We start from the raw sequence: 72,089 nt of genomic DNA, 5'->3' as shown, positions 1-72,089 counted from the left end.
TTAGAAATAGGAGCAGTACCAGGTACAACATCAATGACAAACTCGACCTCTCTATCGAGTGGCAACCCCGGCACATCATCGGCAAAGACATCCGAATACTCTCGAACAATTTCAATACCATTCACATCCACATCATATTTCTCACTCACATCCATTACTTACGCCAGAAATCCCTGACACCCCTTAACCAACATCTTATTCACCTTCAAGCAAGAAATAAAAGAAGTGCCAAGCGAAGTACCTGAACCCTTGAAGACATTACTGTCACCTTCTTCTGTCGAAAATCGCACCGTCTTTTCAACACAATCTATCACTGCACGATACGATGATAGCCAATCCATACCCAAAATCACATCAAACTCAATCATAGGAATCACAATAAGATCAGCAAACAAAATTCTCTCATTCACTTGAATAGGACAAGCTCTAACCACACTCGTTGAGCAAATCACATCTCCCGACGGAAGCATAATAGTAAACTGGAGGGTTTCAAATATAGGTGCAATACCCAACGATCTCATGAAAATTTCGGACATAAAAGAATGCGTAGCTCCAGTATCAATTAAAGTGAGAGCTACATGGCCTGAAATCAAAATAGTACCTGATATAACCGACGTATCAGGATTAACACCCTCCTTAGTCAAAGAGAAGATGCGCCCTTGGACTCGTCCTCGGCCTGAAGATTGGGTGCAGTTGATGGCATGTGACCTGCACCTCCACATCTGTAACATTTGTTGCTCCCTACGAGACATTCACCCTTGTGGGGCTTGTTGCATTTGGAACATAAATGCCTATTCGTCTCAGACTGAACTGCAGGAGCTTTACCTCGATGTTCTTCTTTTCCTTTGCCTTCGTATCCCCCTTTAAAACTTTGATTCGAAGCTTGATTCTTTTGATTGAAGTTTTGCCTTCTCAATTGTCTTTCCTTCTCAATCTTTTCTCATCCTGTTCCGCTAAAAGAGCTTTCTCCACGATCTCCTTATACGTTGAGGCCTTAGACATTCTGACATCCCTCCTGATCTCGGCTCTCAAGCCTCTCATGAAGTGTTCCCCTCGATCTTTGTCATTCGAAGCAATGAAAGGAACAAACAAGCAACCTTCTTCAAACTTCAAAATATAATCATTCACATTCAAGTTGCCCTGGTTTAGTTCCAAGAACTCCTTCACTTTCCGAGTCTTGACATCCGTGGAGAAATATTTGTCATAAAATAGCTCCTTGAACTCATTCCATTTAAGGGTTTGAACATTGACAGTTACCTTCGTGGCCTCCCACCAAATGCGCGCAGTCTTGGTCAGAAGAAACACTGCACAACTAACTCGATCATTATCTTCAAAGTGTAGATAGTCAAAGATTGCTTCAATAGCTTTAACCCATTCCATAGCTGCAAGAGGGTCCGCACCTCCCACGAACTCAGGTGGATTCATTCTTTTAAATCTGTCATAAGCTCCCTCTGAACTGGGCTCCTGCCTCACAAGGCCTCTACCTCTCCCTTGAGCTGGGTTCTGCAATCTCAATAACTGTTGGATCTGTTCTCCATGAACTTTGGCTTGCTCCTTGAGCAACTTACTAAACTCACCAACAACTCGAGATGAGGAACTATCTTCTTCCTCTACAACTTTCCTCTCAGGTGGCATCTCCTACATTGCATCTCAGTTTAAAATCATTTGAAATTATATATATATATATATACCATAAAAGATACATATCATCATATCATTACATCAATGAGATGCAGAAGCATACATACCGAAGTGTCGCAAACAGAAGAAGTCATGTGCCAATCCATTGGTCCGAGAACCATGGCTCTGATACCACTAAATGTGACACCTTGACCCGTTTTAAAAGAAATAGACTCTATAATGCGGAAGCCTTAAAAATAAAGACTTGGAGGAAATATGAACTTTCAAAAATATTTAACAAAGTTTCCCATAACAAGAGTTACTAACCTACCCTGAGAAATAAAATCAATACTCCATAACTAAACATAACCATAAACAAATTCAAAAGTAGAACCTGTGATTACCAAAATATTTGAGACGAGTTAAACTCCCCAAAATATACCAAATGCTTTACAATCCAAACCATTTCAAAACAAAATACTTTCTTCATCCTTCCTCCAAGCTTGGCACATTTCCTTCTTCTGTCTTGACACCACGCCGTATCAATCCCGTTTACCTGTATCTGCATCTCATGAACATAATTAAAATGAGTTATAAAACTCAGCAAGTAGACCTTTAAATAACAAGTACATATATCTTAGTGCCATGAAAGAATCCAAATCATTTCTTTGCCGTGAAATGCCATCAATCAATGAAATTCATAAGTAACAATTATAAGATGACATCTATAGAACAATTCATTTCTCTTCATTTGTATGGCATTGATAGGTCATCAGTCAATGGTACACATGTACGTCTCAGTCAAAATCAGTCACAGTACATGTCATTATGTTGATCAACTTCAGTCAAGTGGGTTTAGAATTACCATAGGTAACACCACAATATCATATAACCATCAAGCCATAAAAACATTCATTGAAACATTTAATCAAACACGTGGTGTGCGTGCTAAAACCTTAGCTCCTTTACTTTGCCATTTGGCTTCAATTCCATTTCTTTTGAACATATAAATACATACCATATATATAATCAATGATTTAAAGGAGCCAACATCATTTAAAACACTATTTATCATGTACATAGTTCATAAGATGCATTCAAAGGAAAAGTCTACTTACAACCCAATACACAAGTGCTTGCTAAGTCTTGAGAGATTCCTACAACACAATATCAATAACAATACCATCAACAACTCAATAATCAACTAACCATACCAATAAACCCATAAAATCAACACAAGTATAAGTTCCATAATTTCCCCAACACTAAAATCCAACAATAATCAAATCCACAAGCTTACCTTATCTCCTTGAACCCAAAATAAACTTCTTCTCACTCAAATATCCAACTACAAGCTTGAATCAAAGGTATCCAAAGAAGAAAATGAGAAACCCTAGCTTTCTAGGAGAGAAACATCGAGAAGAGTGGGGAGAAAATGAGAGAAATAAAGCCAACACTCCTATTAAATCACTAAAATCGAGAAACACGCTTTCACTTCTCTCCTACCGCGGGTGCGCTGAGTTCCCTACCGCGGGTGCGCTGTGCCTTCGGCACCCCGTCCAACAATCCAAAACTGACGACCGCAGGTGCACTCCAAAACCAACCGCGGGTGCGCTGCTCAGACCGCGGGTGCGGTGCCAAAAATACCGCGGGTGCGGTGTAGCCACGATATTCCACCATAAATTCTGAACGTAATGACCGCGGGTGCGGTCCATTACTGGCGCAGGTGCGGTGCACCTTCGGCCCAAACACCAACTAACAAGTAAAATTGAACCTCAACACCACTTCTCATCATAATAAGGCAATACACTCAACATGAAAGTTACACCTCTAAGACTTATCTAACCATTCCCATTAGCCTCAAACCAATTGGCTCAACATACAACTTACCATGAATTATATCGCATCAACACTACAATAAAACTCACACAACAACTATAACAACAATACTAGAAACAATAAATTCCATTCTTGACATTCTTTACCAATCATATTGTAACATAAAGCCATAAACCAACACCATAAGCTACCATACTATATAATAAAAGAAATGAACGATCGGCTATTACAGAATACATAAAACTATGTTTTAAAGGTTATTCGAGACGCGATCGAGGAACGGAGACCGAAGACCATAAAAGAGAAAATATTTTTATTTAATGATTATTTTTAATTATTTAATATATGGTATATTTAATGTATATTTTTGAAAATGTGGTATTTTGAGATGTTTTTACACGACGACTCGTATTTTAAACCGGTATTAATTTTTGATGAAAATAGGGACGTTTTGAGAACTCGGATAATATTTATATAAAATTTACTTTAGAAAATATTTTTATTATTATTTAATGGACCTAATTAGCCTACTATACAAGGTCAATGAGCTTAAGCTTGCACCATGTGTTTTATATCAAACTCTAAGCTAATAAACCCTCACCTAAACACACTAAACTCATGCACACATCACACAATCACACACTAGGAATCTTCATCAGCCGAGACACACACATACATGAAATTTTGAGAAGAAAATCACTTGGAAAGTGAATAATTTCAGCAAGGTCTTCCCCTCGTCGACGTCCCTCGCATTACAAGCCTTTTTCGTGCGTAATAAATGCAAAGGCACGCCTTAATCTTAATTCAATCATCTTTCACATCATATTATGTGTTTGATACATGATTGCATGAAAAACTTGATTTATATATTATCATTTTTATGACATAAAAATGATAAAACTAGAGTTTTCATCTTTTAGAACTCTTTCTTATGTTGCATAAAGGGGTTGCCATGGTAGGGCAATGGGAAGAGACGTTTTTAGAACATGTTAAGGGTCAATAGGTGCATAGATAAGGTCTGCACGTGAAGGGCTGATGGCTTGAACGAAAAATTGAATTGAATGGAAACTAGGGTTTTGGCTAGGAGTCCTTGAGAAGCACGACACTTAGCTGCTGTTAGGGCATGACCATAAGACCTAAGGGAGTTGTTTGATGGTCCTAGGGTGGCTGCACGATGGCTGGTTCGAAGACAAGGGGGATTGGGAAGTAAGACTTGGGCGAATGGCTAGGGGTGATTGGCTTTGAGAGCTGCGGCATCTAGGCGTGTTTAGTTCCATATAGTATGTTCCCTAGGGTTTAGTCATGGTCTTAGGAAGGCTTGGGCGCATGGCTAGGGCCGAAGGGGTGCATGGCATGTAAACTAAGGTTTTCAAAAAAATAAGGGCTAAAATTCAGTAGGTCTCCTAGGCTTGATCAAAGGTCTTAAAGGGTTGTATTTGGGTTGTATATGGTATGATTATGTGTTAATAAGTTATGGTTCAAAGTTTGGTAAAGTTTTGTTAAGTTTCTAGTCCATTCGGATTAAAATTGGGATGTACGTCTAAGTTTTAAATATGAATCAAGAAATTAGTCGAGGAGCTTATTTTACGTCGAAGAAATATTTATGGGTGTACTTTAAGGTATTTTGTTAAGTTTGGATGGATTTGGGTGGTCGTTTTAAGGTCAAATGATAAATTGAGAAAGTCAGGGTTTTAGGGACAAAACAGTCATTTTACACCTGAAAAGTGTTAGACATTCTCGCAGTGCCTTGAATGCTGTAATAAATGTTAAAATGTTTATTTTAAATGTTTATGGAATTTTATGGTGAAACGTTAATGCTAAAAGACATGTTGTATGCTTGGTTTAAAAGAAAAATGATTTATATATGCATGAATTTTTATAAGTGATGGAAATATGAAATGTTGGAGGAGGTGAATTAATTGTGACTAATACGATGATATGTAAGGCCAATACTCAGTTGACGGGTCAGAGTGTCGCTGATGTCCCCGTTGTCTGGTACCGTGGTTATACATAGATGAATCCATCGACCTACAACTAATATGAAAGTCACAATTGATGATCTGAATTCGATATAGTAAATGAGTACTATGAGTAAATACCGTGGTAACTTATCTCTACACTACACGATATAGTAAATGAGTACCACAAGCTAGCTATCTCCTTTGAGGAAGCTAAAGCAAAGCAAGATACTTTAAAATCAGTTGAAAGCTTAAATGTCAAAGAGGATATTGCTACACTGATAGGAGAAAAGAGATAAAGCAATTCTTTGATTCAGAGTTGAAACTAGAAAAATCTAAACTGACGAAGTAATTCAGGCTGTAATAAGTCGTCAGTTACGCTGATTGAAATGCAAGGGTCACGAAAACCAGTTGGAGATAAAAACTAGTATGTGCTTCAATAGCCAAGATAAACCCTCAACCAATGGTACAATGCCAAAATTGAATACAAGCAAAGGGAAATATTGTGGGGACCTGGACGCTGATCTGTTTCTTAATCTTCTGTTGGGATTTAATTATCAATTCTAATAATCAGGGTCTAAAAATTTTTCTTTTAAAATATAAGTGCGGAAGGTAATGGCATCTAAATAATATACATATCTGTATAAAAGTACAATAATGTACAACAGTCTTTCAATTAATCTAAGGTTCAACTACTAAAGTTCTAGTAATAAAACCTATCTATATCCAAGTCCGGAATCACCACGCTAAACTCATCTTCTCTCATCATCTTCTGACCCCGATCTTGTCCCACCTGTTGTCATGCACACATACAAAACAAGACAACACCCGGATAACTCCGGTGAGAATAAATCCCAGTATAAAACATGGTAAACATGCATATACATAAAGTAAATCACGAAATATTCTATCATGAATAAACTTAAAAACAATAGATTTCATAATCTATTAAATCAACTCAAAATAAGCATGCAACACAAATCAGTTAAACATGCTACTCAAATCAAATCATATAAACATGCTATCATAATTGAAAGCAATAACAATGGGTTTCATAGTCTATGAAACCACATCCATAAACGCATGCAGTTCTAGTCAAATCATGTCTAGACTCGACTCAACTATAACTCTAGGGATCCCGGTGTGAATAAGATGTCAATGGCTGTCACCTACACTCCCAATCGGGGTGACTGTACGTCTTATTCCTAGACTTCGGTCTGAGCTGTATCGAATAATCTACAATAGGAGGGTGTCTGCTCCTATGTAACGATACACCGAACGTCTAGAAGTCTGACTATCTGTCAAACTTTCATATCTTAAATGCAATGTATAGCAATCTGTAAACAAAGCATGCTCATTTCAAAAGATTTGAATATAAAGTCTATAAACAAATCATAATCATATCAGAAGATAAACAATAATCAAGTATGTGATTTTATTGGGAAACTCAAATGAGATCTGATTTGAGTTATATCTTCCCAGATATCACATGAATTATACCTTTGTCGTCCCGGTCTGACGAAGACGAAGTCTCGAAGTCCAATCTGTCCATATCAAGTCTGAAATGACAATATCAAATACACTGTATCAATGTGTAACTCAATTCACAATCTGTTCTGATCAATACTCAACTCAGTATATAATCTGATCAATATCTGAATAATACACAATCTGAGTCATATCAAGGATATCACGATGAAATCTAGATCATTACTGAATCTGATCAATCTAAATCAACTGATGTTTCAACGGCATACTAACACAGTCTTGTAACTCCGTAAATCTCAACATCACAGATATCATATCTAATTCATACTCAGAAATACTGAAATCTAATACACAGACATTTGGTATAATTTCTTCGATCTGTTTCCACGAATATGCTGAATAATCTATTCAGAGCACATAAGAATAATCATATCTCTATCCCTAAATCAAGAACAATACCAATCTAGTGTTTAATCTTAATCAATAACTTCCGAAAATCATAACAATTACAGAAACAATCTGTTCTTTAATCTGACTTCAATTCTATAATATCTACGGTAGCAGAAACATCATATCTGAATCATATTCAATTCTAGCAACATCATATTTTCAAAACATCTCAAAACGTAACAAAACTTACGTCCTTGTATAGCTCTTGTCAAGAGAAACACAGAACTGAAGTCGGATTTGAATTCTGCTAGACGGATTTCTCACAATCGCAACTTTAAAAGGCGTAAGGAAATTCTCTCCAAAGCTTCGCCCTCCTGACTGAATTTCTGATGAATTTCACGTCTCAATCATCTATATATATACTGCATGCAAATTCTGAAACGTGGCTTCATTCTTTACGTTACACATTAGACCGCGGGTTCGCTCTGTTCTGTACCGCGGGTGCGGTATCAGCACCGCGGGTGCGCTCTGGCTAGCACTGCGGGTGCGGTCTTGCCATTTCCAAAAACCCCCAACTTTCTGCCACTCAACCGCGGGTGCGGTCTTGGTTGCACCGCGGGTGCGATGTGGCTTTGGCCTTTCTTGCAAAAATCCACAATTGCGTGACCGCCGGTGCACTACTGTTCTGGGCGCGGGTGCGGTCTTGCAAACTCTATTTTCTCATGTCTTTTCTTCCCTCATCGCATGTCATGCATTCTCATATCTTCCGAGTCTTACGTTAATGACGATTAATAATCTTGGTTGATCAATTCTATAATTCCTGGGCATTACATTTCTCCCCCTCTTAGATCTGAGTTCGTCCTCGAACTCATAACAATCAATTCAGAGGTATCAGAAGAAATGTATAACAAAGTTTAAACCACAACTCAAACATCTGATTCCGGTCTGGAATAAGAATTCACTAAGTATAATGTCATAATACTTCTTCCATTCTTTTAACAGAATCAATCTCGCATTACTGGCTATATAACATCCGTATAATCAGCTGTTATCAAATCTGTTTATCCCCATCCAGGACATATATAATCTTCAGCTTCAAATACCAATCGTCATCATCCGACGTTGGTCTCTTAAATCTGTTCATTCTGAACTATCTTTATCTTCCTTCGAATTTTCTTCAAAAGAAATCTGTAGTACTCATCGTATACTGTTTTGTTTATAACTATCTCATTACCCATCTGATAAGCTGATAGCTATTGTCACGCCGTAATAATAAGTCATATCAATTAGTGCTAACATCTAGCACCAAAGCTGTACTAAAGTCTTCCAATATCTGGATAACCCATTCTGACTGTCTGTCAATCTGTGAAACAATCTAAGAGAGAGTTCATGATATATTCGGTCACGAATAGAAACTCAAGCAAAATCGCAATCTGACATAATCTATTATAGCATTCTGATCTTTCTGACCACTTCTCTGACATCGATCTGTGTCATTTGGTCATGTTGGTACGTTATCTGGTACAAACTGATAGATATAGATTGAACAATCTGTCAATCATAATCATATCATATCATAATCTGGAAGGTATTATAGTAATCTCATTACGAAATTCATCGAATTATACTCCCTATTTTTCATCAGAAATATACAAATTCTGTAATAAATCTTCTGATTTCTATCTTTTCTGTTAGCGATTCAGACATATCAGTACAATTTCTGCCAACATTTCAATACAATTTCTGTCATAACTTATTTAATCTGTCTATATCAAAACTGTCTGTTCGAATATCATACATTCTCAGTCACAAACATGACAACTGAAGTCACTACAGCGCATTTCTGACACTATCTGTGATTTCAACTTTGAACTATTCGGCATAACAATCAGTTAATAATAAAAATTAAAGAAGAAATACCTAGCTGGTATTCGGCTCTGACTATTAATATCAATTCTGTTATACAATACTGAAACATTCTGATATTACAAGCTAGTCAATTTCATACAAAACACAAAATCATATATCTGTTACTCGGATCGATGCTCCATTCTGATTATCAATCAAACTCTGAACATTCTGATCGCATTTCTGAATAGCTGTACCTCTCGAAAACAACTCTGATACAATTGAACTGTATATATATTCAACGGTTCACAACAATCTGTATCATATACGGATTCAAAACAACAGTAATATCAAATCAGATACAAAATATCAGTAACATATACAGATCTAGTGAGTTCAGTGAACTCATAAAACGCCTAGTTCTAGTAAATATCTTCATGTCATTCTGATCAACTGCTATATCTTATCTGCAATTAAAAGGTGCTCCCAACCAATATAAGATATCACGAATACTGATTTAGAACAATAACAATACACAAGCAGATACATAACAACAGTTGAATAAGATAATCTGTCAAATCAGACACAATAATTTCTGACATTTCTGATATTTCTGAAATTTCTGATCTTCTGACATCGGTATCATTCTCAATCACTGATCCCAATATCATCTATGTCAAGGTCCATCTGTATACTAATTCCAGATATCCCCTACTCTGAATACAATCTGTTTCAAGCGGAATTCTGATCTGAATAGTTTCTGTATACAATAATCCTAATTCTCAGAATATTCACTACAATCTTCAAATATTCAATTCTTTCAATTCAGTATGTATTATTCTGTGTATTCAATATCATTCTGTACTGAATCTAACATACAAACCATACCTAATCTCCATTCAATTTCTGAAGTCTATCTTTTTGAGATCACATAAATACGAAATCTTATCTAGGCAAACATCAGCCAACTCATATATCACTGGCAAATCTGCCAATGCTAGGCTCGATTTCAGTAGATCTACTGAATACATAAGGATGCAATCTGCTCCTTTCTGTATTAATCGAGTCATATACAATACAAATATCAAAGGAATTCTAAATCTAGAATCCTTATCGTGGTATCTCCACTGATCAGTCATCTCTGATCTGACTCTTACCATTTCTGGAACAATTTCTACAATCTGTCTGTACTTGTTCAGCATATATATATCAACAATGCGTTCAAATTAAAATACAAGTACATCATAATCTATCTCTATTTCATTCTCATCTTACTATAGTATACAATATATACAGAAATCTCTGATATCAACATTTCCTCCACAAGCAAGGACATCAATACTACAGTACAAACAACCCAACAAATATAGCATATTTCCATGCAACTTAGTCAAGGATATTCTTAACAAATGCATTAGTATATATCAATACATATGCAGTAGAATCATAAAGAAAAATACCTGTTGTGAATTCTGGATCTGTGTTTCTCAATTAAGCTCTGTTTCCTACAATCTGCGGGAACGCTTCTGGGTACAAACTTTAGCAAAGTGTCCCGGCTGTCCACAAATATTACATCTACCAGTCACTCCCTAGCATTGCTCGGTGGAATGTCTCCCTCCGCAACTCCTGCAATACACTCCAGTATAGCTCGGACTAGAACTACTGGAACTCGAGGAACCACTCTCTAACTTCTTGAATGGCTTCTTTCGAGCTTTCAGCAAATCTTGCTTCCCACTCGTACTTCCGCGATCAATTCTGAGAGGGGATTGCTGTGTCTGGGGCTGCTTCACAAACAACCTCCCTAGCTGTCTAATCAGACTCGCTTCAGCTCTCTTCGCTCTACTCAGGATGTCAGCAAAATGGTAAGGTTGCTGCAGATTCATAAATGCAACTACCTCCGAATTCAACCCTCTGATGAACTGAATTACTATAGCTTCATCATTTCCAGCTATCTGATGAGCAAAATACAGTAGAGTAGAGAATTTGGCGGTATATTCATCAATATTCAACTGACCTTGGTTCAAATTCTCAAACTCTGCTTTCTTGTCCTCTCGGTACGAGGTTGAGAAAAATCGTCGATAAAATTCAGTTCTGAATATTTCCCACGAAATCACTATACCTCTCTGTTCCCACATTATTCTACTGGTAATCCACCAATTTCCTGGCGGCTTCTCGTAACTGATAAGGTACCATTTTAACTCTCTGTTCATCTGTACAATCAAGTAAGTCGAACAAGATTTCTATATCATCAAACCAGTTCTGACAATCTTCAGATGTCTCGGTACCACTCAGAATCGGCGGCTGTAATAACTGAAATTCCCTCATCTTGGCTTCTATCTGATTTTCTGATGCATCTATCTGTTCAGTTGAAGTACTACCCCTTTCTGGAATTCTCCGGGGCGGTATATCTGAATATCAAACAGGTTAGTACAAAGTCTATACAATCTGTCTCAGCCCTCTTCTGATCATATACCTCTGATCGAGACTCAGTTTCTGATTCAGGCTTAACAATTACATGCTGCAATCAACTCAGATACAAACAACATGTAATAGGGAAAGCAGTAAATCATGCTAGCACACATCATGCAAGTCAACATTGATAGAAATCACATGCTAGCAACCACATGCAAGGAAGACAATTCAATCTACCCCGCTCATTCTCTACTATCTCATTCTAAAGGATCTATCAGTTCTGACTATCTCAATCTAAAGGATCTATCGCTCTGATACCACCTGTTGTGGGGACCCGGACGCTGATCTGTTTCTTAATCTTCTGTTGGGATTTAATTATCAATTCTAATAATCAGGGTCTAAAAATTTTTCTTTTAAAATATAAGTGCGGAAGGTAATGGCATCTAAATATATACATATCTATATAAAAGTACAATAATGTACAACAGTCTTTCAATTAATCTAAGGTTCAACTACTAAAGTTCTAGTAATAAAACCTATCTATATCCAAGTCCGGAATCACCACGCTAAACTCATCTTCTCTCATCATCTTCTGACCCCGATCTTGTCCCACCTGTTGTCATGCACACATACAAAACAAGACAACAGCCGGATAACTCCGGTGAGAATAAATCCCAGTATAAAACATGGTAAACATGCATATACATAAAGTAAATAATGAAATATTCTATCATGAATAAACTTAAAAACAATAGATTTCATAATCTATTAAATCAACTCAAAATAAGCATGCAACACAAATCAGTTAAACATGCTACTCAAATCAAATCATAAAAACATGCTATCATAACTGAAAGCAATAACAATGGGTTTCATAGTCTATGAAACCACAACCATAAACGCATGCAGTTCTAGTCAAATCATGTCTAGACTCGACTCAACTATAACTCTAGGGATCCCGGTGTGAATAAAACGTCAATGGCTGTCACCTACACTCCCAATCGGGGTGACTGTACGTCTTATTCCTAGACTTCGGTCTTAGCTGTATCGAATAATCTACAATAGGAGGGTGTGTGCTCCTACGTAACGATACACCGAACGTCTAGAAGTTTTACTATCTGTCAAACTTTCCTATCTCAAATGCAATGTATAGCAATCTGTAAACAAAGCATACTAACACAGTCTTGTAACTCCGTAAATCTCAACATCACAGATATCATATCTAATTCATACTCAGAAATACTGAAATCTAATACACAGACATTTGGTATAATTTCTTCGATCTGTTTCCACGAATATGCTGAATAATCTATTCAGAGCACATAAGAATAATCATATCTCTATCCCTAAATCAAGAACAATACCAATCTAGTGTTTAATCTTAATCAATAACTTCCGAAAATCATAACAATTACAGAAACAATCTGTTCTTTAATCTGACTTCAATTCTATAATATCTACGGTAGCAGAAACATCATATCTGAATCATATTCAATTCTAGCAACATCTTATTTTCAATACATCTCAAAACGTAACAAAACTTACGTCCTTGTATAGCTCTTGTCAAGAGAAACACAGAACTGAAGTCGGATTTGAATTCTGATAGACGGATTTCTCACAATCGCAACTTTAAAAGGCGTAAGGAAATTCTCTCCAAAGCTTCGCCCTCCTGACTGAATTTCTGATGAATTTCACGTGTCAATCATCTATATATATACTGCATGCAAATTCTGAAACGTGGCTTCATTCTTTACGTTACACGTTAGACCGCGGGTGCGCTCTGTTCTGTACCGCGGGTGCGGTGTCAGCACCGCGGGTGCGCTCTGGCTAGCACTGCGGGTGCGGTCTTGCCATTTCCAAAAACCCCCAACTTTCTGCCACTCAACCGCGGGTGCGGTCTTGGTTGCACCGCGGGTGCGATGTGGCTTCGGCCTTTCTTGCAAAAATCCACAATTGCATGAGCGCGGTTGCACTCCTGTTCTGGGCGCGGGTGCGGTCTTGCAAACTCTATTTTCTCATGTCTTTTCTTCCCTCATCGCATGTCATACATTCTCTTATCTTCCGAGTCTTACATTAATGACGATTAATAATCTTGGTTGATCAATTCTATAATTCCTGGGCATTACAAATATATTCACTTTGTTAATCATTAATGATATACTAGTACAACGACGCACGCGTTGCGTGCTTGTACGATATGTTTTTATAATTTATTTGATTTATATTTAAATGAGGATCAAAATATATTTATAAGAAATAATGAGTGGCTACATTATAATTTTGATATATGAACTAAAAAATAAATTAAAAAAGAATAAAAAAGACCCAAGCAAAAATTGAACCTACAACCTCATGATTAAGAAACAGAGGCTTTATCCACTAAACTACATGTGACTTGCTTTTATTTTTTAACACTTTATTAATATATATAATTAGTAATGTAGAGAGTGGGGTGAAGGGTATTTTAGGTATTTTAAAAAACAGACCAAGGAAGTAACTCTAACCTACTCAACCTTAATAAATAGTAAGAGATAAGAATCCTGAGTTCAGTAAGCTAGTAGAAAAATCATTTGAAAACGTGAACAAGGCTAAGAGATATGGAATTGGGTACAGTCCCAAGAGTTCAGCTGTGTCGTGCAACTGGTCACCAAAGAAGTCCAGTTATGGCAAACGAAATTCAGCAAGAGACTATTACAACTATTATAATAGCAAGCGTGTTCAAAAGCGATACTAGATGAACAATAAAGATAAAAGAGCACAAACACATGTTGTATCATCCTCACCGCACTCACATGCCACACATAAATCAGGAAAGGTTATCTGGAACACAGTAACTGGTAGATTAGTACGACTGATCCAAATATTAGTTCCCAAATGACTAATCAGTTCTGGACCTAAATAGATTTGGGTACCAAATTTATTCATTATTTGTGATTGCAGGTTAAAGGTAACTTGAACAAAGATTCAGCTTGGTACTTGGACAGTGGATATTCAAGACATATGACTGAAAACAATGAACTGATATCTCAACTTATCAAATATTCTGGTCCCAAGATCAGTTTTGGGGATGCCTCACAAGGTAAAACTGTGGGTAAGAGTAAGATTATACATATTAATATTATCATCAATGATGTATTACTGATGAAAATTTGAAATATAACTTAATCAGTATCAGTCGACTATGCGATAATGATCATTTAGTTGAATTCAATAAGCATCACTGTTCAGTTAGAAATGCAGCTGGTGATATAATCATGACATGAAAAAGATGTGGAAACACATACAAAGTGAGTTAGATCAATCCACTCGATAAGCCAGTTTGCTTCATAGCTTCTAATATGAGAACTGGTTTTTGTACAAAAGATTGAGGCATATAAATTTCAAAGCCATTGCACAACTGAACAAACATGAGCTGACAATTGGTCTACCTAAATGTGATTCTTCTAAAGATAAAATTTGTTCAGCTTGTTAGTTCGGGAAGCAAGTTAAATACTCTTTTAATTCCAAAGGAAGTAAATCTTCAACCCGATGTTTAGAACTGACTCATATGGACTTATTTGGTCCAATATCATTCATGAGCTTAGGGAGAATGAAATACATTCTCGTGATTGATGATGATTTCTCAAGATTTACTTGGGTTATTTTTCTAAAATCAAAGGATCAAACTGCTTCACAACTAATAAAACTTTTTAAAAGACTTATAAATGAAAAATCACTCGGGATTGACAGAATAAGATCTGACCACGGAACTGAATTTATCATGCAAAATTTTTTTCAATTTCTTAAAAATTTCGGAATCAAGCAAGATTTCTCAGCTACAAGAATACCACAACAGAATGGTGTATCTGAACGGAAAAACCGAACTCTTAAGGAGACTGCGAGAACAACGCTAGCTAATTCTGGTATTTCTCAAAGATTTTTGGTAGAGACAGTTAACACCGCGTGTTATACTCAAAACTGATCGATGATTAATAAGAATCATTCAAAAACACCATATGAGATTTGGCATGACAGGAAAGGTTTGGTTTCATACTTTAAAATATTCAGGTACAAATGTTTAATTCATAACAATGGTAAGAATCACCTAACTGACGTTAAATCGGATGAAGGATTATTCTTAGGATATTCATCTGTTAGCAAATAATATAGTATTTTTAATTAACACACTCTCAATGTTGAAGAATCTATACATATTGTATTTGATGAGAATATGCTAATTGATATGCCAACTGAACCAGTTGAGCTGATTGATCGCTCAACAAATATAAGTTTGGATGATGACAATGAAAATGAAAATCATATTGTCAAAAATTTCCCTTAAACACCAGAGCCAGAATGGTAGAATCACTAGTTGGATAGGATACAGTTCCTGTTAATCAGTTTGATGAACACCTAGAAAATATCAAACCTCAAACTGATATTTTTCCAACTGAAGCAGAAGGAACTGGTCAGTTACAAACTGAACCAGATTTGGAAACGTGTCAAGCAGATCCTAACTTCAGATGGAGCATGAACCATCTTCAGAACTTGGTATTGTGTAATCCATGTGATCTGGTGAAAACCAGTCATCTAGATGTTGAATTTATTTATACATTATGCTTTTATCTAGCAACTTGAACCAAAGAAAACTGAAGAAGCTCTAGCTGATCCCAGTTGGATCATTGTAATGTAAGAAGAGCTTAATCAGTTTACACACAACAATGTGTGGACGTTAGTTCCAAGACCATCTTCAAAAACTATTATAGGCACCAAACGGGTATACATGATCAAACTGAACGAAGATGATTCAGTTGTGCCCAACAAAGCGAGACTGTTCGCACAAAGCTACAGACAGGAAAAATGAATAGATTATGATGAAACATATGCTCAAGTATATTCCTAGCTGACGCATCCTTTAAAAATTTCAAAGTATATTAGATGGATGTGAAGAGCGCATTTCTGAATGATCAGTTACAAGAAGAGGTGTATGTAGAACAACCTCCAAGTTTTGTTAATCACTTACTCCCTGATCATGTTTATCATCTTAATAAATCTTTATGTGGTCTGAAACAAACACCTCGAGCTTGGTATGAGATCATATCAAAATTCTTGATTGATCATGATTTTACAGTGGGAACAGTTGATAAAACTTTGTTCAAATGTACACAAAAATATCATTCATTAATTGTTCAAATTTATGTTTATGATATTATATTTAGGTCAACTAACTCCAAATTATGTGATTAAGTTTTCTAAGCTGATGTAGGATAAATTCGCGATGAGCATGATGTGTGAAATGACATTTTTCCTAGATTTGCAAGTGAAGCAACTGGAAACTGGTATTTATATCAGTCACACCAAATACACGAAGGAATTGCTGAAAATTTTTGGCATGGAAACATGTACAGCTGCATCCACTCATATGAGCTCATCAGTCAAACTACATAAAGCTGAAGGGGGAGTATCAGTTGAGATGTCAATCTAAAGAGGTTTAATAGGTTCTTTATTATACATAACTACTAGGCGTCCTGTTATTATGTTTTTTTTGTCTGTTTATGTGCTATATTTTAGGCTAATCCTAAACAATCGCATTTCCTAGCTGCTAAATGTATATTGAAATATGTAAAAGGCACACAGAATGTGGGCTTATGGTATGCTAATGATTCATCTTTCAATTTAGTTGACTATTCAGTTGAAGAATATGCAGGATGTAAGCTTGATCGCAAAAGTACAAGTGGAACATGTCGGTTTCTAGGAGACATGCTGATCTCATGGTTCAACTAGAAGCAAACATCCATAGCCACTTCCACAACTGAAGCTGAATATTTAGCTGCTGGAAGTTGTTGTGCTCAACTACTCTGGATTCAGCAACAACTGAAATATTATGAAGTAGTAGCTGAAGAGTCACTGATCTTCTATGATAACACCATCTCCATTGCGATTATACAATACAGTTCTTCGTTCCAGAACCAAGCACATTGATGACAGACATCACTTCATCAAAGATCATGCTCTCAAGAAGGATATCAGACTTGAGTAAATATAACTGATTAACAAGCAGTTGATATATTCACCATGCCATTACAAGAGACTAAGTTTTCTTAGCTTAGAAATATCTTAGGGCTTACTGATTTATCTTTAATGCTCAATTCAGGGGGAACGTTGAGTTTCAGTAAGTCAAGTCATAAGACATCAGTCAGTCATTCATAAACTGAACTAAATCAGTTTCGAACTGATCAGTTGGTATCTGAATACACTGATCTTTTCCCATAAGTTGATTAAATTTCATTCGTTTAAGTTCCTTAATTGAAATCGTGTATAAATTTCTTATTTAAATTTATTCAATTTTTTAAATCCAACATTTTAATCTTGTTTTTGCGTGACCAACGTTTTAAATAGAAACCGCTCTCTCATAAGTGTCTCATCATTTCCAAAGTTTTTAACTCTCGAATTTTCAAAGCAATTCACTTGCGTTCTTCTTTCCATACAACAAATTTCAATCAAATGGCATATCAAACATTTTATTATCTCTCAAATGTTGTTGCAATCGATTTTGAATCGATTTTCGCACACTCTGAAGAAACGGTTCGTAGCTTATTCGAGAATATCGAAGCATCTGGGCTTCATACCTTCCTAGGGTTGGCGACCAAGAAACATACTGTGTTGAGATTCTGTCTATATATTAGACCAACTCAGTCACTAATGACAAGAAGAATCAGATGAAGGTGAACGACCACGTTTTGATCGTGGATGAAGAATTTTTCAGGAGTCTGTTACACTCCCAACCGAAGTCCTCTCGAGTTTCTTGGAGGTTTTTGCCGGTGATATTGAAGAGATGTTAACCACTCTTTTAGAAATTGGGCAAAAGATCAAAGTGTTTGATCCAAAGAAGAAGTTGAAGCCAGAATACCAACAACTAGCTGATATTGTTGCTAAGGGCCTCCTAGCGAAAGCAGGTTCTTTTGTTGCCCACACACTTGATAAATTCCAAGTGATGACTGCTATTGTTAAGGGAATAAAAATGAACTAGTCATCTATCCTTTTCACAATCTTGAAGAACATGGTGCAGACTTCGAAGCAGTCAAATGGATTCGCACTTCAGTTGAGCAGGCTAGTTGAGGACTTAGGGATACTTCCAGTACATTACTTTCAGTTATCAAATACAAGATCTTTACACCTACAAAAAATCTAGCCGAAGAAGAAATACGTTGATAAGCCAGTTGCTAAGGCCAACAAAACTAACAAGGTCAAATTAGTAGCGGCTCCCAAATCCAAAAAGTAACTGGTCTTGTCTACCAGTGATTCATAGAAGACCCCTTTTCCTATATTGCTAAAGCAGCCAAGGTCTCAAAAGATCAAGCCGACTTCCAATCCTAAAGCTCTTCCTGAGCTCAGACTATTACCATCAGGAGCTAACAACCTCTTCTATCTGTTCCAATTCAGTCGGTCTAGCCAGCTGCCACACCAAAGCAAAAGACTACAACTGACTACCCCTCTACCATCATTACTGAATTTGGAGAGAAGCTGAAACTGACAATGATTCCAGCTCCTCTCACATTCAGCTTCTCTCACAACAGTTGTCCGTCCCATAGTCCTACCTCCAGCACACCCAAAAGGTGTAGTCATCAGAGGGGTGGTGGACACAACTGGTTCAGCTTTGGACTTGCCTCATGCCCTAACTGATCCAAAGGGAAAGGCAAAGATGATTGGAGAATCGCGACCCAGCAATGCCATTAAGAATCAAATCGACCTCATAATGGAAGCCATTAATGAGCATGCTGAAATGAAGATCGAGTACTATGATGAATGGGTGAAATTCAGAACAATCACTCTTGCAAAGAAACTAAGAAAGAGGACATTCCAACTGAATCCAAGTCCGTTGTGGTCCAACCAGTTGAACTAGTTTCAAAAGTACCTCTTCTGCTCTCCATCGATGAACAATCATCTTAATCTGCAACCTTGTTATCATACCAGTTTCTAAACCCAGCGAACAACTATCTACATACACCAAAGAAGATCTGACATTGACAAATGTAGATGACCTGGAACAATCAGTCGCTGAGGATATTCAAATGGAATATAAAGACGATTCAGGTGCTGATGACGTTGTTGAACCTACTGAAGATCAGGAAATGATATCAACAGAAGAGAAAGTTCAAATTTAAGCAATTCAGTTACCAACTGAACAAATTCTTACTCCTTCAGTCCAGGAACCATCACTCGTACCGGCATTACCATCAACAAACCTGATGATTCCTGAGACTTTCTTTATGTCTGAAGCCACTCTTCAGTTGTTTACTACTCAAAAGATTTCTAATGCCTCTATCTCTACATCTAATCAACAGGATTAGCCTCCTAGTCAGTCTGTAAGGTCCAAAAATAAGACGACATAATCGAACTGCTTGTGAATCTAGGGAAAATGGAAAATAGCTAATTAAGGGATTTTAATTTCTTAAATTACTTATGTTTGATATGTTTATATGGTTAGGATGTACTTTTTACGTGAATTCATAAAACTGTATTTTTAAAGGTTATTCGAGTTGCGATCGAGGAACAGAGACCGAAAGCTGAAAAATGGAAAATATTTTTATTAAATAATTGTTTTTAATTATTTAAAATAAGGTTGATATTTTTTAGAATAAGGAGTTTTGAGGTGATTTTATAAGCCGGTATGTAATTTTTAACGGTATTCGATTTTCAACCAAAATATGAATTTTTGGAGAACTTGGCTAATATTTTCACGAATTTTCCTAAACGAAATATTTTTAATATGCATCAATGTGCTTATTGGGCCTATTATACTAGACTAATGGGCCCTAGCTTGAACACATGTTTATTTATCAATAAAGAGCCTACAAAACCTACCCCAAACCATTCAAAACTCACGCCTCAGACACCTCACACGCACAAAATCTCCCCTCCCCTCAAAACACTATGCACACACATAATTTCAGCAAAGGGAAATCCATGGTTTTCGAAGGAATTCAGCAAGGGTCCTCCGTTCGTCGTCGTTCTTCGCATCTCAACGTATTTTCGTGCGTAATATAGGCGAAGGCACGCGTTAACTATCTTTTTCTCATCTATCACACCATATTATTGTTTTGAATTATGTTTGCATGAAAACCATGATTTCTTTATTAATATTTTTATTTTTAAGCATAGAAATGAGATTAATTCATGATTCTTGTTCCAAAACTTTATATATATTAGATTGAAGGGGCTGCCATGTTAAAATTTTACAGAGGGATGTTTTTACATGAGTTTAAGGACCATAAGATGCACGGTTAAGGGTTGCACATGCTAGGAACCAAGCTGGAATGAAAATTATTGCTTGATGGCACAAGGTTCGATTATAGAGGAAACCATTGCATGGCTCGTCCAGGGCTTGACCAGGGCTAGGCCTGGACGTGGTTGGGTGTGTGGGAGAGTCCTAGAGCACATCGGCTAGGGAAGAGACCAAGCGAGCTAGTACTCTTCCCAAGCAACCCTAGGACGACAGCCATGTGTATTAGGATCGCGTCTTGGCCAGGGTTTGGGATAGGTCTGACAGGGTCCAAAGAGTAAGGGCTTGGTGGTGGCTCGAGGGTGAGGGTCCTAGCCAATTTACGAAGATCTATAGGATTTGCTACAGGGTTCGCGTGGCTCCTGTGCAGCGCTCATGGGGCTGCAGCAGGTTAGTTTGAGTCCAAGGAGTTCAGGAGGGTTCCTAGATGGGCTGGGCAAGGGCTGGCCTCGGCTCGAAGAAAACACAAGTTGGTTCAATGGTGGCTAGGAATGGTTGAACCGTGTGTCCACGAGGGTGGCTCATGGCTTGCAAGGGTATTTTATGAAATAAAAAGTCTATGTTTAATATTTGAGAATTTAATGTTAAAGTTTGAATTAATTCTGGAATTAAACGCTCTACGAATTAATAATTAGGAAATGATAGTAAGCCTCGAAATTTATGCTAAATAAAAATATGAGAAATTTAATTTAAGCTTAAATAATTATTTGGGATGATCTAGAGTCAATGAAAGTAAGAAAAAGTAAAAATCGAGAAATTTTACTTCCAAGGGTAAAACGATCATTTTACACCTAAAAATTAGTAGACGTCATGGAAGTGCCCCGAATGCTATAATATACGTTAATATGTTTATTTTAAATGTTTATGGAATTTTATGATGAAACGTTAATGCTAAAAGATATGTTGCATGCTTGGTTTAAAAAAAATGATTTATGCATGCTTTAATTTTTATAAAGTGATGAAAATATGAAATATTGGAGAAAGTGAAGTAATTGTTAGAGTAGGTGCCCGTGGAGCCAAGTGTTGGCCGAGGGTTCATGTTGAAACTCTATGTATAAACAATATTTATTTTAATAATATTTGAAATTATTGTTTTGGCACATCTTTCTCTGTATACACATGCTAGTTGCATAGATGAAGTCCTTGAATATACAAATAGTAGAAAGAATATTAGATACTCATATGATGAGTATCATTAAACTCATATTTACGATACTGTATATTCTAAACAGTTCCTAGTCGATTTAGCCGTCGCTAAGAAGGATATAGGCCCTCGAGTTTGAGACTAGTATCTGCGATGTGAGTGCCATGTTTCATTGGTAGGGGACATTGTGATGTCCAAACATGCAGATATGTGCTCCTTGTAGAGTGCACTGAACAACCCTCCATAAAGGACTTTCCAATTGGTTCTCACTTATCGAATGGAAACGTCCTAGTTTATGGTTGTACACCATTAGTCCTTATGATCCGGGACAACATTGAGACTCTATTTGCTAGCATTGCACTTTGACTTGTTTACTGACTCTGATGGGGTCATCAGGTGTCAAGGTTGGGTGTTTTGTCGAAACATATAGGAGTCGATGCATTGTAGTCGGGGATTCACCGCTTACCTTCGGGTATGGATATCCTATGTGATCTCATGCATATGTAGTATGAAATCTCTAATCAGAGTATGGTGGTAATTATGAAAGAGGTTTCATAGATTACAACATCTATGCAACTACGACATGACACATAGTTTCGATTCTTTGACAGCTCTCGATATACCAATAGTTGTCGAATCGGTCGTGATATATGAGATGAAAGGATCGTACTGTACGCTAACCATAATAGAATGCTTCATGCAGACACTATCATTTGATACATAGGGAATCATGTAAGCGATGCTGCTAGGCATTTAACATGATTGGTTGGATACTATCAGACTTGAGTTCTGACGTTCTTATTATCAAGGAGTTGATAATTAAGAATGAAGTAATTGGGGTATGCTCATATAAGGACATGTTTAGTCCGGAATCACATTAAGATGTGAACCCACGGCTATTTGTATCAATGAACCATTGAGGGCCACACAAGTGCTAACTTTCTAGATCCCGTTGAGAAGGAAATTAGTTCAGTGTGTTTTACGACTTATAAAGGAGTTTATAAGCACAAGGAAAAATTATAAGTATGACTTCTATAATAGGAATGTAACTTTTAATTTGAGGAAGTTTTCCTAAATTAAAGTTGGCCAAACAAATAATGTATTTGAAAATTGTGATTTTCATAAACATTATTATGTACTAAATTAAATCAATTAAAGTGTTGAATTAATTAAACACTAGTGGACCTAGTAGAGTCTAAATAAATAAATTAATTCAAATGTTGAACTAATTAAACAAAATTGGCCTTTGTAGAGTCCAATTAGAAATAATTATTAAACTATTGGGCTTGAGTAAAATCAAGTAAGGTTTAAATGGTCTCAAATGTGTTTGAGACATTTAAATAAAAGTCCATGGACCATGTAATTGTTACAAGCCCAAGTAAAAATTATTCAAGGGAGGTGAAGGGTTGGAGGCAACTTTTTCATAAAACAATGCATGACATGCTCATGCACTTTATCACTTTTTCAAGCACCAAGAAAAAATTTCACCCCTTCCTACACCCTCTTGGCCGAAATTTTGAGCATAATTCCCTTCAATTTTGCTTCTTAACTTTGTTTAGGAAAGCTTAGTCTTCTCAAAGAAAATTGCCTTACATTTTCTAGTGCAAGTGTAAGGCTAATTTAACTTGTTGGTGGTGGGCTTGATTTTGAGCTAGGAGTGTTCAAAGGAGGCTTGAAGATTTGTCTTGCCATTCAAGAGCTAAGGTGTTTACATCTTAGTTGAATTCCTCATCAATCTCTTCAGATTGATAGGTAATTTCTCAAAACACCCTATGAATGTCATTTTATGTTTTAGTGTATTTGCTACAAATCTTACTGTTTAGGGTGCTCGGTTTTTGCTTGAAAAATAATTTTAAAACTTCCGTTGCGCATTTCGGGCACCTTAAACGATCCCCTTTCAGTTATTGTGACTAATACGATGATACGATGATATGTAAGTCCAAGACTCAGTTGACGGGTGAGAATGTCGCTGATACCCCCATAAGAATGGATAGCCCAAATCAGAGTCATACAGAGTGCTTTCTTCAACAGCCGGGCAGGGATATGCCCAAGATATTTTCTCCCCGGGCAATGGAGCCCGGGCTCTCATGCAAGCTCCCAGGAACTTTCTACCCAGGCTATCTCGAGTAACGCACCACACTCGAGTGTATCAATATGAGCTATGTAGAGCCCAAATTCATTACATGTAAAACCCATGCATTAATTTAAATTGTTTATTTAAATTTAAAATTTTTTTTAGTGACGTATGATTTATTTAATTGCATTATTTTAAGTTATTTATTTTTATGTGATGTACGTTAAAATGTTTCCTCGAGTTTCATGTTTCAGGCGATTATTTGATGTGGGATAGAGGAAAAGAGACCGACGAATATTTTGACAATTTTAAAATGTGATATTTTATTTCAAGTCAAGAAAATGTCATTTTAAATGATTTATTAAGTCATAGTATTTTTATACCCTAATTTAATTATTAAGTGATTTTAAGATTTTAAACTTTTAGCGTTCAGCAATTTTGGAATTTATTTTGGTAATTAGGAGATTTTGTAAATATAGTATGAATTTTTAAACCTTGTAAATTAGGTTATTTAAATCTTTTAATGTGGTTAAGTAATTAGATTAGTATTTTTTATTAAGACTTATTTACCTAAGTATGATTAGCCCATAATTACCCCTAATAATAACTCACACACACGTTAACACACAAAACGCATGCACACATCTACTTTTACACACACCACACACGGCACACACACACACTGTTGGAACATTTCATGTTCGAAACATTAATTTTGATGTTAACAAAACTTTTTATTATATTTCTAACATATTTACTTATTTGTGAAGTTGCAAACACAAGAAGGAAACTGAAACCGAATTCTGCACAAACTAAATTTCTAGCAAGCTTTGGTTTTTTGATGATATCTCACAACTGGATGATCCAAATGACAATCCGCTTACTTGATGATCAGAAAACGTAATTTGGAACAAGTCATATTTCACGTCAGTTGGGAAAAATCGGATGTTATCATGGTCTAAGTGATCCCTGAATTACCGAACTGATCACACAAAAACAACAATCAGTTGGGTTCAAGCAGTTGTGGTATTTTGGTCATATCTCTCAGCTCGGTTATCGAAATGAAGTAATTCAGTATGCGTTGGAAAGATAAAACGAAGATATACAAATCATTGTCAGAAGTCAAAGTCTGAATCGAAGTTTAAGATTCTGATAAAAGATGATGAAGCTACTAGTTCTGCACAAACTGAAATCAGCTAAGCTGATTTCAGCACACCAGCTGAAACTGAACTGAACTAAACCAGCTGCTGACCAGCTGAACTGAACTGAACTGAACCAACTGATGACCAACTGAACTGAATTGAACTAGCATTTGATCAACTTTACTGTACTGAACCATCTGCTGACCAGTTAAACTAAGCGACTAGTTGAGTTGACCAGTCGGAAAAATGTCCAGCAAGGCGAATTTGACCGTTGCAATTGTAGAAACAGTACAGAAACTTTCCAAACTGTTATATTCTTGTGTTTAACGTATCTATCATAGTTGGGGCCTATAAATACAACATCTAGAAGATTAAACAAGAGCCTTTGAATATGATTCAAAGCATGGGCAATTAGCATGAATAAATCAGCTAGTTGAGATTGTGTGAGGATACATTTGAGATGTACACTGTAAAGAAAAAATTCCTCACACACAATCACTCACACATATACAAGAGAGTTGAACTTCAAAATTTAGTTGAGTGAGACTTCACACAAAGACGTAAAACAATGTGTTTGTAGTCTTTGCATATGAGACATTAAATAATATGATGATTGTGAGGTGTTCCCTACAATCTTGAGTGCTAAAAATTCAGTTTAGGTAGTGGGTACGTCCTAGCTGAGTGGGTTTGTACAAAGAGTTGTATAAATCAAAGTCTTCTAGTGAATCCTACCCGAGGTGGTAGAATGGGTGACGTAGGACCATTTGAAGTCTCCGAACATCCATAAACAAATTCGTGTCTATTTGTTTATTGCATTTACTTATCATTTTCCATAGATTTACAGATGCATTGTTGAAGCATTTTATGTGTCCTTCAAATAAAATATTGCACACCAAATGTTTGATAAAATGCTTCAACCATTATTTTTTTACTCATTGAACATACATATATTTTAAATGCTTTACAAAATATTTAATCAATTTCTACGAAGGATGCTTGGTTTGAACACCAAACTCGATTTAATTCATCGGTGTTCAATATTTCAAGAACCGAGCTATTGTAGCTCAACGATTACCCCCCTAATTGATCCTGTCACGCACACTTCATTTCATCCATTCCATTTCAATTTTATTAGATTAAAACTTAGGGTTATAAAAGCAAGAACAACTGCCCCCTCCATATCCAATTTTCCAGCAATTCTCGTCCATTTTGTAGCAAAAAAATTGTGTCACGTTCGTCTCAGATCAACCCTCGCATCCTTCCCGCTTTGGTATCGTCGTTTCGGTAATTTTAAATATCAAAAGACATGTATATTCTTTTGTTTATGCATTGATCTCGTTATAGTACATGTTCTTATGTTTATTATGTGTAAAAATTCATGTATTTTGTGCAAAGTTTGAGCATAAATTGGTTGGATCGATTTTAAAATAATTTTAGATCTAAAACCCCGAATTCTACTGTCATTTAAATTTCTGCAAAATTTCGATCGATTTTTTGGAAAAACTTTCAACATATAAAACATAGTTCATTTTGATATCTTTGATTTTACAGTAAATTCAAATTTTTGGAGAAGAAACGAGTGAGATATGATTGTTTTTGTGGGACTGCTCAAACTGCAATTTTGTGAAAATGTGTTCTTGACGATTTCTTGAAGTTTATTTGTTACAGGCTTCATTGGGAACCGTCGGGTGATCGCTGTTGCGTTTAGGTATATGGAGTATGATGTTGGGATGAGTTTTGATGCTTCGTTTCGTGTCGATAGTCCTTGGGTGCACTAGAAGTCGTAAGAAGCATTTGGTGTAAAAAATTTGAGTTTATGAGTTTTATTGTGTGGGGTGTGGTGCGTCGTTTGTGTGGGGAAGTTTGGTATGTTTTTATGGAGTCAAGTCAGTGTCATAGCATCCTAAGATGAGTCTCGATGTGTTGGTTCACAGTCCGTATGATCGAGTTAGGAGGATTAAAAGTGTAGTGAATTCCGCTGGTTTACCATTTTCGTGGGCTCAAGGACCCGAAGCCGGACCCTGACACGGGGTACATGCTTTTGTTTCTTTCAGAGTGTGAAATTCCAGAGTCTATACGGACCCGGAGCCGGACCTTGACACGGGGTCCGTGCCTTTGTTAAATTCGTAGGTTGAGGTTGCAGTGTCTTCCATTGCTAGGGAAATGATCACGCTTCAAATAGAGATTGTTTTGGGGTTCGATGTCATGTTTTAGTACGATGATTAAGCGAGGTCAAGTCCCGATGGATTTGGAATGTCATAAGCAAATTTGTCACTTTGGGTGTGAGCATGACTAATACGTCTAAGTTATGATAGTTAAGTGGTTGAACTCATGTTAGTATATGCAGCAGTGACCCCAAGCGAGATCCAACGAATCCCTCAATGTCATGTAAGTATGTTCGACGTGCAAAATGAGAAAATATTTTATTTTTGAGGTATGATAAATGTCTTGTGACTAATTATGAACATGTTTGGAAGCCAGTGAACATGGGTGGTGACATCTCCACCCCGGTAAAGCATTACCGGGTTAGATAAGGATTGGAAAGCGGTAAAGCATGACCAGGGACCAATCCACCTAGTAAAGCATGACCGGGGATCTCATGTATGTGGTAGTGGGTTTTCCCTGCCAGCCCAGTACTGTGGTTTAGTCTGATCAGGTGCATTTGTGTATGAGTCACTTGCTTTGAAATATATTTCTACGCAAATTGATGAAGTTATGCATGTTCAAGTATGTATGATGCAAGTATGTTTATGAAAAGTTTTATGATGATGGCACGCCTAGATTACATTCAAGTTTATGGATGGTTTTCAATCGATCTTGTGTCGTGATGTGAGAGCTGCTTGTCCTAATACATATGTCGTGGCTATTTCTAGAGCCTTCGCGACAGAGCAGGACCAAAGGGACATCGAGAGCGACAGGCAGGGCAAGAGGCCCTATCAAGCACATCAGCTGCAGTAGCAGCAGCAGCAGCGACCCCAATTCAAGAGGCCTTTCCAAGGACAACATGGGAAGAGGCCATTTCAGGGGCCACCAAAAGGCAAGAGTCTCATTCCTCAGCAGAAGGCTCCACAGAAGTCCGGAGAGCACACAGTATGCCCAAAGTGCCACAGTCGGGTGACTGATCTTGAGTTCAACTCCTCTCCAAGAATATTTGAATAGAACATCAACCCCCATAGATATAGCAATCCTTTCGATGGATAAACAAGGCTAGAAGTAGATAGATGAAGAAGAGCCCAATCAGGAGAGAAAAAGCAATTCCTCACCGTAAGGAACCACGGGCGCATGCGTGTTTCAAATTTTATTTAAGATTATTAGTGTGCTAGTTATTATTTTTGGTGACTTGTGTAGAGATTTTTATACTACGCTTGAGGTTAAGATTAGAATTTTGGGATATAAGTTTGTGTGTGGTGCTAATGTCTCTTAGGAAATATTTTCATAAAGAGGGTAGGCACGAAGGCCTTGATAGATTTAGGGGACATTCACTCTTTATTTCAGAGACTTTCGCTAATCATTTGGACGTCAAGTCTATTGGACTCGACGTGAGTTATTCAGTGACAGTCCCATCAGGTGAAAAGTTATCAGCTACTAGCGTGGTCAGAGACATTGATCTTGAACTATTGGGCCACCTGGTGTTTGCCGATCTGATTGTGTTGCCAATGCCAGAATTTGATATCATATTGGGAATGGACTGGCTGACGAAGAACCAAGTTCTTATTGACTTTCAGAAAAGGTCAATGTTGGTAAGACCGTTGGGCATGGAGCAGTTTCTCTTTGAGCCAGATAGATGAAAGAGTTTCCCTCGCATGATCTCTTGCATGCAAGCACGAAGACTTATTCATAAGGGGTGTTAGGCTTTCTTGGCCAGAATTATTTCCGCACCTGAAGTACCCACTCCGTCGATATCTGATGTACCAGTAGTCAGAGATTTTTCTGACGTCTTTCCAAATGACGTCACAGGCCTTCCACCAGAGAGAGAGATGGAGTTTTCCATTGACCTTGTGCCAGGAACCGTGACAATCTCAAAGGAACCGTACCGGTTAGCTCCAGCTGAGATGTTAGAACTCAAGCAGCATATTCAGGAGATCTTAGATAAATAATTCATCCGCCCTAGTTTCTCATCATGGGACGCACCAGTGCTCTTTGTAAAGAAAAAAGATTGGAGCATAAGGCTGTGTATCGATTAACGAGAATTGAACAAGATAACGATCAAGAAAATCACCCATTCCAAGGATCGAGGATTTGTTTGATCAGTTGCAGGGAGATACAATGTTCTCTAAGATAGATATTCGATCAGGGTATCATCAGTTGAAGGTAAAAGACATAGATGTTCATAAGACTGTCTTCGGGAATAGATATGGGCATTACGAGTTATTGGTAATGCTGTTTGGACTGACGAATGCTCCGACGATATTTATGGACCTCATTAATTGAGTATTTTAGTCCTACTAAGATCAGTTCGTCATAGTATTCATTGACGACATTCTCATCTTCTCGAAGAACCATAAGGAGCACATTCGACATTGGGGTACAGTTTTGCAGGTCTTGCAAAGTCGCAAGTTGCTTGCAAAATTTAGTAAGTGTGAATTCTGGTTTGAGAAGGTAGCGTTTTTGGGTCATATAATATCTAGTAGTGGTATTGAGGTGGATCCAGCTAAAGTGGCAGCATTTAAGGAGTAGGTTGAGCTGAAGAATGCGTCAGAGGTCCGTAGTTTCCTAGGCTTCGCAGGCTACTACCGCAAATTCATTAGGGATTTTCTTCGATAGCAGTGCCACTCACTAAATTGACTAAGAAGAATGTTAAATTCATATGGAGTGGAGAGTGCCAGAAGAGCTATGATACTTTGAAACAAGTAGCAGGGCAAGGCAATTTTGTGCTATACACTGATACTTCTAATCTCGGTTTAGGCACATTTTTGATGCAGCATGGCCGGGTTATAGCTTATGCCTCCACACAGTTGAAAGTGCATAAAAAGAATTATCGGACTCACGATCTTGAGTTAGCTGCCGTTGGTGTTTGCTTTGAAAATATGGAAACATTATTAATACGACGAAAAATACCAGATATTTACTGATCACAAGTGTCTAAAGTATTTATTCACGCAGAAAGAGTTAAATACGAGACAAAGAAGATTGTTGGAATTAATTAAAGACTACGATTGCGAAATTAGCTACCGTCCAGGGAAAGCTAATGTTGTGGCAGATGTCTTGAGCAGAAAATTTCCAGTCGTAGCACATCTGTCAGTGAAGAGATCTCTTCAGTCAGAGATTCAGAAGTTTGGACTGGAAGTTTATCCTAATGGCAGGGCTCCTAAGTTGTCTAATCTGATAGTCCAGTCTTCTTTGTTAGACCGAATCCGTAGAGGTCAGCATTCGGATGAGCAATTACAGAAATGGAGACGAAGGATGAAGCCAAGGGAAGTGTACTCTACACAGTGTCCGATGGCACTGCGAGATACAGAGGAAAGATGTGGGTGCCTAGTGTTGACTCGATCAGAGATGATATTTTGATAGAGGCACATACATCTCCGTATTCTATCCACCTAGGAGGTACTAAGATGTACAAGGATTTGTAGATTCTGTATTGGTGGCCAGGTATGAAGTGAGACATCCGCCGATGTGTGTCTGAATGCCTCACTTGTCAGCAGGTGAAGTGTAGCCCTTACCCGAACCACTACTAAACAGACCAATAAACATGCAACATTAAACTTAATAACAACAATTAAACATCGGAAACCAAATACTTAATCATCTTACAACCCAAACGAAAACAAAATAATAACAGCAGTTTTAAACATTAATACAACCATAACGAAAACATAATTTTGAACGAGAAAACGATAAACCACAGAAAACCTCCACTAGATCACCACCAAAAACCCAACTGCTCTAGCCACTGCCCTGGTCGTCCGAACCGTCCAACATAAGACCTGTCCCGTGGAATGGGGTGCCCAAGATGAAAACAAGGACGTGAGCGACAATCGCCCAATACGAGAATGTACGAGTATAAAAATTGATATGATGCGTGCAAAATGCAATGTGCTCGAATATCAAGGCTCAAGTTAAGAATCTCATGCTCAGTCCAGAGGCGCCTGAGTGTCTAGTATCTGATCTGCCCTACGCATGTTTTGGCTCCCACACTCATCATCAAGACGTGGACCTACAATGTCTAGGTCATCAGAGCCAGCGGGTCTCGTCGGACACTGTAGCTCTCGATGCCCCATCGTCCACAATACAGAATAGGGCTGAGCGGCCTCAACAAACGAGGTATATCTCAAAAGATATCAGGCTCAACATGATATGCCATGCATAATAAGCCAAAGCAGTCAAACATGTATCATGCAACAGATAAATATGCAGCATATAAGTGTGTATACTACTCTTGGATATTTCAGTCAATACATCACGCACCTCACTAAAACAATTTGACAGAATGCTCTAAACTTAGACAATACCAACATAATGAAATCACTATCAAACTAGATCAAACATGCTACAAGTTCTCCCTAATGATCCTTAAATCACTATTTAAGACTTTAGGATTATACTTGTGTCTGTCGTCAGCCCGCTGATGATATCTCGATCTTAGATCACCGACCCCTCCTGGAGTCGACACTAGCTCCGAAACTTACCGACACCAAAGTGCCCTAGAAACTAGCTAGAAAACCTAAGATATAACTAGAACTCTCTCTGAAAATGCGGTGAAGGAAACAAAAGAATCAGCTTGCATTTAGACTGCATCCGGGCTATTTCAGAAAATCGAATCAATCTTATCTGCCATGTGTCATAATGTCATTTGTCTAGTTGGATTTCTCGAGATAATGTAATCTGAAGTAGATCGGTTTATCCCTTTTTAAAATTCAGTGGATCCCAACATCTTGATCCCAAATTATCAATTTCTTAATAATACTTAATTAAGGACTCATTAATTATCTTTAATTATTACTTTATTCAAAACAAGGATTCGGGTCATTACATCTTCCCCTCCTTACAAAAATTTCGTCCTCGAAATCAAAATTGAAGTAAATTACAATTGAATAAAATACAAATCAAAAAAAATGTGGACACTCTGAGCGCATACGACTCTCTAACTCCCAAGTCGCTTCTGCAGTACCTCGGCGTTGCCATTGCACTAGAACAAGTGGAATGGTCTTGTTTCTGAGCTTTTTCTCTTTCCTACCCAGGATTAAAAGCGGCTGCTCGACATAAGTCAAGTCTTCTTCAAGTTGAACATCTTTCGGACCAAGAACGTGCGATTCATCTGCTACATACCGTCGTCGTAAAGATACATGAAAAACATTATCAATGTTGGACAGATACAGCGGTAAAGCCAATCGATACACCAAATTTCCAAGCTTAATGTATAAGTAAGAAAATTTTTTTGTATTTGAACTGAAGAAAAAAAAATATTTCAAGATCTCAAAAGGTCCGATGAATCTCGAGGATAATTTTTTCTTGAGTCCAAATCTCATCACCCTGCGGAATGGTGAAACTTTAAGGAAAAATTTTTCCCCTGACTGAAACTGTAGAGGTCTACGCTTGGTATTCGCATAACTCGATTGACGATCTTATGTAGTTTTAATTCTCTTCTTGATCAATTCCACTACGTCAATCGCTTGTTGCACTAATTCAGGTCCTCGCACTTGACGTTCTCCTACTTTGTCCCAAAACAAAGGAGTACGACAACGTCTACCATACAATGGTTCCAACGGAGCCACACCAATGCTTCCAACGGAGCCATACCAATGCTGCTGTGGTAGCTATTGTTATATGCAAACACCAAAAGCGGCAGATGATCATGCCATGCTGGTCCAAAATCCAAAGCACAAGCACGCAACATGTCCTCAAGTGTCTGAATAGTCCTCTTAGACTGACCATCGATCTCTAGATGATAGGCAGTATTCAGACTTAATGTCGTTCCCAAAGCTTTTTGAAAACTTCCCCAGAACCTTGAGGTAAAGCGTGGATCTCTGTCACTGACTATACTTGTTGGCACACCATGATATTTAAGAATCTCTTGGATGTATAGTTTTACCATGCAATCGAAACTATATTCCCGACTATACGGAATGAAATGTGCTGACTTAGTCAGTCGGTCCACAACAACCCAAATTGCATCACAATTCTTAGAAGACAACGGCAAGTGGGTGACAAAATCCATCGTTACATGATCCCACTTGCACTCAGGGATAGTAAGATTCTGATGTAATCATCCTGGTCATCGATGTTCAGCTTTCACTTGCTGACAAACCAAACACTTGGCTACAAACTGATAAACACTTTTCTTCATGCCTTTCCACCAAAACTGGTCTTTAAATCCTTATACATTTTCATGCTTCCAGGGTGGATACTCAACTTAATCCTATGGGCTTGAGATAAAATCTCGTCTCTCAATTAGAATCTTCTGGAACTACGATTCTACCTGACAGACACAATGTTCCATCTTTTTGGAACGCAAAGCCAGATGTGTTGTCTCTATTAGCTAACATTGCTAACTTTTTCACCTTCGGATCAGAAAACTGATCTTTTTTCTGATTTTGACCATACAACATTGGTTCAGATAAAATGTTCGTTACTCGAATGTGTTCCATTCATTTCTTATGACAGAAGTGAAATGTCAGAGAACAACAATCTTGGATTACACTTGATATGAAACTTGTCTGAAGTGCAGATAATCTCACCTTGCGACTAAGAGCATCAGCTTTAAGATTCGCTGATCCTTCATGATACTTGATTTCGCAATCATAATCCTTTAACAAATACATCCATCTTCTTTGGTGCATATTCAACTCTGCTTGAGTGAATATATACTTCAAACTCTCGTGATCTGTAAAGATCTAAAATTTCTCTCCATAGAGATAATGTCTCCAGATCTTCAAACCAAACACAATCGCTGCGAATTCCAGATCATGAACTGGATAATTCTCTTCATGCTTCTTCAACTGTCTGGATGCATATGCAATCACATGACCATTCTGGGTTAAAACGCACCCAAGTCCTTGAAGTGATGCATCAGTGTAAAAAGTTTACCCTCCTGATCCAGATTTGTTAAACTTTGACGCAGTTCATTGAAACTATTTTCACAATCATGTGTCCATTCGAACTGCACATTCTTACACGTCAGTTGTGTCAATGGTTTGGCAATCTGAGAAAATATTTAGATGAATCTCCGGTAATAACCTGCCAAACCTAGAAAACTTCTTATCTCTTGAGCTGATTCTGGTCGTGCCTAACTCAACACTGCTTCGATCTTGCTAGGATCCACTGATATCCCATCTTTGGATATAACATGTCCCAAGAAGACAACTCTGTCGAGTGAAAACTCGCACTTGTTCATATTAGCATACAGTTGGTGATTCCTTAAGGTTAGCAATACAATCCTTAAATGTTTTGCATGCTCTTTAAGGCTACGAGAGTATACCAGTATGTCATCAATAAAGACAATGACAAACTTGTCAAGATACTCCTGGAATACGTGGTTAATAAAATCAATAAATACTGCTGGAGCATTCGTCAAACCAAACGGCATCACTAGAAACTCGTAATGCCCATACCTTGTTCGGAATGCAGTCTTAGGGATATCACGTTGATGAACTCGGAGTTGATGATATCCAGACCATAAATCGATCTTCGAGTACATTGAAGTCCCTTGCAGTTGATCAAACAAATCATCAATCCGTTGTAAGAGATATTTATTCTTGACTGTTACTCGGTTCAACTATCGATAATCTATGCAAAGTCACATAGACCCATCCTTCTTTTTAACGAACAACACTGGTGCTCCCCAAGGAGACACACTGGGTCTAATGTACTTTTTGTCAAGAAGATCTTGTAACTATTGTTTCAACTCTTTCATCTCCGTTGGTGCCAATCTATAAGGCGCTCCGAAGATATGTGCGGTTCCTGGTACCAACTCTATCTTCGCTTCACCTATCTCTTGGAAGAAATCCAGCAATTTCATCGGGGAAAACATCAGGAAATTCATTGACAACTGGAATGTTCTTCACATCGATTACATCCTTCGATACTTCAACATCATAAATGAGATATCCTTCTCCTCCTTTTGCTAAAGCCCGTTGTGCCTTTACAGCAGACACTACTGGCATTGGAGGTCGAGCCCCTTCAAAACCGAAGAAGAACCAATTCTCGTCTCCTTCTAGACGAAACTGAACGAGACGTTGACAACAATCTACCGTCGCTCTATACTTAGTCAATAGGTCGATTCCCATAATACAATCGGAATTTCCATAGCCAATATCATCAAATTGGCAGACAAGTATTTTCTCTCAAACTCTAACAAGTAGTCTACTACAAGTCGCTTAGCTAAAACCTCTTGTCCCATCGGTGTAGACACTGACATAAAAACATCTAATGACACGTAGGGTAGTTTGTGCTTCTTAACAAACATTGATGCTATGAATGAATTCGATGCCCCAGTGTCAATTAATATATATGTAGGAATACCACATAAAAGAAAATAACCTGCAATGACTCTCTCGTTTTGCTCCTCAGCTTGTTCTTGTTTGAGGGCAAACACTTGCCCCTGAACTTGTGGGCCTTGCTGAGATCCTTGTGATATTCCTCCACGACGAGAACCTTGAGCATGAAAACCTTTCTGTTGCACAGTGGCTTCAGAATTTTTTCCACTATAAGACCCTGTCATAGAACCTCCGCCTCCACTCTGATTCTCCAAATTAGGGCAATCCCTCTTCATGTGACCAAAACCACCATAATTGAAGGAAGCACCTGTTGCTCTTCTACAATTCTCCGTCTGGTGATTGCCTCCGTAGTGGCCACATTGCATCTTTTTCCTGTCAAAGCTGTGTACCCCTCCAGAACCGGAAGAAGAAGAAGATACAGACTTCTTGAAAGACTAACCCCTTGGTCCCAACGAACTAGAACTTTTGCTAGCTTGCATAGCCTTCCTCCTAGCAATACTGATCTCAGCTTGACGACAACGATTCACTAATCCTTCGTACGAAGTAGGATCATCACAGACAGAAACCCAGTCAAAAATATCCTGGTTTAAACCATTCAAAAAGTGAGAATATTTTGCTGCATAATTCTCACTAATGTGAGGAGCGTACGACAACAGATCCGTATATAACACTTTTGGTAATCCTTAATATTAGAATCTCCTTGCTTAATGGTCAACAGTTCCATCTCCTTTGCCTAACGAAAAGCTGGCGGAAAGTGATGATTGGTGAAGGCCTGACGGAAATGTTCCCAACAAACCCACCCATGCTGCTGAACTAGAATGGCAGAAACATGTTTCCACCATTTCCGAGCTTTTCCTTGGATCATGAAATCGGCTACCTCCATCTTCTCATCCTCGTCATAGTGCAACACTCAAAAACAATGCTCCATGATATCCACCCAAGCTTCAGCAACATCAGCATTCTCATCTCCGATCGACGGAGGAGGTCCAATCTTCATGAAATCCATAATGTTGACACGGTTTCTACGTTTCCTTTCATCATGATCTCGGTGATGCCTTCCGTCACGATCTCTATGACGATGTTCTCAGCCAACCTCATCGTCTCCATAATGGCCATGTCCCACAGTACCGTTACTGCTTTCATCTCCTGACATCTGAAAGGAAACTAAAATCAACCTCTAACACTCAAAACAGAATTACTAATGTCTCAAAAATCTTTGCATGCTCTGATACCACCAAATGTAGCGCCCGTACCCGAGCCACTAGTAAAGAGATTAATAAACATGCAACATTAAACTTAATACCAACAATTAAATAGCGAAAACCAAATACTTAATCATCTTACAATCCAAACGAAAACAAAACAATCACAGCAGTTTTAAACATTAATACAATCATAACGAAAACATAATTCTGAACGAGAAAACGATAAACCACAGAAAACGTCTGTTGGTTCACCACCAAAAACCCTACTGCTCTAGCCACTGCCCTGGTCGTCCAAACCGTCCAACCTAAGACATGCCCCGTGGAATGGGGTGCCCAAGATGAAAACAAGGACGTGAGCGACAATCGCCCAATACGAGAATGTACGAGTATACAAACTGATATGATGCATGCAAAATGCAATATGCTCGGATATCAAGGATCAAGTCAAGAATCTCATGCTCAGTCTAGAGGTGCTTGAGTGTGTAGTCTCCGATCAGCCCTAGGCATGTTTTGGCTTCCACACTCATCATCAAGACGTGGACCTAAAATATCCAGGTCATCAGAGCCCGCGGGTCCCGTCAAAACTGTAGCTCTCGATTCCCAATTGTCCACAATACAGAATAGGGCTGAGCGGCCCCAAGAAACGAGGTATATCTCAAAAGATATCAGGCTCAACATGATATGCCATGCATAATATGCCGATGCAGTAAAACATGTATCATGCAATAGATAAATATGCAGCATATAAGTGTATACTATGCTTGGATATATCAGTCAGTACATCACGTACCTCACGAAAACAATATGACAAAAAGCTCTGAAATTAGACAATACCAACATAATGAAATCACTATCAAACCAGATCAAACATGCTATAAGTTCTCTCTAATGATCCTTTAATCACTATTTAAGACTATAGGATTACACTTGCGTCCGTCGTCAGCCCGCTGATGATGTCTTCTTCTCAGACCACCGACCCCTCCTCGAGTCGACACTAGCTCCGAAACTTACCGACACCAAAGTGCCCTAGAAACTGGCTAGAAAACCTAATATATTACTAGAACTCTCTCTGAAGAATGCGGTGAAAGAAACAAAAGAATAAGATTGCATTTATAGGCTGCATCCGGACTATTTCAAAAAATTCGAATCAATCTTATCTGCCATGTGTCAGAATCTCATTTGTCTAGTCGGATTTCTCGAGATAATATAATCTGAAAAAGATCGGTTTATCTTTTTTTAAAATTCAGTGGATCCCAACAGCTTGATCCCGAATTATCAATTTCTTAATAATACTTAATTAAGGACTCATTAATTATCTCTCAATTAATACTTTATTCAAAACAAGGATTCGGGACATTTCATGAAGGCAGAGCATCAGAGGCCAGCAGGATTGCTTAAGCCACTCCCTATACTCGAGTGGAAATGGGAGAACATCACCATGGATTTCGTTGTTGGATTGCCGAGTTCAGTCAGAGGATCCAATGCCATTTGGATTATAGTGGACCGACTTACTAAATCGGCATACTTCTTGTCAGTGAAGATGACTTTCTCCATGACGCGGTATGCAGAGCTCCATATCAGGGAGATAGTCCGATTGCATGGAATCCCAGTTTCCATCGTGTCCGACAGGGACCCGAGGTTCTCATCGTCCTTTTGGAAGAGCTTACATGCAGCCATGGGGATAAAGTTGCTATTCAGTACAGCATTTCACCCACAGACAGATGGTCAGTCCGAGCGAGTGATTCAGATTTTGGAGGATTTTTTGAGGGCTTGCGTGATCGATTTCCACGAAAATTGGGAATCAAAACTACCTCTATTGGAGTTTTTACAACAACAGTTTCCAATCATCTATAGGTATGGCTCCCTACGAGGCATTGTATGGAAGGAAGTGCAGGTCTCTTATTCATTGGGATGAAGTCGGTGAGAGATCAGATCTTGGTCCAGAGATTGTTCAACAGACTGCAATGTGGTGGTCAAGATCCGAGACAGGATGAAGATCGCCCAGAGTCGCCAAAAGAGTTATGCTTACAAGAGAATGAGAGATCTTGAGTTTGCCGTAGGTGATCACGTTTTCGTGAACATAGCAACCATGAAGGGTGTTATGAGGTTTGAGAAGAGAGGCAACCTCAGTCCGATATTTATTGGACCGTTCGAGATACTTAACAGAGTTGGGACTCTAGCTTATAGTGTAGCCCTACCGCCGAATCTGACCGGGTGCACAACGTGTTCCACGTCTCGATACTGAGGAAGTACCTAACAAATCCTTCGCATGTCTTGTGTTTCGAGCCATTGCAGTTGGATCCAGATCTGTCGTATGATGAAAGACCTATCCAAATCCTAGACCGACAGGAACGAGACTTCGGAACAAAGTGACCAAGCTGGTCAAAGTATGGTGGCTGAATCAATCAGTGGAGGAGGTCACTTGGGAGACCAAGGCAGATATGAGGAATCGCTACCCGGAGTTGTTTGGTAAGACTTAAATTCGAGGACGGAATTTATTTAAGTGGGGGAGGAATTGTAGAGCCCAAATTCAGTACACGTAAAACCAACGCATTTATTTAAATCGTTTATTTAAATTTAAAATTCGATCTTAGCGATGCATGATTTATTTAATTGCATTATTTTATGTTATTTATGTTTATATGATTCACGTTAAAATTTTTCCTCGAGTTTCATGTTTCAGACGATTATTCGATGCGGGATCGAGGAAAAAAGACCGGCGACTATTTTGACAATTTTAAAATGTGATCTTTTATTTCAAGTCAAGAAAATGTCCTTTTAAATGATTTATTAAGTCATAGCATTTTTATAGCCTAATTTAATTATTAGGTGATTTTAAGATTTTTAACTTTTAAAGTTCTGCAATTGTGGAATTTGTTTTCGTAATTAGGAGATTTGTAAATGTAGTATGAATTTTTAAACCTTGTAAATTAGATTATTTAAATCTTTTAATGCGATTAGAATAGTATTTTTTTATTACTAATTATTTACCTAGGTATGATTAGCCCCTAATTACCGCTAATAATAACTCACAAACACGTTAACACACCAAACGCACGCACCCACTTTCACACACACCACACACACACACACATACACACTTCGTTTCATCCCATTCATTTCATTTTTTTAGAATAAAACATAGGGTTCTAAGAGCAGGAACATATGCCCCCTCCCTCTCCAATTTTCCAGCAATTCTCGTCCATTTTGTAGCAAGAAAATCATGCCACGTTCGTCCCGGATCAACCCTCGCATCCTTCCCGCTTTGGTATCGTCATTTCGGTAAACTTTAAATATCAAAAGGCATGTATATTCTTTTGCTTATGCATCGATCTCGTTGTAGTGCATGTTCTTATGTTTATTATGTGTAAAAATCCATGTATGTTATGCAAAGTTTGAGCAAAAATTGGTTGGATCCATTTTGAAATGATTTTAGATCTAAAAACCCGAATTCTGCTGTCATTTCGATTTATGCGAAAATTCGGTCGACTTTTTGGAAATGCTTTCCACATATAAAATGTATTTAATTTTGATACATTTGATTTGACAGTAAATTCAAAAATTTTGGGCAAGAAACGAGTGAGATATTATTGCTTTCGTGGGACTGCTCAAAGTGCAATTTTCTGAAAATGTGTTCTTGACGTGTTCTTGAAGTTTATTTGTTGCATGCTTCGTTGTAAACCTTCGGGTGATCGCTGCTGCATTTAGGTATATGGAGTATGATGTCGGGATGAGTTTTGATGCTTCGTTTCGTGTCGATAGTCCTTGGGTGCACTAGAAGTCGTAAGAAGCATTTGATGTCAAAAATTTGAGTTTATGAGTTTTATTGCGTGGCGTGTGGTGCGTCGTTTATGTGGAACTTTTGGGACGTTTTTATGGATTTGAGTCAATGCCATAGAGTCATAGGATGAGTCTCGATGTGTTGGGTCACGGTCCGTATGATCGAGTTAGGAGGATTAAAAGTGTAGTGAATTCCGCTGGTTTACCATTTTTATGGGCACACGGACCTGAAACCGGACCCTGACAGGGGGTCCATGCCCTTGTTTCTTTTGGAGTGTGAAATTCCAGAGTCTACACGGACTCGGAGCCGGACCCTGACACGGGGTACATGCCTTTGTTAAATTCATAGATTGAGTTTGTCGTGTCTTTTATTGCTTGGGAAATGATCACGCTTCAAATAGAGATTGTTTTCGGGTTCGATGTCATGTTTTAGTACGATGATTAAGCGAGGTCAAGTCCCGATGGATTTGGAATGTCATAAGGAAATTTGTCAATTTGGGTGTGAGCATGACTAATACGTCTAAGTTATGAAAGTTAAGTGCTTGAACTCATGTTAGTATATGCAGCAGTGGCGTCAAGCGAGATCCAAAGAATTCCTCAACGCCATGTAAGTATGTTCGACGTGCAAAATGAGAAAATATTTTATTTTTGAGGTATGCTAAATTTCTTTTGACCAATTATGAACGGGTTTGGAAGCCGGTGAACGTGCGGTGACCTCTCCACCCCGGTAAAGTATGACCGGGTTAGATCAGGATTGGAAAGCGGTAAAGCATGACCAGGGACCAATCCACCCGATAAAGCATGATCAGGTATCTCATGTATGTGGTAGTGGATTTTCTCTGCCAGCCCAGTACTATGGTTTAGTTTGATTAGGCGCATTTATGTATGAGTAACTTGCTTTGAAACGTATCTCTACGCAAAATGATGAAGTTATGCATGTTCAAGTATGTATGATGCAAGTATATTTATGAAACGTTTTATGATGATGGCACGCCTAAATTACGTTCAAGTTTATGTATGTACGTTCTACTTTTAAATTGCATATGGTTTTATTACGTATTATTTGTTATCTCCAGTTTATACATGTTGAGTCTTTAGACTCACTAGACTTGATCGATGCAGGTGAGGACGAATATGAGGAGATGAGGGATGGGGACCAATGAGCCGGCTCGGTCTACGCAGGTGGCTAAACCCGAGGACCGCCTGTGTTTTTAAAAACTTTATGCTCGTTTCAAATACTCTGATTTCATGATATTGTTGACGCTGTTTAAACAAGTGCTTCTGCAAACTTGGGTTTGTGGTGGTTTTATTTCAAATATTTTAGACGAACATATGATTTTTATTGCAATTTGGATGATTATTATTTAGTTAAGAAAATTTTTTATTTTTCCGCAAATTTTTAAAATAGTTTAAAAGTACTGTACTTTACAAGCTACCTTGTATTTGGCAATCATTACTGTTAGAACTACATGAGTTTGACATGTCAGAGAAGTCATCAGAAGCAGGGTATGGGCAGCCGCCTTACCATACTTTGCAGGTGGGCATTGAAAACTAGGTAATCATGAAGTTTTCTCCTATAAATAGCAGATATACTTCTCATTGACAGATTCTGGAATTCTGAACTTCCAAACACTCACGTATATTCACACATATACAGCCGTTTTATCCTTCTTCTTCACATGTTGACTTAAGTATCGGAGTGACTACGTCGGACATTCTTCCGACGCTCATTCACGAGTTCATCTTCATGTCTGTAGGTCACAGTGGAAACCATAGCACAAGCATATCTTTTACTCATTCCTTCAACACAACATTTGTATTATCATCCGTGGATTGCACCTAGCTTACCCGATTCACCCGTATATCATCAACCATTGATTTCTCGTTTTCAAACATAGCTCTATAATTGGGGAGGGTGCTTTCATTATATCTAGGATTCGAATTCCTAGCCTCCCGTCACAGAAAGATGATTATGCCACTGAGCCAAAAGCCATGACGATTTACCTTGCTTCTTTTTTTTTTTTTTTTGGGTAAGGAATGATGAATTTGTGTCTAATTTTGAAGTCCTTTATATCATAGTAGCAACAGGTATTTTATTTTATATAATTTTGACTACCTTGTTCAAGATATTTATTATCATTAAAATATTCAATTGTGTGAATTTTATTAAATATACATTAATATATATGACATGCATGTTATCAAATAATCATTATATTTTTCATGATCTAGAATACATATAATTTTCATTACAATAATACTTTTGGTCATTGAATAATTAAAACCAAATAATTTTAACATTATTTATCATCATTAATTTTTTATTGACCTAAATAATGTAATTCATCCATGTTCTGGTAATAAAATTTTAAACGTCCATAATAAGTCATCTTTTGTTAAATAGGGTGAATTTGTTAACAAGAACACTAATACATAACTTAAATTCAAAATGTAGATAGAAGACCAAATTTGATAATAAGCATATATATGTTTTAATTTGAATATTAACAGATACAATGTATTAGTATATAACTTAATTTTTAACTTAGATAAGTGTGCAAATTTGGAGTAAGTCTCATACACAACGGTTAAACTGATCTATATCCATGATCGACTAATAATTTTGACATAAAAAATAATTTTTTTCACTTAATGCAGCATTTATTACACAATATTTTTTCCATAGCATAAATAACAAAAAAAATTATATACTTTTAAGTAAAAATTTATTTGAGATAAAAATAATAATATCTTTTTGGATAGAAGATCTGTCTCATAAATTTTTTTATGTTACTCATATGAATAAAGTTTAGTAATGAATTTGAATTGCTTTCAAACAATAAAAATAAAAAATAGAAACCTCTCATAAGGCGGTCATTATATTTTTGGAAATTGTTCATGTTTTATATTGCATATAATACATAATGTCGACAAAGCTGCTAGATATAATCGTTCTTCACTCTGTTAAATTGGGACGTGTGGTTAAGATTGAGATCCTGAGATTTGTTGGTAACATGTTCGAGTCTCGTTGATCGCGAGTATTTTTTCTAATTTATTAGGTAGATTTAGTTGTTTCTCTGTAATTTCTTTCTTCGAGATAAACAAGTCTTGGATCTACACTCCAGTTCGGTCAGTAAATCGTACAGTTACATTATATCATTGTAGTCTAGAACAATATTATATTGTACTCTAAAAATGATCGGGAAGTGAGTGAAACGATATATAGACTATATTATACATTATTCCAATATTTAAATCCAGTTGGAAATTAAGGTATTGAACCGGGAACAAAACTAAAATAGAGGACGATGAGCGTAATGACCAGGCGAGACGTATTTGTTGGCAAGTTTTGTCTTGATGTAGTAAAATACAAGCAAGCGCGAGGGTGACGGCGTGTCTCCGCCACCCTCCCACAAATCTGAAACGAGCGCTTGGCTTACTTGTCGATCAAATCCTTAATATCAGGCGCACGCCATGCCCCTTGCCAACTGTCCTTTCAAAAAAACATATGTCTACATTATCTTCTACTACTAAAATAACTTTGGGATAAAATCCCGAAATGGTTTCGTAAATTGGCATCTTCCAAAAATATTTTACCAGTTATTTTAGTAGTCAAAATAAGTCTTTTTTAGTCGAAATGACGTGATACTTTATATTGTTGCAGTGCTCTAAACTAAACTATTATATTGATTTATTTAATTTTGCTTCCAAAATTCAAGTTTTACATGCTCGATAGAACCTAATGGATGAAAAAAACACATTTAGCAAAATAATTTTGATCAAATATTTTTTTAAATGATCATTTCATATATATTTGAAAACAGTCAAATACACTTGAGAAAATTTATATTGTCAAATTAAGGTCGACCAAAATTAATTCACAAATATCATAAAAGAGAGTGCGTTGAAAAAATAACATTCTCATATATATTTGAAAATATTCAAATAATTTTAAAAAAAATTGTATTTTAAAATTAAAATTGACCAAGATTATTCCGTAAATATCCACCGTAAATATCCACAAAAGAAAGTGGGGTCAACTTCTGTGTATAGGTCGGTACCCATGAATTGAAGTTTTGGACATCGTAGCGAAAAAGTTCGTTGAAATTCATTTAACTCTAGTTTCCTCTTTCCTGTCGCAGGTAGCAAACATCAAACTTCCTCTCTTCTCTCACTTTCATGCTATAGAGACAGTCTCTGTATTAGCCTTTTTTGTTCTCGTTTAAGGTGTTTTCTGCTGTTCTTATTGTTATGGCGATCATTCAGCCTTTGTCATTTGTTTTTTGTTTAGTTGTTCGCGAAAAGGAGCGTGGTAGGACCAGGAGGGCTTTAATGGGTTTTTAATGTTTGTGATTTATTTTATATGATTGAGTTTTAAGTTGAATCCGTGAAATCATTTTGGAACCTTGATTTCTCGATTTGAGTTTGTTTTTGATGCAAGTGAACATGGATCGTGATGTTTATTGTGGATCAACTAGATTCCAGCTCATGGTGTACGGTAAATAGATTTGGGGATTGGTTGGTATCAAATATATTTCAAAATTGTGTCTGAGGTATGACTTATGCAGTTATGAATGTTTTAATAGGATACAAATATATGTATAGAGCTTGCAGCAGAGAGAGAATGGGGATTGGATGTTGGTTTTTCTGTTTAAGCTTTATTCCGCTTTTGTTCTGTAGCTTATTCCTTAAAGTAGTTTTATAATCACATCGTTTGATTTAGTTGGTGCATAGAAGATGACAAGGAGGGGCAAGATTGCCTACAGATGTAGTACCAGGAAGAAGGTTTGGGTAAAGAAAAAAGGTTCCGATGAATCAGATGAAGATTACATGGTGGGTGAAGAAGAAGGGCTTGATGAATCAGAGGGTGAAAAGCATTCGATTGTTTCTGAGGATGAATCAGGAGAAAGTTCAGGGGAATGTGAGGAGGAGGAAGAAGATGATTGTGAACTTGAGGAGGATTTGGGAAAAAAGAAGATTAAGAAAGTTTCTAGACCTAGAGGGAGAAAGGGTTTTCAAGGGAGAAATAATAATGGAATTGTTAAGACAAGAAAGAAAAAGGCTGTATTTAGTGAAGAAGAAAACCAAGATGATGAAAATTTCAATGGTGCTAAACAGAGAAAGAAAAGTAGGTTACCACAAGATGTAGAAGAAGGTGGTGGTGGTGACATACAACTTTGGCAAGGACAAGGAAAACCAAGAAATAAAACTCGGGTTTCATCTGCAGAAAAATATGCAGATTATATTGAGAAGCGTAAAAAGAGAAGAAGAGTTTTGTATCGAGAAGAGAAAGGAGATGATGATTATGATTACAATATTAATAAAGAATTTGCACCAGACGATGACAAAGAATTGCTTGTCACAAAGAGGAACAGGGTGAGCAGGCTTAACAGGCAAGCTGCTGCTCAGATTGCGAAAGGGCAAAAGAGGAAGAGAAATTCTAAAGTGGTTAAAAGGACCATGAGAAGAAAACCGAGAACTCAACAAGTCATTAGAAGACCTGATAGACCTGATCCTGGTAAGGAGTTTAGAAATCAGAATCGGATTTCACAGAACGAGGAAAGGGTCATTAAACAGGTCAGGGGAAGGAGGAAGAAGTCAAGCGTGGATTCTGATTCAGATTTCTTGTGTTCAGGGTCGAGTGATCAAGACTACATTATCTCTGAAGAGGAAAGACAACAAGTTAGAGAGACTGCTGAATTTTGCAGAATGAGGACCTCTAGTCTGAGGAGTAACAATGTCTCGGAGGTTATTCGTGATGAAGAAGTTGCGCTATCTCAAAGAAAACTTCCAGGAAAGAAGGGCAAGGAAAAGTTGGAAGACATGACGATTGAGGTAGGGAAACAGGTCTGTGGGATTTGTCTATCTGAGGAGGGGAAGAGAACAGTCAGAGGAATATTAAATTGTTGCAGTCACTACTTTTGCTTTGCTTGCATAATGGAGTGGTCAATGGTGGAATCTCGTTGCCCCCTCTGTAAGCAACGGTTTGCAACAATCAGTAGAACTGCACGAATCGATGGTAAATTTAATTTGGGGAATGCGGCTACTCCTGTTCCGGAGCGAGATCAGGTATGATCTTAAATTAGCTCAGGCGTGGATTTATTGTCATTGATGGATTTCTGTAATTTTTCTTCGACCACATTATTTTTAATTCTGTTGGATACAGGTTTATCAACCATCGGAGGAAGAGCTCAGGGGCTATCTTGATCCGTATGAGAATGTTCTTTGTACAGAATGCCAGCAAGACGGGGATGATGCACTTATGCTTCTCTGCGATCTTTGTGATTCACCTGCACACACATATTGTGTCGGTCTTGGGCATGAAGTACCTGAAGTAAATTGGTACTGTGATGGCTGTAAGCCAACCATTCTTGGTTCTTCAAATGCACAAGCTGTGAATCCAACCACTGATCATCGAGCAGATCACAATCTGGCTGTTGTTTCATCCCCTGGCGTCCCTGTCCTGGAAACTTTTAATCTCAATGAGTTATATGTGCCTGACACACCATTGACTCAAGTAACTGGACACTCTTCATCTCCTAGGCATTCTATTCGAGATTTTCAGGCTGACTCCCCTTCATCTGGGTCCGCGGCATTTACTCTTTATGAAAGACGACGAATACAGAGACAGATACATCAACTTCGTAATTACAGAAGTAGACACTCAGATAGGAGTAGTGATGTCGGCCAAGTATCAGGTAGCAGTCTTTTCGGCTATCAAATTGGTCAAAAAGAGGTAATGGCACCTAAACAGACCGTTACTCCAGCAAGTACCAGTCTTTTTGGCTCTCAAATTGGTCAAAAAGGGGTAATGGCACCTGAACAGACTGTTGCTTCAGCAAGAATTGAACAGCAAAATGTTTATCACCAGGGAAGCATATCCAACCGTTCAAACACCTATCTTAATAATAGGGAAGCCCTTTCTCCGAGATTAAGCAATTTGAGGGGACAAATACTTGACAATGAAGCTTCTGCATCCAGGTATCACTCGCTTAATGGACTGCCCTATAATGAGTTTATTGGGATGAACCATATGATTGGTCGGGGTTTGAGTAATCAGCAATTCCATCCTTGCAGTAGCCGGTCGGCCCGGGTCCCTGATACTAGCTTATCAGCATGTCAAAGTATAGAGATGAGCCACTCACCTCGAGAGAAGGAACGAGTTCAGACAATGGTTAAAAGTCATTTAAAGAGCTTGTCCAGAGATATGGAAATAGGTATATCAAATTAAGCCTGTACGCATAAGCTGCATTCCTGAAAGTTTTCTGGCAACCATAAATTAAACATATATAAAAGTTACTGCAAAGTTTTAAGAACAGGGGCTAAACGATATATCTCTTCCATTACTCTGTTTTGTGTCAAATAAAGCCTGAATATCCGAAGAAAGGATGCCTTACATGTTCTTTAAAATTAAACTGTGATGTGGTGTGGTTATGATCTCGTTTTACATTATAAAAGATTCTATCTCACTGATCTTTAGTCAAATATCTTGCATCGATTGCTCATGTATTCTCATGGAAGAGGTTGGATATTCTCCCAGCTACCTCGGATAGTTTAGGAACTGCTAGCCTTATGCTTTTTGTTCACTTGGGATCGCTACTTTGTTTCAACGCAGGCTACAGAAGCTTCAAGGACATTGCAAGGACATCTACACACACCATTTTAGCTACTGTTGGACTTGAGCACCGGCAGAACGAAGTATACCCAGTACGTACACGGCCTTTAAGCTGTGACCACTTTGAGAGTCGACACACTTGTCCAATTCAAGGCCAATGTTGTTCTTGTTTTGACTGGTTTGTCAGAAATGTGGTGAGGGAAATAATGTATACCCGAGTTTCTGTTACGCCGATGCTTTAGACTTGAATATTCTCTACTGACCGAGCTGCGGGCCCTTTTTTGGTTAGACTATAATTTTCTTGTTCCCTTTGAACTGGGAAACTGCTAACAGTAGTTACTAGCTTTTTCTGCGGTTCGTGATCTGTAAAGTGGTATCTGCCAGTCATTTATGGCTAGATTCTACATCATCTTTGTAAGTTTCTAGTTGTATGTATAGAAATTGTGATGCTCAGGAAATCCAGCATGTAATTATGTGAACTAAGCAGTTTTAACTCTATTCTTACGAATCGACTTATGGGACGAGATGATGAATGATTTATGATACAAAGATGATATATATGTATAACATGATAATTTTTAAATATGATCATTGGTTGAATTTGAGTCAAATCTTATTGAAACAAATGGAGTGTTCAAAAAAAGAACCAAACCGAGTTGAACTCTAAAACAAAATCAAAACGCATGATTTGGATAGGTTTTCAGGTGTACAGTTTGGATTGGTTTCAAAATCAACCAAACAGTAAAAATTAATTTGGTGCAATTTTTGGATAAAAATAAATCAAACTAAATCAATCCAAACTGATTATATTGATATAAAAATCATGTAATAAATTTTGTTAATTTAGTGTGATTTTTCTTGAGTATAGTTATATTTATTTAATTTTAATTTGTATTGTTAGTAATGAACTTTGGAATAAATCATTTATATTGAGAATTTATTTATTGCTAATTTTTATCCCAAATAAAAATAACTTGCAACTTCAAAAGTTTAAGCTTTTCTATAAGTTGTGAAATTTTGTAACTTGCATAAATAGTTTAATATATATTTTTACTTATAATCTTTCTAGTTCACGACCAAATAAAATATTCACTCAACTTTCATAAACAAAATATGCACTCAATTTCTATCAAGTTTCGATTGTAATTTTTTTTTTTTCTCGAATTACAATATTTCATGCATTAATTAACTCTGAAACTTAAAAACAGTAATCCAAGACTAGACCTAACTAAACCAAAATTCATGGTTTGGGTTGGTTTCGTTATAAAATCTTATGATTTGGGTTGGTTTAAAATTTTGTAAAACCGATAAAATATAATTTGTTCGAATTTTTATCTAAAACTTAACAAACCCGTAATTGAACAACCCAACAAAAAATGATGTATAATTAACTAAGACTGACCTTTCACACCAAACGGTATTTTAATTTATTAAGCTATTTAATAAGATCAATTGAAGTATTTAAAAGGGGTTGAATAAACACTTGATCCAATTTATTTTTTCCATTTAAATTAGCTAGGTCACAATTAAATTATATATTCTCGAGTGTCAATATCAGTTGACTAACATAAAAGTGTGGAAAGAAGACAAACTTACATATTAGAAAAAATCACAAACAAGGTTGACTAAGTAAACTGAAAGTTGAAAATGCACATGTATGTTTTTGAATGTTCAGAGACTCAAGCTCATATATCATCCATTCTTCCTTTTGGAAAGCTCACACTAGAAGACTTTGGATAGTATAAGTAATTTGTAAAATCTCAATTCAGTTTGAACTTAAACACTGCCAAACTGAAATTTCTAATATATATCAACTGATAATAGACAATATACAAAATGTTATTTAGATACAATTATTTTGAATACTGTTATGGCCTATCACTAAATGATCATTGATGATCAGATACGATTATTTGTAAAGTGTTCTCGAATGATTGAATTATTCAGTTCAAATATTTCACATTTGAATGCTTAATTCTTAGTAAAAGTTGTTATCTTACTAAACTGAACCATTTCTCTATATATAGATGTTTTGAAATAGATCTGTTCCATGCAAAAATTGTTTGTTGGCTTGTCTTTAGTCCATGTCAACATTCTCTGAGAGTCGTACATTGTTGCGATCAATTTTGTACGAAAAATAATCATTGGTTTTGTCTTCTGGTGTAAACTCATTCTGTTCATAAATTGATTCAATTTAAAATCGAACGAGGAAAACTGATACACTGATAACAGATATATCAATTTAGGGGTCGAACTTGGTTGAAAGTTGAGTGTGAACTGAGAGTGGACATCTTTGGATATAGTTGGTCACATAGAATATAAATAGAGAGTGGACATCTTTGGATAGATTTTTAATATCTTTGACAACTTTGTTTTTAAAGTTTCAATATTAGTGTCAGTCTGTTTCTGACCTTTCTTGACTTGGAATAAAAGAGCATTTATACCCGTCAGATTAGAGAGAATACTGTACAGTGGAAAATCATCTCCTATCTCTAATTCTGGTGATTCAACAGTGATATGCGCTTTTGGATCAGAAAATAAGATCAATTGGCTCCCTGGTTCGGCAATGTCAAATGGTTCAACCGCCCGAGCAACTTTAGCTTCAGCTTCAGTTTCTTGAGATTCCATATGGTTCGCGGATGCAAGTGATTCTTCAACTAGTGAGAATGTTACGACCGAAAAACCAAGATACGTAATTCACATGCATACAAACATAATAAATTGCATGATTGTTTTATTATTGATTTTAAATACTTACTTGATGCATAACATATGATTATATGGTATGTTTGCATGATTAAATGATTATATGACATGATTTCATGAAAACTGAAGGATTTTACCAGAATATTGATAATAAGAGGGTGAAAGGAGACCGAGTAAGACCAAGACAAGAATAAATATTTTCGACTAACAAGGCTTCTTAATATGATTAAAAATGATTTAATTTTTCTAAATATGGTAGAGTTCAAATTATTTATGAGACGAGCTCGATTTTACCCGGGAAGCCGGTTTTGGGCAATCGAGAAGTTTTTAAAAGATCAAATGTATTATTTTTGAAAACTAGATTTTATACTTTTATTTTACAATTAAATAATTATTATTGTGCCCAATTTAATTATTTTAAATAGGTCCAATTGCTCCTACACTTGAAGCCCAGAATCTAAGTCCATTAACATGTTAATTAAAAATTATAAATAATTAAACCTAGGCTTCTAAACACTATTCAACAGTCGAAAATCACAAACTTTACACACAATAAATTCGAAAATAAGGAGGAGAAGAAAAGTTAGGGTTCTTCGTCGCCCGTTCGTCTATCTTCGCACCCTTGCCGACGATTGAATATTCGAGCATTTTAAATGCAAAGGCACATTATTAAACTCTTTTGAAGCAATATTCAAATCACAATATGCATGTTTTAATTGTTTATGCATGAAAAATATAGGTTTTCAATTATTTTTATGGTAGAACGAATATTTCAAAAGTTTTGACGATTTCACGCTTGTTTCTTTAACGTTATGATTTCTAAGGGTTAATCTGCCAACATAGGCTTAATTATGGTTAGAGAATGAACAAACTTAAGGGGAAACGAGGCTGGAATCATGCCTAATCAAGGGATGATGGATCGTGGGTTTTCTAGGAAGCAACTCACATTCATAGCTTCAAAGGGGTGCGGCTCGGCTGTGGTTGCTTGGGGCTTGGCTAGGGCTGGTTGGGACTGGGACAGGGTCCTGTACTAGGGCAGGGAAGGGTCCTGGGGTGGCTAGAGCTATAGGGGAGCGGCTGGGGAAGAGTCCCAATGAAGTAGGACACCCATGCATGCATCTGCAAGCTGTGGTAGGTAAGGGCTTGCGGATGGCTTGGGGGCGGGCTAGGGTGGTCCAATAGGGTCCAAGGAAGGTGGTGAGGGGTCGGAGTCTAGGTTGGTACGGTGGTGTCTTGCGGTGGCTCGTGGCGAGTGCACCAACAGCGTGAAAAAAAAAGGGTGTACGTGTGACTCTTGTTTTCTAATGCAGGTCTCACAACATTGGTTCAGGGGCTTGGGCTAGGTTCGGTTGTGTCTTGTATGGTTCAGGGGCTTGGGCTAGGTTCGGTGTGGTCGGTGGTTGATGGGCTAGGAGAGTCCTAATAGGACTAGGATTCTAGCAAGGTTAGGAAAGGGGGCTGCGGGTTCATGGCTGGTGCAGGGGTCTTTGGCAAGGGTTGGGGGGCTCGGTGCTGGTCTAGTGAAGTTCAGTAGGATCCCTAGGTGGGTTGGCTAGAGTTTGGCTTGGGCGTGGCTCGACAAAATTAGGAGTCGGCTTGGTAGGTTCATGCAAGGGTCAAATTTCGAATTTAAGGGCATACGTTTCGAACCATGGGTCCATGGGGGTGGTTTATGGCTCACAAGGGTAGTTTTGGTAATAAAAAGTCCATGTTTAAATTTTGGGATCAAAATATTAAACTTTGATTTAATTCAGGAACTAAACGCAACACGAACTAATGATTATGAAATCAAATCGAAAGCCTCGAATTTAAGCTAATTAAAATTATTAAAAATTAAATTTAAGCTTAAATAATTATTTGGGATTGCCTAGAGTCAATGAAAGTAGGAAAAAGTCAAAATCCAGAATTTTAGAGTCTAAGGGCAAAACGGTCATTTTACACCTGGGTAGTACGAAATGGGTTGGTAGCGTCCCGAAGGATATAAAGCATGTTAAATGATATTTTATGATATTGAAAATGAAAATATGAGATTTTATGATTTATGGTAAAGTTGTGCAAAATTTACTGTAAGATGTTATTTTCGAAAAGCCGTGGTATTTTACGATTTCTTTACTGTGAAAAATTCTATTTTTCAAAAAAGGAAAGGGTACGATATTTTTATTTTTTAAAAAGGAAAAGGAATTTTTTTTTTTGAAGAATGTGAATTGATTGTGACAAAGAGGATATGTCGGGCATCCGTTTTAGGAAGAAACAGTGAACTTACAATTTTTGTCAGGGATCTGTTTTAAGAAAGAAAGGCGAACTTACAATTTCTTTATGGGGATGTCGTGAGGGTAAAGGCCTCGGATGGAGCCCGTTTATGGGACAAGGCCTCAGAGGGAGCCCGACGATCGCATTTCCATGGCGGTGCCTAGTGCTCGTCCCCATGCATATGTGGAGCTAGACTGCAGTAGACCAAAGGATAAAACACTAGTCACTTTCAAGGATCAAACTTCACCCAAAATGATAAATGATTGAAAGCTTTACGATTTGCGATTTTATGATATATGATTTATTTATTCCGAAATTTATTTTAAATGGTTTAATTATGTTCAAAAATTATTTTAATAAAAATATGATTTAATACATGTGCCTATATATGTATTACTTGTTAATCATGTTTAGAACGTGCTGAGTCATTATATTCACTAGGTTTGAATAATGCAGGTGATGATTGTGTTGTTGGAGGCGCTGACGATTGAGTGGATCGAGTCGAGCAATACACTCCCAATGGACAGTTACTTCCGCATTAGCTCGATAGTTAAAAGATTCAAAAAATTTTGTTAAGGATTTTATTAGAGATTTTATGATTTATTTTGAAGTTTATTACGTCTAGGTTAACGGTAGAAGTTGAATTTTGTTAATTTATGATTTAGGGATTTTATGCACTTGAGATTTAAAATGTTAAGTTATTTTGATTTATGAAAATGGTAATTTAGTTTAAATGGTGTTTGTCAACCTTATGCTTAATTAGATAAAAAAAATGTAGTAGAATTTTAAAGTTAAAAGCGAGAGACATTTCAGAGAGCCACGCGGCGGGGCAACAGTAACCAATTTTTCGTTCTGTGCCTTGGCCTATAGTTGGTGGGTACACCATCAACCATTTTTTGTCACGGCCTATGGAAATTAGGTGTTGGGTTCCCACAGGGCTTTATCTCGTAAACGGGTTCCACTGGGGCTTTGTCCTCACGAATCCCCATTTACTTACCGTCACATTCAAGTCATTTCATTCCAAACATTTTCAACATTTTCATCACTTTATAAAATACATGCATAAATATCATTTTTCTTTTAAACCAAGTATACAACACGTCTTTTAACAATTATCAATTTTCTTCATAAAAGTCCATAACCTTTCAAAAAAAACTTTTCAACATTCGTTACAGCATTCAAGATTTTCAAGTGTAAAATGACCGTTTTGCCCTTGAAACCCTAATTTTTCCATTTTACCTCTGGACCTTAAAAATCCGATCCGAATCCATCCAAACTTACCATAACACCTTAAAACACACTCATAAACATTTCTTAGATATAACTTAATCCCCTTGACTAGATTTCGTAATTCGTTTTAAAATTTGGACCGAAGTCCCGGTCCTAACTCGAATTATCTTGAGACTTAACCAAACTTTCCAAATTTTAACCATAGCTTAATAACACATATCCAACCCCTTTTGAACCCAATTCAAGTCATTTAGAGTGCTTATGAACCACCTAGAACCCTGCTGAAATTTCGCGGAAAATGACTAAACCCTAGCCTCAACAAGTCCCATGTTTTTCGATCCTAGCACCTAAACAACAAGACCAGACCCTAACCAATCATCCTAGGACCATAATCAAACCATTATCATGCTGCTGGACCAAACCTAGAGAGCCATGCGTGAGGACGTGCATGATTCATCCCTTCTTACACACGGCACAGCTAGGTTGTGCCCTAGCCATGGGCCTGCCATTCCGAGCCTCTCCAGTCGTGCATGGAGAACCATGGCTCGTGGATAGGATGCTCACGAGTCCAGCCCCTTGCCTAGACAGCAACCCACACGACCTTCTACCTGATTTCTTCCAAACCCATGCCCTAGCTCCCTTGAACCCCAAAATCGTGCAGCCCCTTTAAACTCCCTTTCCAACCTTGCACATCACCATCTAGGACTCTTAAAAAACCCCTAAATCGAGCCCATAACATCCCTAACCTGGTATCCCCTTGTGCACATCAATATCATGAGTTATAAAGGAAGAAAATCCAAGTTTTCCATGTGTATGTCATATAAACGAAAATAATATGATGCTTATTAGATTTTTCATGCAAGAACACATATTCACACATAGTATGGCATGAAAAATGAGAAAAGAAGGAATAAGGCGTGACTTTGCTTGATTCACGCACGGATATTCGAGTCTTGACGCGAGGGAACGTTTCCGGAGCGACGGGGAAGACCTTTGCTGAGTTTTTCCTTCAAAACCCGATGAGTAGAAGCCTAGGGACGTGTATGTGTGTGCATGTGTTGCTAGGGAAGAAAACCATAGGTCTCTTGGTGTTTTAGGTGTGTGATTGTGGGAGAATTAGAGCTTGGAAACTCAAGTTTGGTATCAATTACTTGGGTAGAGAAATAGGCCCATTAATCTTAGCATAATAGGCCCATTAGAAAGTAGAAAAAATATATCATCTAGGAAAGTTTTCGAAAATATTAACCGAGTCTCCAAAAAGTATTTATTTGCGTCAAAAATCGATTACTGGTTTAAAATATAACTCGACACGTAAAATTAATCCAAAAGACACCATTTTCGAAATTTTCATATTAAATATATCATATATTAATTAAATATAATCATTGAATATAAATATTTTTCCTTTATAGTCTCCGGTCTCCGTTTCTCAGGTGCATCTCAAATAACCCTAGAAATATTGACATATGCATTCGAGTAGAAATTCATATTTTAAACGCAAACATGCCTACCACATTTAACTAATGAAATTAAAATAATTTAATTAGGCATATTTCATTTTTCTTAGATTTGCATGCAATTGGATTATGTTATCGCATTTTGGACCTTACAATTCTTATCTCTCTTAAATGAAATTTCGTCCTTGAAATTAAGACTTACCGAATAACTCTGTGTAGCGTATCCTCATGTCAGTATCAGTTTCCCAAGTAGCTTCCTCATCCAAATGATTTAGGACACTTGACTTTGACCATTTGAATAACCTTGTTCCGGAGCATTCTCTCTTGCCTATCCAGAATCTATGTAGGCCTTTCTCGTAGGACATATTTGTTGTTAACTGCAGAGGTTAATAATTCAGTAGATGAGATGGATGGGACATGTACTTTCGCAACATCAAGATATGGAACACATTATGCACTCTAGCCAGCATCAATGGCAACGCCACTCTATAAGCTAATGTTCATTCCTCTCCAAAACCTCAAACGATCCTAATAACCTCGAACTGAGTTTGCCTTTCTTGTCAAATCTCATAATACCCTTCATAGGTGTTATTTTCACAAACACGTGGTCACCCACTACAAACTCTAGTTCCATTCGCCCCTTATCAGTATAGATTTTCTGGTGGCTCTGAGCAATCTTTATCTTACCTTGGATTTTGACTATTAGCTCTGCTATCTGTTTGATCAAGTCCGGGCCTAACTCTCTTCTTTCGCAAACTTCGTCCCAATATATCGGTGATCTGTATTTCCTCTCATAAATTACCTCGTAAAGAGCCATACCTATAGATAGCTGGTAACTATTGTTGTAGGTGAACTCCACTAAAGATTAATTTGATTCCCAGATGCCCTGAAAATCGATCACACAAGCTCCGACTAGATCTTCCTGAATCTGAATCACCCTTTCGGACTGACCATCAGTCTGAGGATGAAACAATGTACTGAACAACAACTTCGTCACCGTAGCTGAATGCAGATTCTTCCAAAAGAACGATGTGAACCTCAGATCTCTGTCCGAAACAATGAACTCTAGGATTCCGTGCAATCTATCTATCTCTCGGATTTACAACTCTGCATACTGAGTCATGGTGAATTTCATCTTAATAGATAAAAAATGCGCTGATTTCGTAAGATGATCAACTATCATTCAAATGGCATTGGATCTCCTGATAGTCCTTGGGAATCCCATTACAAAATCCATCGTGATATTTTCTCATTTTCACTCGGGAATAGAAAGTAGCTTAAGCTTCCCAGCTGGCCTCTGGTGTTCTGCCTTAACCTGCTGGCACGTCAAACACTAAGACACAAAATACAAGATGTCTCGTTTCATGCCCGACCATCAATACAATGATCCTTATACATATTCGTACATCCAGGATGAATGGAGACGTAGTATTATGGGCTTCCTTCATAACAACATCTCTCAATGAATGACCACCAAGAACCCAAAGTAGATCTTGACATCAGCTACGCCATCCTCCTCTGAATACAGTTTCCGACCTTTAGATTCATCTCTCAGTCTCCATTTCTGTAATTGCTCATCAGAAGACTGACATGCTCGGATCCTTTCCTTCAGAGTCGACTGAACTGGCATAGTAGAAAGATTAGGATCCTCGCCCCTAGCATACAATGCAAGCTTGAATTGTTGAATCTCTGCCAGCAATGGTATCTGAACTTACAATTGAGCAATAGTTGTTGTCTTTATACTCAAAGCATCCGCGACCACATTATCCTTTTCTCGGATGGTAGCTAATCTTGAAGTCGTAATCCTTCACCAGCTCTAACCATCTCCACTGCCTCATATTCAACTCTTTCTAGGTGAAGAAGTACTTCAAGCTTTTATGATAAGTAAAGATGGTGTTCTGCCCATATAAGTAATGTCTTCAGACCTTCAAAGCGAAAACTACTGCTGCAAGCTCGAGATCATGAGTCGGGTAGTTCTTCTCATGAACCTTCAGCTGTCTAGACTCATATGCTATCACTTGATCATTCCGCATCAGAACTGCGCCCAAACCAAGCTTCAAAGCGTTTATATAGAGAACATACTCTCTTTGCTCTAATGGCATCGATACGACTGGTGTTGAAGTCAAAGCTTGCTTCAACTTCTCGAAACTCTCCTGGCAGCTTGATCCACAAATAAACTTCACATTTTTCTTCATCAACGCTTTCAGGGGTACTGCAATAGAAGAGAAACCCTGAATGAACTTCCGGTAAATAGCCAGCTAGACCCAAGAAACTGCAGATCTCAGTTACACTCTTAGGTGTTGGCCGCTCTCTAATTGCCTCGACTTTGGTGGGATCGACCTCAAATCCATCTCTAGAGATAATGTAGTATAAGAACGCCACTATCTCGAGCCAAAACTCGCACTTGCGGAACATAGCGAACAACTTTCTTTCCTTCAATAACTATAGGGCCTTCTCAAGTGCTGTCTTTGTTCTTCTCTGTTCATCGAGTAAATCAGAATATCATCTATAAAGACTATGATAAACTTATCCAGATACGGCTAAAATACGCGATTTATGAGTTCCATGATGATTGATGGTGCATTGGTCAACCAGAATGGCATCACCATAAACTCGTAGTGCCCATATCGAGTCCTGAAAGCCGTCTTGTGAACATTTGACTCCTTCACCTTCGATTTATAGTATCCAAAAGAAGATCTTGTTAGAGTACGTGCCCGTCGAGCCAAGTGTTGGCCGAGTGTTCACAATAAAACTCTATGTATAAGCAATCTTTATTTTAATAATATTTGAAATTATTGTTTTGGCAAATCTTTATCTGTATACCCATGCTAGTTGCATAGATAAAGACCTTGAATATACAAATAGTAGAAAGAATATGAGATGCTCATATGATGAGTATCATGAAACTCATATTTGGAATACTGTATATTCTAAACAGTTCCTAGTCGATTCAGCCGCCGCTAATAAGGATATAGGCCGCTTAAGTTCGAGACTAGTACCTGCGATGTGAGTACCATGTTTCATTGGTAGGGGACATTGTGATGTCCGAACATACAGATAGGTGCTCCTGGTAGAGTGCACTGAACAACCCTCCATAAAAGGACTTTCCAAGTGGTTCTCACTTATCGAGTGGAAACGTCCTAGTTTATGGTTGTACACCATTAGTCCTTATGACCCGGGACAACATTGAAACTCTATGTGCTAGAATTACACTTTGACTTGTTTACCGACTCTCATGGGGTCATCAGGTGGCAAGGTTGGGTGTTCTGTCGAAACATATAGGAGTCGATGCATTGTAGTCGGGGATTCACCGCTTACCTTCGGGTATGGATATCGTATGTGTTATCATGTGTATGTAGGTTGAAATCTCTGATCAGAGTATGGTTGTAATTATGAAAGGGGTTTCATAGATTACACCATCGATGCAACTACGACATGACACATAGTATCGATTCATTGACAACTCTCGATAAACCAATGGTTGTCGAATCGGTCGGGATATATGAGTTGAAGGGACCGTACTGTACGCTAACCATAATTGAATGGTTCTTGCAGGCACTATCATTTGATACCTAGGGAATCATGTAAGCGATGCTGCTAAGCGTTTAACATGGTTGGTTGGGTACTATCAGACTTCAGTTCTGACATTCTTGTTATCAAGGAGTTGATAAATAAGAATGGAGCAATTGGGGTATGCTCATATAAGGACATGTTTAGTCCGAATCACATGGAAATGTGAACCCACGGCTAGTTGTATCAATGAACCATTGAGGGCCACACAAGTACTAGCTTTCTAGATCCCGTTGAGAAGAGAAATAGTTCGATGTGTTGAACGGCTTATAAAGGAGTTTATAAGCGTAAAAAAAAATTAGAAATATGACTTCTATAAAGGAGAAATTAGTTCAATGTGTTGAACGGCTTATAAATGAGTTTATAAGCATAAAGGAAAAATAGAAGTATGACTTCTATGAGAGAAATGTAAATTTTAATTTATGGAAGTGTTCCTAAATTAAAAGTTGGCCAAACAAATAATGTATTTGAAAATTGTGATTTTCATAAACATTATTATGGACTAAATTAAATTAATTCAAATGTTGAACTAATTAAACACTAGTGGGCCTAGTAGAGTCCAAATAATTAAATTAATTCAAGTGTTGAATTAATTAAACAATATTGGGTCTTGTAGAGCCCAGTTGAAAATAATTATTAGACTAGTGGGCTTGAGTAAAATCAAGCAATGGTTAAATGGTCACAAATGTGTTTGGGACATTTAAATAAAAGTCCATGGGCTTTGTAATTGTTACAATAGAAAGGCATGCAAGGGAGGTGAAAGGTTGGGAGACAACTTTTTGTATAACCAAGGCTTGGCATGCAACTTTTTTACTTTAACTTTTCCCACAACCAAAAAAATGTCTCTCCTTCTCTCCTAGGATATTTTGTGTTGAATGATTATAATAATTATCAATTTATAAAGTGGGCTTGGTTTATGGCCCGTTCCCACCCCCATGAGATGTATCCCTATTTGCCATGGATATTTATTTGTAAATATTAGTTTAGTGGATGATCAAGATTGGAAGATGGTGGCCATGATGATTATAAAGATCGAAGACATGTAAATATTGGAAGCTTATGTAATAGTTGCATTTGCATCCCGTGCATTTCCCTAAGATTGGACATAGGCCCGTGTTTAGCTCACACGGTCCGTTAGTATTGGGGCGATTGATCATCCTTGTTTGTTTACTGTTAATAATATATGCATGATATGTTATAAATAATGAGTATGTGCGTTATTATTATGATAATAACAAAGTTGCATGAATCCGGCAAACATACGATCAAACATGGCGAGCTTTTAAAATAAAATTAATGATGAGACCTTTCAAAATTAAAAACCCTCATTTTGAATAAGATTTAAAATTAATATCAAGCCCGAAAAGGAGAATTATAAATTTGTTTATAATTTCCTTGTCTTCCATCGAAAATGGGTGCATGATGAACGCTACCCGTACTCGGGGCTCGGCTCATATTATTGGGGGAGCTCTGGGTGCCGGAAAGCTGTGACATCCATTGACATGGTGATGTGAACTACGTGGAACTCCCATGATTTTGGCTCATATTATTGGGGGAACTCATGGCGACCGTCCATTAAGGTTCAACATCGATGGGTAAGGGTTGACACGTGAAGATGAACGACGTCAAATTATTGGGTCCTAATCAAACGTGAGACAAAAGTTTACGTAGAGGGTTGCATTGTGATGCGATTGGAAACTACCTTTTAGGAATTGTGATTGGCTGATATTATTCGGGATCATAATTCGCTAATTGGACCTTAAGTACCTACTGAGGAAAGGAGTTTCCCGTTTTCACTAGAGGGTAGTGAAAGATGTCAAAACAGTGGGAGCAAATATTTATGAAGTAAAAGTCCAAACTTCATATCTTACTAAATATTTTAAAATAGTCATCAACATTTATCTGTTTTTACTTTTCAGTACAAATTGACAATGTATTAGATTCGCAATCCGATATCCGTAATGCTCGACAAACATATATTAACTGGACCTAATTACCTCACTTGGCTAAGAAACCTGAAAATCGTCTTGAATTCGGAAAGGATAGCATATACACTGACTGAGTCGCCCCCTGTTGAGGCTCCGACTGACTGCACTCCTGAGGAATTGCAGACTTACAAGGAATGGTGTGACCATGACTTGATAGCCAGGTGTTATATGCTGACTTCTATGAATGATGAGCTGCAGAGGCGTTTTGAGGATGCAAAGAGTGCTGCTGACATAAATTTGCATCTCAAGGAGCTCTTTGGTGAGCAAACACGGCCTCTTAGGCATGCTACCGTCAAGGAGCTGATCACTTTGCGCATGTGAGATGGGGCCTCAGTCCATGAGCATGGCCTGATGTTGATTGGGCTCGTGGACAAGCTCGTTGGCATGGATCTGATCTTGCCTTCGGAGTTGACCACCGACGTGTTGCTGTTATCGCTTCCTAGCTCATTTGATCCTTTTGTGGTGAATTTCAACATGAACAAGCTAGAGCCGACCCTTGAGGAGTTGGTGACTATGCTTGTTACGTTTGAATCAACCATCAAGAAAGAGAAGTTGGTTCTTTATGTGGGTTCTTAATCTGGTACGAAGATTGATCCACATGGGAATGGAAAGAAGCGTTCTTTCCAACGTCCCAAGAAGAATGTGCCCTTGTTGAGGCAATCTCCGAATCCCGTTGTGGCAGCCACACCAGTTAAGGCTGACAAGACTAGTGATGTTTGTCATCACTGCAAGAAGCCTGGACATTGGAAGCGAAATTGCAAGGAATATCTGGCTCAGAAGAGTTCTGGAAACGGTATGTTCTAAATTGAAGTAAACATTTCAATTAACTCTACTTCTTGGGTATTAGATACCGGTTGTGGTTCACATCTCTGTAATGAGTTACAGGTGATGGGAAGAAGTAGGAAGCTTAAGGAAGGTGTGACCTTCTAGAGGATGGGCAATGGGGCAAGAGTTGCTGTCAAGGCTATTGAATATGTTTACTTATTGTTGAACAATAGTTTTAAGTTAATTTTAAGAGATGTTTTGTTTGTACCAGATTTGGTGAAAAAAATTGTTTCCATTTATATGTTGATAAAAATGGATATTCTTGTTTATTTTGCAAGAGTGTTTGCAACAGTTACAAGAATGAATGTTTGATTGGTACTAGAGAACTTGAAAACGATCTCTATAAATTAAAATTGAAAGATATTCCATTAAATGTCCATTCAAAGGCAGACACCATATGAGTTATGGATGGGTAAGCCTCCCAAATATTCTTATCTTAGAATATGGGGAGCCCTGCTTATGTCAAGCAGGTAGTGGGAGATAAATTGGATAGTTGATCCATTTTATGTTACTTTGTGGGATATCCAAAGAATTCGATTGGATACTACTTCTATCATCCCCAAGAAACAAAGGTGTTTGTTTCTAGGAATGCAACTTTTTGGAAAAGGAATTACTATTGGATAGAAAAGACGAGATGATAGAACTCGAAGAGGTTCGAGAGACACCCACAATTATAGAACCCACACCCGAAGAGCCAAGTGTGAAGATACAAGCTCCTAGAAGATCCAAGAGAGTCTCGAGACCACCTATGAGGTATGGTCTGCTTCTTGAAGAGGGCCATGATGAGCCTATCCATGGATGTGATCCAAGGACCTTCAAGGAAGCATTATCTGATGCCGATTCATCCAAAATGACTTGAAGCAATGGAATCTGAAATGAATTCCATGCATTCGAACCAAGTGTGGAATCTCGTGGATCCACCTGAGGGAATTGTTCCCATAGGGTGTAAATGGATTTACAAGAGGAAACTTGGGACGGATGGGAAGGTATTGACCTTCAAGGCGTGATTGGTGGCAAAATGATATACTCAAAGACAAGGAGTTGACTTTTAGGAAACCTTTTCACTAGTTGCAATGTTCAAGTCTATAAGGATATTGCTAGCCATAGCTGCATGGTATGACTATGAGATATGGCAGATGGATGTCAAGACAGCCTTTCTTAATGGGGATATTAAGGAAGAGATTTACATGTCTCAAACCTGGAGGGTTTACATCTATCGGAAGTGAGCATATGGTATGCAAACTTCAAAGATCTATTTATGGTCTAAAGCAGGCATCTAGGAGTTGGAACCTCAGATTCGACAGTACAATCAAAGAGTTTGGTTTTGATAAGAATCCTGAGGAACCCTGTGTGTATAAGAAGGTCAGTGGGAGTGTTGTGACATTCCTGGTGTTTTATGTTGATGACATTCTAAACATTGGGAATGATGTAGGAATGTTGCAATCAACTATAATATGATTAGCAAGTAAGTTCTCGATACAGGACTTGGGTGAAGCATCTTTTGTATTGGGAATACAAATCTATAGAGATAGATCAAGAAGATTGCTTGGTCTCACCCAGTCCACATACATTGATACTATAACGGCCCGAAAATTCGTGTTTGAATATTTGCGGAAAAATTAAACATTTTCTTTTTAAAATAATTAAAATGCCTCATTCATAACATAAACTGATAAATCAAGGTTAATATTCAAAATGGCAGCGGAAGTAAATATTTGTTTGCAAAATAATAATTTCAGAATAATCCAACAAAAGATAAAATGTTTGAGCATAAAAAATGGCAAGTGATGTAAATGAGGTCCTCGGGTGCCACTACTGCCGACCCAAGCTAGCTCACTGGTCCCCGCCCTCGGCCCCGACATCATCAGTACCTACAACAATCAAGTCTAGTGAGTCTAAAGACTCATCATGCATATATCGTAAATAACAAGTAAATAATATAGTAAAATTTGCATGGGATAAAAATATCATGTCATGAGGCATAATGTGAAAATAACTTGTCATGAGCAATTATAATACGTGCAAACTGAACTGAAAATCATAGTGAAAATGTTTGATCCTAGGAGCCCTGTACTGAAATAGCGTGTCATAAATTTTCTGTTGAGATTATGGTCTACGCAAGTGGCCCCTGCACTGAACTGAACTGAACTGACCGGTAACTGGCGACCGGATAATACAATGCTCCCATGACCGGTAACTGGAGACCGGGTAAAATAATGCTCCCATGACCGGTAACTGGCGACCAGATAAAATAATGCTCCCATGATAGTGAGATGGCCACAAGCAATATCGCATAAATCTCAAAAATGAATATTTTCTATGCACGTAATATAATTAGCCAACATAATTAAATAGGAACAATTTCGATCTTCTTGCATTAAAATCATGTACTTGCGATATTTAAAAATACCTATAAGACTTGATTGAAGAGTGAAAGAAGATATAAACATGCCTTGGTTTGTTTTGACAGAAAACAAACGAAATAACGACGTGGCGCGGCGGAGACGGATTGCTCTTCTCTTCCTCACTTAATTCCTTTAAATTAAGCATGCACCATAATTATTATAATAGCGTAAAAATCGTAAACGTGATGCATGAACATTTAAAAAGTATTATGATTCGTGTCCAGGGCGCTGCTAGGACTAAAATATCACCCCGGGTGCAAAATGACCATTTTGCCCCTGGAAACCCAAAAATTATCGTTTCACCCCTGGACCTCTAAAATCGACCCGAACTTTACCAAAACCCTTAAAATGTCCCAAAACATTTTTATAAGTATTCCTAGTCGTAAACTCGAGCCCAAAAACCAACTTAATCTATTTGTTTTAAAACTTGAACCGGGGTCTCGGTTTTACCCCGAATCGACTCGAAACTTAATCAAATTTTTCCCAAACTTTTACCATAATTAATATACCCTCTAACAGCCCCTAAAATCTTCAGAATTAGCTCTCTAACCTACGGCTAATTAACTTCACTCAATAATTCTCGGCCACCCCCACAAGCAACATCCTAAACCCAACACATGGCTCCATTTCTTAATTTCCTTCGGTCCACCCAACTACCACCACATGTCCAGCCTTTATGACTCACCATTTAGTCCTTAATGAACTCATAAACCAAGCCTAAACGAATCATCTACTGTGCAACTAAAAACGGAAACGTTCGAGCCTCTCCAAGAACAACTACCCGAGCTATCTTCAACTAAACCCCCCTTCGATCTGCTCCTGGACCGAGACCAGCTGTTCCAGCCCTTAACCCACCTCTCCTAGACCTCGACTGGACCCTCATGAACAAGCCTAACCCATGGCTGCTCCACCATGCAAACCGCAGCTCCCCACGATCGCGGTTCTCACAAAAACGCCAGCCCGAAGCCAACACCTACATCTCTTGATCAATCTCCAACCAAACTAGATCACACCTCAACTTCAGCCCTTAAACTTCACAAACCTGCTATGGACAGTCCCTTAACATCGAACTACTAGCAATTTGCACGAAATTCAGAAGAAAAGTGAGCAGCAATGCTTGGAGTGCAAAATACATGTCCAAATCGAAAATCAATCGTGTTACGTTTGGATCAAGAGTTTTCATGCAAGACTACATCTATAACAATAATATTAACGTGATGATGCACAACTGATGTTACAAGACATGCCTGATGTTGATCGACGACCAAAACAGGAGGAGGGAGACTCGAGAGGATTATTCCTTTGCAAAGAATGGTGCAGCCGAAGGTTTCCATGAGTGTTGTTTGAGAAAACCGAGAGGATGGGGAGCTGAGGGAGGTGTCGGCGGTGTAAAAGTAATTAGGTTTAGGTTAATTGTAGTTTAGGTGATATATTATATAGTTAAATAATAGGTAATGGGCCATAAATTATCAATTAAAAGTTTAAAAAAAGATTTAAGCCCAATAAGCTTAAAAGTAAGCCCATTAAATCTAAACACGCTCCTGAAAAATATTTCATGTCGAAAAGATTTTGAAAATATTAGCCGAACACTTAAAAATTCCTCTGATTCGATAAAATTAGCGTACCGATAAAAATAAAAATAATGCGGGTAAAAATACCCAAAAATTGCCCTTTCTGAAAAATACACTTAAAAACGTTCCCACTTAATTAAAAAAATAAATCGAGCAATAAAATAATTTTTCTGAAAGTTCTCCGGTCTCCGTTCCTCGATCGAACGTGAAATAAACCTAGAAATCCTAATGCATGAATTTTTTTAAAATTTTAAGAACTAAATTCTATCATGCATGAATTATGCATAAAATGCATAAAATAATTAAACATAATTCAATGAAATGAACATGCTAAATTATCACTTCTTAATTAAATCTTTATTAACTTATCTCAATACTCCATCTCCAGTCCGGCCTCACTTATTTAACTGAAAAGATAACAATTAAACTATTGCGTAAAATAAATAAATTTAAAGAAAAGAATTTAAATACTCATACAATAAAAATCATTTTAATTTTAAATACTAAAATTATGCATGGCTTATACGCAGTCTAATTTACGGGTTCTACAATCCTTCCCCCCTTAAAAGAAATTTCATCCTCGAAATTCGCTTATCCTTGATAAACAAAAAGTTTAGAATCTTAATTCTAGAATCCTAATAATCCACGCTTCCGATGTGCTACTCTGATAAGCTAAATATTAAGCTGTCCTTATGTCTCCTCAATCCTAAATAAATTTGTCTACCAAAGTCCTCGTTTGTGAATCGCAACATTAAAACAACTTATGGTGACTTAGTTCTATTCAACTATAGCCCCGAATTTTGACTTATCTCGCAGTTTCTCATACTAGATATGGATGTCTAAACTTATCGCACCTTACTTTCTTATACTATACTCGTAATATTCATCGACTTATTATATTAACATTTATGCAATTCGACTTAAGAAACCTTTGTACCAAAATTTACTGATCGACTACTTTTCTCAGTAGAACGCTTAAAAGTTACACCTTATTTCAACCTCATAGTAGTATTAGCCTAAAATCCTTGAATCGAATCTTTATCTTACGGTACTAAACTTACGTAACTTATTATTTACAAGTGCATCCCGGGTGTGAAATCGTTGTAAATCTTAAACCTCGAATAACGTTAATCCATAAAACTCAATTATACAACTTCGACTTTCTATCTTAATAATAACACTTCTAGCATCAATTACCTGCTCAAACTATCCTCTTCCCAAATACAATCTAGTCGAGGCCTAGGACTCTGAACTTCCTCATTGGAACAAGTGTCGCATTCTTATGTATCCTTAATGCTTACTTAATTCTAGCATATAAACTTAATAAGTTAGCCCATGGTAGCATTAGACTAACTTTAATAAATCAATTCCACTTATAACCCATAGAACTCTAGAATCCCCATATCAAGCTTTTAGATTTCTTACTTGATAAAAAAAAAATCTTAATATTCATCAATTGATAACTTATATTGGACACAACTAATTCCCTTTTGTTTTTATTTCACTCAAAATTTCCCTATGAACAATTATCCCATAAATTTGAAATTCAAACTTACCTAATCTAAATAGCTTTGAATAAAATCATTCCAATACACATATCCGTTTAGTCTCAAGTTTGTTAATGACTTCCAAAATTTCTCAAGACAAGGTGTCTACCTCACCTCTTACTCGCGTCTACCAATTAAACTAACCATCATCGTACCCAACTTTCCTAAAAAATTTAAATTCTCACAAGGTATAATCTTAACTGTTAAGATCATGACTAAAACTTGTGACACATCAAACTTATGTTCCAAAAAATTTACTAACTCAATGTTTATACTTATAACTTAACTAACCGATAAAATTTAACTTAAATTGTCATCACTTTAAATTCTTAGTTTGCCACAACATTATTTCACTAACGCTTAAATTTTCACGCCTAAGATTGATTCATCCTAGAATGTCCTTGGTTACCATTCATTATAAAATTATAGCCCAAATATCTAAATATTATATATTTCTTTCGAGCCTAAATAACCGAAATTCCTACCATTTAAACCGTTCAATTCTCACTTACTACTAAATAAGTTCTCAATTTTCTTAAAATTGTAAAATTAATTCTTACTTTCCTCGAATATCGTCCAATTTTTTTTTTCCCTAAATCTCGAAAATTCTACAATTACCCATGAGTACTCAATATTTCTAATTTCATTTTATAGATTTCCCGTATCATAAGGTTCAACAGTCTTAAGTTTATTAATCTCAAATTTAATTCTCATAACACGTCTTACATTTCTATAAATACTTAAAATCCCAAGTGTTCCTCAAAATTTCGCAATTACATCCTTAAAATTTTGAAACTTTCAATCTGACCCTTACAGTTTTCCAAATTTACATTTTGGCCCTAAAACTCTTCGAAAGTTGCATCATTGTCCCCATAAAATTTTCCATCTTTAACTCATTAAACTTTTAAATTCTCGACTCAAAATTAAATCCCAAAATTTGGTAAATTCAAAAATAGTCCCTTAGAATTTTATTTTTGAACTTAGGTCCTCAAATTATTAATTATCACAATCGGGTCCTTAAAATTCTAAATTCATGTAATTTAATCCTTAAATTCAACTATGTAGAACATGTATCCTAAATAAATTCTCATAATTAATCTTACATTTTCATAGTTACTTAAAATCCTCAAATTGTACATTTATAATCCGAAAGATTGTCGTAGTCTCCGAATCGCTGTTGCTTATATGAAATCCTCAAAAATTTACTCGACTAGCAACCAAGAACCATCATTAATTTCTTACAACCTCTACAAGTCCCGAAAACATTCATATTTTTTTTAAGTTAAACTTATGGCCCATAAGTAGAACATCAGTAATACTAACCCAAAAATTAATATAGTCAAATAATTTACGACATCTCCTAATCCCCAATAGCAAAATTCTTATTTATGTCCGGTGGGGGTGGAGGTGCATTTCCCTCCTGCCACTGATGCTCACTGTAACGAACCGTACTTTTCATACTTAAAATTTGCGGAAAAATTAAAAATTTTCTTGAATGTAAAAATACTTTCAATGTCTGCCATAAAATATCTCAACCAAGTCCCCCATAAGACATGGTTGTTCAAAATAACTAAAATAAAAATTTGCTCACAAAAGGTTTGCTCAAAGTATTTCCATCAAAATATGAAATCAGAGTAATTTAACTTTTGCATAAAACTTAAACATGGCGGTCCTCGGGTTTAGCCTCCCGCTCAGTCCAAGCCTGCCCCTTGGTCACCACCTCCTGTCTCCTCATCAACATACTCACCTGCATCGATCAAGTCTAGTGAGTCTAAAGACTCAACACGTATAAACTGGTAGTAACGAGTAGTACATAATAAAATCACATGCAACTTTAAAATAGGACATACATAGCTTGAAACTTGAACTTGCATAATAAACTTGAACATACGTACGTACATAACTAGACGTGCCATCAACATAAACTTTCATAAACATACTGCATACTTGAACATACATAACTTCATCATTTTGCGTAGAGGATGTTTCAAAGCAAGTGACCCATACATAATAAATGCCTGATCAGACAAACCACAGTACTGGGCTGACAGGGACGTATCCACTGCCGCATACATGAGATCTCCGTTCATAATTTAACGGGCTGGTTGGTCCCCGTTCATAATTTAACGCTTTCCAACCACGATCTAACCCGTTCATAATTTAACGGGGCGGAGAGGTCCTCGGCCACGTTCACCGACTTCCAAACCCATTCATAATTTGGTCACAAGACAATTAGCATACCTCAAAAACTTAAAATATTTTCTTTGCACGTCATACATACTTACTTGGCGTTGAGGGATTTGTTGGACTTCGATCGGGGCCGTTGCTGGACATACTGATCATGAATTGACATGCTTAACTTGCATACTTAGACGTAGGTAATCATGCTCACTTACGAGTTCATTCAATTCCTTAGGACGTTCTACAATTCCCATGACTCGACTTTGTAAATCATTGCACTAACCCATGACGTCTAACCTCAAAGCATAATAAATTATTTTTCCCCAAAAATGAAGGACACGGACCCCGTACCTACATCCGTGTAGGCTCTGGAAATTGACACCGAAGGAAAGCAAAGGCACGGACCCTGTGTCAGGGTCCGGGTGAGGGTCCGTGTAGGTACTGGAAGAATACACTAAGTGAGACTCAAAGGCACGGACCCCGTGCCCTCATCCGTGTAGGGGTCCGTGTAGATACTGGAAAAAGACACTGAAGGAAAACAAAGGCACGGACCCCGTGTCAGGGTCCGTGTACGGGTCCGTGTACCCACTATGATCGCGAACTTACGAAAATTCTGAACACTCAATATTTATCCTTCTAGACTCGATTATACGGACCATGCACCGACACCTCGAGACCCATCCTAGCATTCCATAACATCAATCCAAGTTGTACAAACGTTCCAAAGCAACATCGTTCGCTCTACGACACCTACGACCCAAAATACGACAAAAGACATCAAACCGTTTCCTACGACTTCTAAATAATTCGAGTGCCTATCGACATGAAACGAAACCTCAAAACAGTCTTAACATCCTTACTAACATACCCGTACGCAGCAACAAATGCCCGTCGATCTCCAACGAAGCCTGCAACACTGAAACTTCAAGAATACACCAATATCGTAACTTTTCTGAAAACGCAGTTTGAGCAGTCCCACGAAAAACATCATAACTCACTCAATTTTCATCCAAAAATCTCGAATTTTATATCAAATCGAAGGTATCGAAAAGTTCTACAATTTTGTAGTTGAAAGTTTTCTCAAAATCTCGACAGAAAAATCGCAGTTTTCAACAGAACAGTGAGTTACGAGATTTCAGATCTAAAAAGTGTTTCAAACGCATTCAAATCATTTTCCGCTCAAACGACGAACGTCACACACGAATTTTCACGCATAAAATAACACAACGCATACTATGACAAGATCGATGCAGAAAGATTAGGATATACGTGCCTTTTTGATATTAAAAATACCGTGACGACGATACCGAAGCGAGAAGGAAGCGAGGCTTGATCCGGGACGAACGTGGCACCGATTTCTTGCAATAAAATCCACCGAAACTTGCAGGGAAAAATAATAGGGGAGGGGCGGCTGCTCGAAGGAGAAGAACCCTAAACTTTTCTATCTTTTAAAATCTTAAAAATAACTAGTGTGTGTGTTGTGTGTGTTATACGTGAGTTTTAGTGTGTGTAAACATGTGTGTGTGTGTGTGAGTCTTGTGCTTAATTAGGGAATTTATTTTGCTTAATTAAAATAAATAACATGCTAATCAAATACTAATTAAAAAGGTTGGCACAAATAATAAATTAGTTAAAATATTAACTATACTCATCTTAAAATAAAATCCCCTAATAAAATAAAGTGCACACTTGTTAAACTTTTAAAAGTTTTAAAGTCTTAAAATTACTAAATAAATAAATTAGGCTTAAAAATGCTAAAACTCAATAAATTATTTAAATGTCCTCAAACTCAACTTAAAATAAAATATCATCTTTAAAATTGCCAAGAGTCGTCACCGGGTCTTTTCCTCAATCCCGCCTCGGATAAACGTCTAAAACATGAAACTCGAAAAGTATTTTAGCGTGCATCACATAAGCATGACTATATTTAAAATAATGCATTTAAATAAATCATGCATCGCTAACACTTATTTAAAATTAATTTAAATGATTTAATAATTAAATAAATGCATAGGTTATACGTGCATTAGATTTGGGCACTACAGTTCCTCCCCCACTTATAAAAATTTCGTCCTCGAAATTAACTCTTACCGAACAACTCCGGGTAGCGAAGTCTCATGTCGGCCTCTGACTCCCAAGTGGCTTC

General features: G+C 37.4%; 3 protein-coding genes across 4 annotated transcripts; 1 reads left to right on the top strand and 2 right to left on the bottom strand.

Annotated features, from left to right (window-relative positions):
* Positions 1-158: 158 nt before the first annotated feature.
* Positions 159-752, bottom strand: LOC140811157 (uncharacterized). Its single transcript, XM_073169032.1, has one exon. It carries the CDS (start codon positions 750-752, stop codon positions 159-161), a length of 594 nt encoding a protein of 197 aa, XP_073025133.1.
* Positions 753-912: 160 nt separating this feature from the next.
* Positions 913-1,635, bottom strand: LOC140811156 (uncharacterized). The gene has a single exon (XM_073169031.1). The coding sequence runs from the start codon at positions 1,633-1,635 to the stop codon at positions 913-915; it is 723 nt and encodes a 240-aa protein (XP_073025132.1).
* Positions 1,636-44,614: 42,979 nt separating this feature from the next.
* On the top strand, positions 44,615-48,717 carry LOC140811635 (uncharacterized). 2 transcript variants are annotated; one of them, XM_073169648.1, is made up of 4 exons: positions 44,615-44,740; positions 45,322-46,667; positions 46,765-47,815; positions 48,214-48,717. In XM_073169648.1, the coding sequence occupies exons 2-4, from the start codon at positions 45,336-45,338 to the stop codon at positions 48,453-48,455; spliced, it is 2,625 nt and encodes an 874-aa protein (XP_073025749.1). In that variant the 5' UTR covers positions 44,615-44,740; positions 45,322-45,335; the 3' UTR covers positions 48,456-48,717. The 2 variants fall into 2 exon arrangements, with proteins under 2 accessions (XP_073025749.1, XP_073025748.1); XM_073169647.1 differs by having other exon boundaries at positions 44,826-46,667.
* Positions 48,718-72,089: the final 23,372 nt, after the last annotated feature.

This window comes from Primulina eburnea, chromosome 14 (genome assembly GCF_022965805.1).
Source record: "Primulina eburnea isolate SZY01 chromosome 14, ASM2296580v1, whole genome shotgun sequence".
In the NCBI taxonomy this organism is placed as follows: domain Eukaryota; kingdom Viridiplantae; phylum Streptophyta; class Magnoliopsida; order Lamiales; family Gesneriaceae; genus Primulina; species Primulina eburnea.
The sequence above is the reverse complement of the archived record's forward strand: the minus strand, read 5'-3'. Positions and strand labels throughout refer to the sequence as shown.

What these genes read in the sequence shown, in the direction of transcription:
- LOC140811157 (XM_073169032.1), bottom strand. Translation starts at nt 752, where the DNA reads ATGTCTCGTAGGGAGCAACAAATGTTACAGATGTGGAGGTGCAGGTCA.
- LOC140811156 (XM_073169031.1), bottom strand. Translation starts at nt 1,635, where the DNA reads ATGCCACCTGAGAGGAAAGTTGTAGAGGAAGAAGATAGTTCCTCATCT.
- LOC140811635 (XM_073169648.1), top strand. Translation starts at nt 45,336, where the DNA reads ATGACAAGGAGGGGCAAGATTGCCTACAGATGTAGTACCAGGAAGAAG. An exon ending in CTGTTCCGGAGCGAGATCAG is followed by an intron (nt 46,668 to 46,764) that starts GTATGATCTTAA and finishes TGTTGGATACAG; the next exon opens with GTTTATCAACCATCGGAGGA. An exon ending in GTCCAGAGATATGGAAATAG is followed by an intron (nt 47,816 to 48,213) that starts GTATATCAAATT and finishes GTTTCAACGCAG; the next exon opens with GCTACAGAAGCTTCAAGGAC.